The sequence below is a fragment of the Ambystoma mexicanum genome, chromosome 2q (genome assembly GCF_040938575.1).
Source record: "Ambystoma mexicanum isolate Mex_15411 chromosome 2q, UKY_AmexF1_1, whole genome shotgun sequence".
Classification (NCBI taxonomy): Eukaryota; Metazoa; Chordata; class Amphibia; order Caudata; family Ambystomatidae; genus Ambystoma; species Ambystoma mexicanum.
In genome coordinates this window covers 603,419,995-603,492,083 of record NC_090924.1, presented here as the reverse complement: position 1 = coordinate 603,492,083, position 72,089 = coordinate 603,419,995, and positions in this window count along the sequence as shown.

Sequence of the window (72,089 nt, the reverse complement as noted above, 5' to 3'; positions counted from 1 at the left end):
ACCCATGTCTCCCACCACCCCCACCCCTCCAGTCACCAGGGGCAGCCTCCACCAGGCCCCCAACCATGTCCCCCTGCGCCCCCACCCCCCAGCACTGTGGGGCACCTGCCAGCAGGCCCCCAACCATGTCCCCTTGCACCCCCACCACCCAGCAGGCCCCCACTCATGTCCCCCTGCCCCCAGGTCCTGACGAAACACAATCATGGCAGTAATGGGCAGCATACCCAGCACAAACACCCAGGCAAGGATTGCATCCACCCACATAGTAGATGCAATTACATGATACAACCCCAATGGCAAGTATGTAAATGAACACATGTCCCTCACACACACATACACAATGGGTGCAAGTGAATGTCAAAACCCATATCATGACATGCATGAAACCAATGAGAAAATACCACAAATGTAAGTAATAAATATATGTATTAAAGATGAAAATGAAGTAAAGAAATAAAACACACAACAATGGGGATGACAAAACAAATGGTCCATGTCCGAGAACAAATAGAAAAAATCAAAAAACAAAGGAATCCAAAAAATAATGTAGTCCAAAGCAAAATAATGGGGGGAAAAATAAGGAAAAACCATTGCCTCATGGTGAACACAAATATAAATCCAACAAATGTTTTCCAAACATCAAACTATGTACAAGAATATCCCAGGGTCCATGAGCCCAACACCATAAATTAAACCTACTACTACTAACTAATAATAAAAATATATACAGAAAAGTGGCCATTGTCCGAGCGGTCCAAAAAAAACTTAAAAAATAAAGGAAACCTAACACTAACTGACTAATGAACTATATACAATGGCAGCGGGCAAGTCCTGCGGCTCACTCTGTGATGTTGCCGGCCAGGGCATCCTCGAACTCCATGTCGATGTCCCGGAGGCGGGACTCTGTCCTGGCCCCGAGGTCTCGCAGGGACAACCCCGTGTCCACCTCAAACTCCCTGCGAGCTTCCTCGAGGCACTCAGCCCGCCTCAACGCCCGACGCATGGAGAACTCCGCCCTGACCATGGTGAGCCGCTCCTCTTCCGCCCGCTGCCGCTCCGCACCTATCCGCTGGACCAACTGTTCCCACACGGAAGACACTGCCATCCCAGGGTTCCCCTGCCCTCCGGCCGATGCCTGCCCCTCTGATCTTGATGGCCCCGAGCCATGATGCCTCCCACGTCGAGCCTGCTGCTGCCTCCGACGCCACTGCCTCTGCCAGCACGACGGCATCCAGGCTGATGGAATCCACCGATGCCGTCGTGCACGTGCCCTGCCAGATGATGCCGGCACATCCTCCATCTGCAGGGGGACAGTTGCTGGTGTGTCCACCCCTGCTGGACCTTCGACTCCCGACTGTGGCAGGGATGGGGTCCCCACCGAGCTGGCTGCGTTGGTCGGGGAAGGTCCACAGGGGGCCCTGGTGGCATCTGGGCCGGAAGACGGCATGGAGCACGACTGGCGCATAGCCTCCACAGAGGAGGAGAGGGTCGCCAGAAGGCCACACACATGTAGGAAACCCCCGACCATGGCGGCTCCCAAATGGTTCACGTACGCACGGTGCTCTTCGTGATGATGTGCATGCTCCTCCCGGGACGCATGCACCTCATCACGAATGCCAGCCGTGCGCAACGCGACACCAATCAGGACCCTCTCCACACGGCCAGGGGTCCCCTCGTCCGCAGGTAGAGGAGTGTCAGATGACATGGACATCTCCCCTACCTGCGGACGGGCATGGGATGGGGCATCCCTGCTGGTGCATGGTGGTGCAGTCATAGTGTCAGGGACAGTGACATGCACAGGCACCTCCACGGCGACCTGTGCTGCCTCCTGCCCCTGGCCCTGGACTGCACCACTTGCACCAGCGGGGATGCCCCCACCAGGCCCCATGTGTGGCTCAGTAGCGGCCTCCTCCCCCTCTGTGGAAACCACCAACCTGGATGTCTCCACGCCGTCTTCCGCCGGTGCAAGCCCCTGTGGGGGCTCACCCACCCCTTCCACTGCAGCCGTGGTGGCATCCCCGCCGCTCTGCTCCACAGCGCCTTCTCCGCCCTCTTCTTCACTTGCCACTGTGTAGAGGGAGACATAGAACACAAGCATCAGGGTACTGTACAATGGTCCCCTAGACAGGAAGCAACAGCAGATGAGTGGCACTGTCATACATCACTTCCATCATGTCCCGCCACAACACATGGGTCAGTGCAGGCAAAACACATACAGTAACAGGCATGGCGCATGCCATGGACATTGGCATACATGACCAAGGGACTCATGATTCATACAATGTTGGTTTTAGACTCACATGCATCATGGGTCTTGCCATCACATGCACCGTAGTTCCATCCATCTGGCCTCGTACACCACAGACGCAGTGGATACAAGGATGACTAGGCTGCATCAGTGAATCTGAACATTGTCACAGACATGTGTCATGCATCCATGGCAGTTACAAGTCACAGACATGCAGTTCAGACACACACACATGGGCACCATACGTGTACATGGGACCAGCACCCATCCCTCACCCCCACCCATGTCCAGGAACAGAGACTGCCATGCTTCCATGTGTCCATTCCGCACAGAGCCCCCCATGTTGCAATAGAACACATGCACCAACCATGTGGTTCACACATCACTGTACTCACATGCCTGACCATGATGTCCCTGCACACACACATACGTACATGGCCTATGTCACACATACAGGCAGGTATCAGACAACCAGCACACTGCAACATGCCCTGTCTCACACAGTAATGCTTGGCCACTTACCGGCCAACTCCAGATGGGTCTGCCTCCGAAGGATCTGGGCGTGGAGCGCTGGGTCTACGCGTTCCAGGACCCTCATCTGGATGTCACTCAGGCGTGCCCGGCCCCCCTCCGCGAGGCGCCGGGCCTTATTGAGGGTCCTGGACCTCAAGTCCTCCCAGCGCTTCTTGATGTGCTTGATGTCGCGGGTTGCCACCCCCTCCGCGTTGATGGCAACCACTACATCGTCCCAGATCCTCTCCCGTCCTTCCTTGTTGGCGCGTGGTCTTCCGAAGAGGGCATCATAATGCCCCAGGACATGCTCCACCAGGACACCAACTTCCTTCTCACTGAAGCTGGTGGCCCTCTGCCTCTCTGGCTGGGGGTCGCCACTGGTCTCAGATGGTGCATGCCCCGACATGGCGACCCCCGAGGCAGGCGTGGGTGGGCAACTGGGTCCTGGGGCTGGGCTGTGGAGCGATGGTATCCCAGTCGGGAGTCTACTGTTCCAGCAGGGGTCGACACAGCAACTGGACCCCTGCAGATGGCTGATGTGCAGGCACCAAATGGCAGGGCACGGTGGCAGCAGGCAGGCAGGCAGGCAGGCAGCAGCAGATGGCACGTGGGAGGCTGCTCGGGGCACTGGGGGGCAGTGATTCGGCCTACTGGGCAGGAGCGTGGTCTTCCGTGTGTATTCGTGGCCAGCTTGATACGGAGTGATTTGGCACGTGAAAAATCTGCACGTCAGCGTGTAATTCGAGGAGAGGCCCGTAGCGCGTAAGCGCGTCTGCACGCATACGCATTTTCATTGGACCAAAGGCCCTCAGCGCGTGAGCGCGTCTGTGACGTGTCGTGCGAGGGTGTATCCCTCATTGCACGTGATGACAGAACACACGTGGATTACAATCAATCGCGTGTGAAAGTTCACGCCACCCCGGAACACACGTACCCAGGCTAATCGCGTGTGGAAAACTGCACGTCCGCGTGTAATGCGCGTAATCGCGCATGAAAAACTGCACGTCCGCGTGTAAAGCGCGTAATCGCGCATGAAAAACTGCACGTCCGCAAGTGACGTGACGCGCGCGTGCGTTTCCCTCAGCACGGGTTAAAGGTGAGCGGGCCCAGCAGTTTGCTGTACGTGCCTTCCGTGGAGACCGACGTGTGTTGCTGCTTCCGGTTGTTTCGCGCGCCATCTACTTCACAGCTCTCAAGGACGTATCTCTTCTTTTGGCGGGGGTATTGGCTACGCGTGTTTTTCTGCATCGCGCTAGTCAGACGGTGAGTCGCAAACGCTCCTTTTCCCACTGCGGGTGCCCCTGTGTATTGCACCCATTTTCGATGTCATCGTAGCCTGCGTGTCCCACGCGTACGCGTTATTCGTGTTACTGGGTGCCACCGCGTACTGCGGGAGGTCAAATCCACGCACGTAGGCTGCAGGGTTGCGTGCACGCTTTTACTGCAGTTTTGGGGTGCCTGAGCGTTGCGTGACCCGTCACCACATCACCGGGGTCACATACAGCCTTGCAGGTGCAGGGGGGCTGTTAACATCTTGCTTCCCACCCCCTTCACCCCAATTGCCCAGGACAATTGTGGTGTACACCTCCCATTGGCACCACTCCATCTGTGCCAGCACTATTACATCTGTGCCATGGTTGGGAGGCCACCAAAGGTGAGGGGCGCCTCAGCTGGGCGTACTCCTCGTGGCGGGCGTGGTCGGGGACGTGGCCGTGGTGACCAGGGAGTAGGGGGACTCCAGGGTGTCCAGGGCAGCCACAGAGGGGGGAAGAGGCAGGGGTGCGCCACTTGAGCACAATGTTGTGCCATGTGTCGGTGCAGCCATGCCACCACCCCCTGTGGTTCCGGGGGATGCAGCTCCTACATCTGGCACTGGCACCCGTATGACCCAGCAGTCCGTTCCATCGACTGCCACGGGCCCAAGGGTAGCGGGTAGCTGCAGGTGCAGCTGTGGACACCGCCACCCAGGCTCAGGGTCTGCCAGCGCAGGCTGCGTTGGCACTTGAAGAGCCCTTGGTAGATCTCCAACAGGCCAGGGGGGAAACCATAGGGGCACGCCGGGCTGCTCAGACCAAGACACGTGTCCCTGGGGCAGTCATGTCATCTGCTGCCCCGAACAGCCGGGTGTTGGCAAGTGCAGGGGCAGATGCACCCAACAGCACCCCGGTTGTGAGTCTGCCAACCAGGACCGTTGCGGTCAATGACCCTGCCACAGCTGATGTTGCTGCGCAGGGTCCATTAGTGGGCACCCAGCTGCCACTGACACAAGTCAGGCCTTTGGTCATCCCTCCACCTGCCACTCCCTCGGCTCAATCCACCGAACCCACTGGCCATACTGGTCAGGGCGGCATTAGCCAGCCAGGGTCTGCGCCACAGTCCAAGAGGAGGAAGGTTGCACCTGCAGCACAGGCTGGGACCCCACACACAGCCACGACCTCCTGCACGTCGAGGAAGAAGCCTTTCTGTAAGCAGGAACTGGACTTCCTCGTGGACTACGTGCGGGGACACAGCCGTGACATGCTAGTGGGTGCCAATAGTCAGACTACGGCTGCCCAACGTGACACCCACTGGAAGCATGTTGCGGAACATGTCAGTTCATTCGGCCATGAGGTGCGCACAGCGCAGGAGTGCAAAAAGCGCTGGAATGTCATCAAGCGCAGCACTAAGGCTAAGCGTGCCTCAAATTACAACTTGACTCTGGTGACTGGCGGTGGGCCTGCACCAGAGGAGGAAGAACTCACTCCGCATGAGGCTCTCGTTGCGGAGTTCATACCACCAGAATTGGTCGAAGGTGTGGGAGAGATGCTGGACTTTGATGCCCTGTCCAGTGAGTGTTAAAGCGTAGTTGTTGAGGACGTGTGTGTTTCACTTGTGGGATGTGTTGTGCATGATTGCTGCTACATGTGAAGTGTACATGGTTCTGAGGTGTAAGTAATGCAATGCTACCGTCATGCATGTCTCCTCTGCCTGCATGCGGGACTCCATGTGGGCATGCTCCCTTGCCCCTCCTCCGCCACTCTGCACCCCAGTTCCACCTTTGCACTGGTCTGCTACATTCTTGCCAATGTGTAGTTTCTTGTTCATGTGTCCTGTGTAGATGCTAACTTCCAGCTTAGAAACTGCCAGACATATGCCGTGTGGTACAGCCTTAGTACTCGATGCAGGGTATCCCACTTGTACTGTGCATGGGTCAGATGTCCCGCAGGGACATGAGTGCCCATTCATGCTCCATGTGCATTGCACGCATGCCCCTATGTGTCCTTGACTGGATGAGCACTGTAATATGAGTCCTTGGTTACATACATTGCCTGCCATATCATCGGCCTCCCCATGTCAACTGTGGCTCAGTCCTGCGTTGCACACATGTTTAGGCAATGACAATCTGTGTGGCTCACAGGCCTCAGCCTGTTCAATGGCCAATGACTCTGTCCAACTCTTGTCGTGTCTTCTTCACACGTGGCTGGCCTCCGGATCTTCCATCATGTGTCCTGCCCACTGTCCCAGCATCATTAGCAGTGTTGTAATTTGATTCACATTAAGCTGTTGATGCCAGTCAACACTGCTTGTCAATACACAGGTGTATGGGCAGCCTTTTGATACCATGCTAGGCATCCCTGCTTTGGTACTGGGGTGGAGGGGTGCTTGGCTGCTAGACATGGTACACATTGAATACACAATGCACGTGATGTCTGAATTTGACATTGCACTGCCTTCACATTTCCTGGCACACACCATGGAGTGCTTGTACATGTAGGTAGTGAGTGGCGTACACATTTTCAGCACTGCATAGACCCACTTCCATGCAAACTGCCACCTTTCAACAGGTCTGATCACAGTGGCTATTCTAAGTAGACCCAGCATGCATGCCAGGTCATATGTTGTGTGTCACATGTCTGCCGGATGCCTTTGCTGTCGGTGTGTGTGTGTGTTGTGTGCTTCTGACATGTGTAGTTACCTTTTCCTCTCTATTTTTCAGGTGATGACGCAATGGATGCAGAGGATGGTGTTGTCACGCCAGACACAGGGTTGGTAAGACCACATCAACCCGGCACTAGTGGGGGTCGTGGGGTGGTAGGCCACGAAAAACCCCAAGTGCTGCAGTCCATCCTGTCTCTGGCTGCCTATGAGTCCAGCCTTGATGACGACTCTGACGTCCATGTTGAGTTGGATGACCATCAAGTCCATGTGTCAGGGGTGAGTGATTCTGATGTGGACACTCCTCTGTCTGCGACACCTGCACTGAGGGATCAGACAGTCTTGGTTCCTCCGCCCGTGGTGGATCGGGACGCAGGGTCACCCTCCACACCAGTCACTGATGTGCCTGGGACATCACGTCGACGGGGGCATGTAGTCGTGCAGCCGCAGGCGGTGCCAACACAGCGAGGACCTCCGGTCCTTGGGTCCCGCAGGGGTCAAGCCCGGCAACGCGGTCGCCGCGCGCAACCGCTGTATACTGAGTGGGAGCAAGACATGACTGCCAATTCCGAACGGCAGGGGGCAGCAATGGAGAACATCGCTGACAGCATGGAGCGTGTGGCCCGATCTGTGCTCCCCCCTGCTAGGCAGGTGCTTCTCCAGCAGCAGGCGGCACGGTCCACGGCCCGCTCGCTCAGGCTGGGCATGGCGGCCTCAGACAGGGCACGCCAGGCTGAAATGTTGTCTCTGCGTCAAGCAATTGCTGCTCACGCAGAGGCGCACATGGATGCCCTGAGGGAGGAGTATGCCTCCCTCAGATCCACTCTGGGTGTCCTTATGATGTCCCAGAGGCAGCAGGCAGAGGAGAGGTTTGCACAGCTTGAGCGCACCATCTCGGCTGAGCTACAGGCTTGCCGGGAGGTGCAGCGGTTGTCCAGCCAGGCCTTGCAGGAGGAACTCCGTGTTACACGTGCTACCTTGCAAGAGGAAGCATGTGTATCACGTGAGGTTCTGCATGCAGACCTATGTAACATCGCCACACAGAACCAGGCTCACCTGTCCGGCAGACTTGCTGCCGACGAGGGGCAAGCTGCGGCTAGGCGTGGCCAGGCTACTGTGCCACGTCCTCCTTACCAGGATGAGCCAGACTCGGACGACCATCTATCTCCCACATAGGTCGTGCTGTGCAGGCGTTGAGCCCATGGAGGTATTTTTTTTTGGCTCGGCATCATCGCATGTGGATGTTGAGCAGCACCCTGTACCTCCCCCCTCCTGGGTGCCTCCCCTCCCCCCCGGGTCGTATGTGGCCATTTTTGATTTTTCGTTTAGTTTAGTTAGTTAAGTTTCTGTTTGATAGTTAGTTTAAATAGGTAATGTAGGTTTTCCATAGTTAGTGTAATTAGTTAATAGTTGAGTTAGTTTAAAATTTGTAGTCTATTGTGCTTTCACGTGACAGTGCGGTGCCTTGTGGTTTTTGAAGGCATCCACTGTCTGTTCCAGCTGGGCCCTTCATGGTTGTCTTGTGTATGTGTTTGCTGCTTGGGTTCCTTGACTCACATATGCCACTCCTGCCTCCCTTATCCATGGGCTCGCAAGGATGGTTCGGTGTTACAGAATTTTACACAAGGGCTTTGGACTGTCATATCTGTGGCATGTCTGGTGCTTTGTGACTTGTGTTGACACCCCTAGTGGGGATGATTTAGGTGTAAATGTCCACTGTTCAGCTTTTGCTAGATGGGGTGTGTCATGATTAATGTGGACATTGATTGCTATGCATTGTGTATTATGTCTCATTTCTTTCCTGTACACGTGCCTGTTGCAATTCGTGCTGTAGATAGTGTTCCACACTTTGGAAGTCAAAGACGGACTGATGGTGTGATTTGTGATGTGACTCTCTGACATGGTCAAGTAATGAGATGCCTGATGAGACACACACAGATCACTTCGATGCATTAATCATTTGTTCCATGCACTTTCTGCAGGGGGATGAGGCACCAGAGCACCTTTGGCAGCAGACATGGCCCATTGGACGACGGAATGCCTGACCCGTTTGTTGGTGCCCACATGCACATGTGTGCACGAGCAGAGCCACAGTGATTGCAGACCCACATCCTAGAACTGCTGACATGTTCCAAGGAACTCCAGGCAAGGTGAGCATCACAGGGGGGCCACGACACAGCAAAGCTTGCACCAGGCGAGTTGCACATGCAGGCTTAGTCACAGCACTGAGGGTGAGCTTAGACGAATATTGGTGTTGAAGCACACAATGCAGCTCAGATGTGTTTGTGGACTGATGGCTGTTGATAGTAGGGTTGTCTGGGACACATGCAGGGGCAGTGGCACATACCCTGCGGTACACCAAGGTTCATTGAGGCACTTGTATCAACCATGTAGCCTTCAGAGACATGGAAAGGGGCAGCTCACAGGGACATACAGCAAGGGACATACTTGGGTGCAGTGCATGTCTATTCCACGTACTTCATGATAAATGCACTGCCAACTTTGTTTTGGTCATGGTGGTACGCAACTTGCTCTGTAGTCATGGCTTGCCATATGGGTCTGTCTGCTTACCCAGGGAACATTGCATGTTGTGTGAATTGTGACACATTGGTGTTCCATTTGCCACGCACCCACCAGCGCCTGACTCACTGCATTGACTGTGTATGACCCGTCACAGGGGTGATGTTATATATGGGTACGAAGCATCGAGCACTGATTGTCTGTTTGTAGAGTAGTTTGTTGCTATGGGGCATGTTTTGTGTTGTGTTTTTGTGTAATTGGCACATACAGGTTGTTGACTGTGTCTCTCTTTGCAGCATTGGAGTGCTCCTGTAACCGGCCCTGAGAGTGCGCAGGCAGGAGGCCAGCACTCAAAACCAGAGCTAAGTGTCTTGTTGTTTTCCTTACAAACTGCCCTGCATAGGCTTGCTGGGGAGTGTACTGATGCATGGATGTATGTGTGGTCCTATTTGGTATGTTTTTTTCCCTAATCACCCGTGATCCTATGCAATTATGAAACCTGTACCCTCTACCCGGTGTTCCTGCTTCCCGTGCCTATCCAAGCAACGTTCCCTGACCCTCTTTCCCCACCGGGGTTGCGGATGCCTGTGTAAGCCCCGAACTTGCAGGCGCCAAAACCCTAGAGGGGGTGGTTGGTTCGTACCACTCCTGAGCCTGGACTACAGAATGTATGACAATGATGTCCAAGTTTGTTTGGATTGTGTATGTGTTCATGCAGGTTGTACTTTTTTGTGCATTCCCTAGTTTCATGTGTCATTCCTCCTCCCCTCACCTGCCACTCATTCCAGTCATCCAGTGTGTCTACACCTGTCCCGACTGCATATCCCTGAACCTCATTCCCCACCATGATCTCAGGGGCCTGTGTGAGTTTGACCTTGCAGGCACCCGGGACATGGTGTGGGTGGTTGTTTCATGAGACTCCCGCGCCTGTACAGGGGACCTGTGACAGTACACATCCATTCATTGTGCATCATCCTATGTCATGTACCACACATGTCTCACATCCTGTCGTGACATTGTTCTGCTGTGCTACCTTGGTTGTTGCATCATTGTGGTAGTACTTGGCGTTTGTGAGGTACTGCTACGTCAAGTCATCTACTGGAGGGTGTTTGGGTTCGTTTTCATGCCTTGGATTTTGTGATTTTGTAAATGAGTGTGGATTCTGAGGGTTCAGGCATCTTTTTACACACAAGGTGGGAGATGGACACGAAGGGTAAAGGTGATCCTGTGGCCAGGTGGAAATGAGGGTTGGAAGCTCCATGACCCAGGTGCAGTTGTTCAGCGGGTCATGGTCATTTGCGCGGGAGGGGGGGGTTGTTGTTGATAGTTGCATTGCCCTGCAGTGTGATGGGAACTCTGACATTGTAATGTTGTTGTCCTATGTACATGTTGTGTTCTGCTGATCAATGCCTGTTCATGTGTTGTGTTTTCCTTTCAGGTGCGAGGGGATAGTTGTGGTTTGACATGCTGGGGTGTACACATGGTGGATGTTCACATGTGATGTGTAGGGAACACTGATGGTCACTTGAGTGCACATGCATATGTGGAGTGCATGTCCCTGCAGAACCACACACTTGCACTCGGATGCACTCCATGTACTCCCACCCTTGCATATCCACGTGTACACTGTTTGCCTTCTGGTGCCCACTGTGTCCCGGCAGCACATGTTCTGTGACCGATTATGGTTCCAGTACATGCCAAAAATTTGATGTTTGATGTAGTCTGTCACTTAGATGTGATGCTCAGGGTGTGCATCACACGCAATGGCTGTTCACTGTGCTGTGCGCTGAGCAGTGTGATGCAGGAGTGGGACACTGCACACATGAGCTGCAGTGTTGATTTTGCAATGCATAATGTGCATATAGACAGGCATTCATTGTGATGTTACGTCTACGACTGTTGCAATGCATTTGGAAACGACTTATTTTGGGTGGGACATTTTGTTGGTCTGTCATTTCATCTGATTCCGGGTCAGGCATCATTGTCCGATGCCACTGTACATTTAGGACATGGCAATGTGTACCTTATTGTTACTGCGTCAGTGTATGGGTATTGCTTGCCATGTCATGTTGATGTTTGGGAGGGTTTGAGTGACATGACAGTGATGGCCATGGCCTGTTTTGCAGGTGTGTGTGATGCACACCTTGCATGTCCAGGTCATCCGCTTCTCAGAGCAACTAGCTGGGGGTATGTTTCTCTCTGCACCAGGGCCCTCCCCCTGGAACAGACTTCCTGGCTGACTTGAACTTGAGGGGAACCATCTCCAGTTCTGGAAGCACCCCAAGACCTTCCTCTTTGCTTCTGCTTACTCTCTGCCTCTCCCTTGCAGAATTCTTCACTGGAACTGCACAGGAGCTGCTACTGGGACACTCTCACCAACCTCGGTCCCTGGCCCAGCCACTGTCCACTTGCACTGCCACCCTGGCAACCCCTGCACTGCAGTACTGTCTCTCTATCCCTACAGCCCTCCCTTCCCAGCACTTGTCTGCACTTATCTTTGCAGTTGCCACCAGGCGACCTATGTATTATTCTTTTGGCCTACTTCCCCTGTACTGGACTCCCCCCCACCCTTCCCCTTGCACTTTTCCCTTCCCCCTACCCCTGCACTTGCACAATCTCAATGACACCTGGCCTAGTAGTACCGTTCTCTGTGTTCCCTTGTTCCCCCCCCCTGCCTCATTGGGCCTTGGAATACTTGTGTATGGCCCATGTCATGTCACATGTCATTTGTGTGCATTTTGGTTGCACAGGATAGCTTGTGTTTAAGTAGCTAGGGATGCAGACGATGTGGCACTTCCATGGCAACTATCTCAGGGTGGTAGGGTTGTGACAGTTGACTGTCACTTTGTCATCATCGATTGTCACCTGGTATGTGCCAGGCCTGTGTGCACTCCGCAGGGGTGGGAGTTTAGGTGAAAAATGTGGCCACAAGCTGGGTCCGGGCTTCCTCACCACGTGCCCTGTCCCCTCCCATGGGCAGCGCCTGTGCCTGTGGTTGGGGATGTGGGGGCACCACCATGTCCACCGGGACGCCCTGCCATGTTGCAACATTGTGCAGGACACATGCTGCCACAATGATCCTGCACACTACTGGTGGTGCATAGAGTAGTTGCCCACCAGAGCGGTCAAGGGAGCGGAAACGTGACTTGAGCACTCCGAATGTGCGCTCCACTATGCCCCTGGTTGCAATATGGGCGGCGTTGTATCTTACCTGGGGTGGTGTGGTGGGGTTCCGGATTGGCGTCATCATGTGGTTGCTCAGAGGGTAGGCACTGTCCCCTGGGGAGGTGATAATAATTGAGATTATTAGGGTTGGGATATTTGTCTGTGTGTGACTTGCATGCATGTGCAAGGGCATTTGTACTGACCTAGGAGCCATGTGTCGCCATGCTGCCCAGCTTCCAGGGCCCGGCTCAGGGCGGACATTCTGTATATGAAACTGTCATGGGTGGAGCCAGGGTAGTTTGCATAGACAGAGGTGATGATTCCCTTTGCATCGCATACCACCTGTACATTGATGGAATGCCAGTGCTTGCGGTTTCGGTAGATGTGCTCAGTGGCCCTAGGTGGACGTAGGGCCACATGGGTGCAATCTATGGCACCGAGCACTTTGGGGAAGTGTGCCACCCTGAAAAAATCCAGGACAACGGCCTGCCTTTCTGCGGGTGTTCTGGGCATGTATATGTGCCTGCGGACTGAGGGGCGCGCTGTCATGATTGCCAGTACCTGGTGTAGGCAGCGTGACTGCGTGGCCTGTGAGACCCCCCCCACTATGGCAGTGGTCCGCTGAAACGACCCAGTGGCCAAAAAATGCAAGACATTGAGCAGCTTCTCCAAGGGGCTCAATGCTTGGGAGCAAAGGGTGGGGGATGTGAGGTCATCTTCCCACTCCCTGACCAGGTCTAGGATGATATGGGGTGGAAACCTATACCTGCCGTAGACCTGGTCGTCAGGCATCCCAAAAAGGCTTGTCCGTGGTGCAAAAATGCGTGCCCTGGCTATTCTCCTCCTCCTGCGGTGTCCCACAATCAGTGCAGCAACAAATGGGGCATTCATCGTCGCTGTATATACGCGTTTGTTGTTTGCGCGCACTTTTATGCTGTGCGCGGGCGCGGGACGCCTCCGTGTGGGCGGACTCGTTGGTTTCCCGTATTCGGGTGTCATCGCGTGTGATCGGAGGGGAGCGAGCATACACGCGATTGGCCTGGGTACGTGTGTTTCGGGGTGCGCGGGTAGTTCCACACGCCATTGGCCTGGGTACGTGTGTTCCGGGGTGCCGTGAACTTTCACACGCGATTGGCTGAAATCCACGTGTGTTCTGTCATCACGTGCAATGAGGGATACTCCCTCGCACGTCACATCACAGACGCGCTCACGCGCTGAGGGCCTTTGGTCCAATGAAAATGCGTATGCGTGCAGACGCGCTTACGCGCTAAGGGCCTTTCCTCGAATTACACGCTGACGTGCAGAATTTTCACGTGCCAAATCACTCCGTATCAAGCTGGCCACGCGTAAGCACACGGAAGACCACGCTCCTGCCCAGAAGGCCGGACTACTGCCCCCCAGAGCCCCGAGCACGCTCCCACCTGCCATCTGCTGCTGCCTGACTGCCTGCTGCCCACGTGCCCTGCCATTTGCTGCCTGCACATCAGCCAGGGGTGCTGTTGGTGTGACCACCCCTGCTGGAACCAAAGACTCCCGACTGGGATTCCATCGCTCCACAGCCCAGCCCCAGGACCCAGTTGCCCACCCACTCCTGCCTCTGGGGTTGTCATGTCGGGGCAAACTCCATCTGTGACCACTGACAACCCCCGGCCAGAGAGGCAGAGGGGCACCACCTTCAGTGCCACCGAAGTTGGTGTCCTGGTGGAGCAAGTCCTGGGGCAGTATGATGCCCTCTTCGGAAGTTCCCGCGCCGACAAGGAAGGACGGACTCGGATCTGGACTGACATCGTGACTGCCATCAACGCGGAGGGGGTGGCAGTCCGCGACTTCCAACATGTCAAGAAGCGCTGGGAGGACTTCAGGTCCAGGACCCTGAACAAGGCCCGGCGCCTCTTGAAGGCAGCGGATGCCAAGGGGCGCCGGGGCCACTTGTCGGAAGAACAGATGGGGGTCCTGGAACACATATCCCCAGCGCTCCACGTCCAGGTCCTTGAGAGGCAGACCCGTCTGGAGTCGAGCGGTGAGTGTACATGCATCCTGATTGTGAGCAGTGCGTGTGGTGATTGTTCAGTAGTGTGCAGGTTGCACATCTGTTTGTATGGGGTCGAGTATGGGTGCGGGTGTACAGGTCCGTGGGGCTGACACATGCGAGGGCTGTAATGTGTGAGACATGGATGGTGCCTGTGTGTGTGGGCTTGCATGCCAAATGCAGTTGTGTGGGCACACAAGTTTGTATGAATGTGTATGTGAATAGACATGTCCGTGATGTCACGCATGTATGTTGTTTTCAGCTGCATGTAGCAGAGGTGTACACATGCATGCAAGTGTAGTGGTGTGTGTACATGGGTGGTGCACTTCCTGTGTTGCATGTGATGTCTGGCTCACCTTTGGCTGCTCATGCTGTTGTATGTGTATGGATGGTGTTGGCAGTTGCGATATGGCTGTGGTATGGCTCGTGTGTGCGAGTTGTAATGACATGTGTGTTGGGGATCATGATGACATGTCTGAGGTTTGCCAATGCCACTCATGTACAACTGTCATGTGTGTATGTGTCCATTGTACATTGCCCTGATGCGTGTGTTTTGTTTCTCCCTGTCTGCAGCGTCAACTGATGAAGAGGGCGGAGAAGGTGCTGTGGAGCACAGCAGCAGGGATCCCACCGCCAGCCGGAGACGCAAGGCCCGGCTCCCCTCCCATGTTGTCATCTCGTCGGGGAGTGAGGAGTCCGGTGCCGCGTCCCAGGCCGCAGCTGCCGGGGGGAGGTCCAAGAGGCGGAGGTTGCAGTTGGACTCCTCGGCAGCAGAAGGGGCAGCTGGGACCCCACAGGGCCCAACGGGGGAAGATGGCACAGAGTCATCCAGGTTGGTGGGGGGTTTGGTGGAGGAGGAGGCCGTGCAAGCACCAGAGACGGGGTCTGGGGGTGGGGATCCCACTGGTGCTAGTGGTGCAGTGCAGGACCAGGGACAGGAGGCAGCACAGGCCGCCGCGGAGGTGCCTGTGTGCAATCCTGTCCCTGATCCTGTCCCTGCATCATCTTGCACCAGCAGGGATGCCTATGTCCAGACCAGTTTTCAGGCAGGGGATGAGCTGACGTCAACTGGCCTTCCTCTGCCTGCGGACGTGGCTATCCAGGCCCGGGTTGAGCCTGTCCTGGCTGGTGTGGCGTTGCGTCAACGGGCCATGCGAGGTGACCTGCAGTCTTTTCATGAAGAGACTGCACGTCATCTCGAATGGCTCGTTGACCACGTCAGCCTGCTGGGACAGGTCACCCAGGCCGGATTCCTCCGTCTGATGGGGCTTGCCACGACCCCCTCCTCAGCTGGACCCCCTACGCGCCAGTCGTCCTCTGTGCCATCTTCCCACCCATCAGTCACCTGGGTGCCCTGTGGAGCTGCCTCTGACGGTGCGGCCAGGCTGGTGGAGGAGGCATCCCTGCCACAGTCGGGAGTCGGACGTCCAGCAGGGGTGGCCACGTCAACGACTGCACCCCAGCCGGCGGAGGATGTGCAGGCAGCAGGAGGCAGTGCAGGGGCAGAGGCACAGCAGCAGCAGCACCATGGTGGGAGCCATGAAGGCTCGGGGCCTTCGACATCGGAGGGGCAGGCATCGGCCGGAGGGCAGGAGGACCCAGGACAAAAAGTGTCTTCCGTGTGGCAGCGGTTGGGCCACGCCATAGATGCGGAGCGGCAGCGGGCGGAAGTGGCACGGCTCTCAATGGTCAGGGCGGAGAACTCCATGCAGAGGGCCCTGAGGCGGGCCGAGTGCCTCGAGGCAATCCGCAGGGGTTTGGAGGTGGACACGTCGACGGCCCTGCGGACCCTCGGGGCCATGGAGGAGGACCGCCTCCGGGACATTGAGGAGGAGTTCGATGATGCCCTGGCCCGGCACATCCAGAAGTGAGCCGTGGAACTAGCCCGCTGCCCTTGTACATAGTTATGTAGGTAGTGTTAGGTTTCATTTTTGTTTTTGTTTCATTTGGACCTTTTGGACATTGGCCACATTTTTGTATATATTTTTTTTATTAGTTAGTGTAGTTAGATAGGTTTCCTTTATTTTGTTGGGATAATGGACCCTGGCTTCTTGCATTGTACATAGTTGTAGACTTGTACATACTTTCTTTTTTAACATTCTCCATGGATCAATGGCTTTTATTTTTATTTCCCATTGGATTTTGTTTTGTGGGCATTGACTTTGTACAACATTACTTTGGATTTCAATATATTTTTATTTTTTTTATTTTGAACGGACATGCTTCTTTTCATTTTTTTACATTCACATTTCTGTTTCTTCATTTTTGATTCTATTCATGTTTCCTTTAATACATTATTTTTTTGTTGAACTTCAATGTGTGGTATCTCATTGTTTTCATGCATTTCATGTTATGTGTTTTGAGATTCACTGACACCCATTGGGTGTATGTGAGGGACATGTGTTTGTTTCGGAACTACCAATTGGTGTTCTGTGATGTGATTGCAAATTATGAGTGGGTGGATGCAATACTCGGGTGGGTGTTTTGCATTTGGGGGCTGACCATAGAGACCAGGGTTCTGGATTGTGATGACATGTTGGGTGGGGAACATGAGTTGGACATGGGTGGGGGCCTGGTGGCAGGTGCCCCACAGTGCTGGGGGGTGGGGGTGCAGGGGGACATGAGTGGGGTCCTGCTGGGGGGTGGGGGTGCAAGGGGACATGAGTGGGACATGGTTGGGGGCCTGCTGGCAGGTGCCCCACAGTGCTGGGGGGTGGGGGTGCAGGGGGACATGAGTGGGGGCCTGCTGGGGGGTGGGGGTGCAAGGGGACATGGTTGGGGGCCTGCTGGCAGGTGCCCCACAGTGCTGAGGGGTGGGGGTGCAGGGGGACATGAGTGGGGGCCTGCTGGGGGGTGGGGGTGCAAGGGGACATGAGTGGGACATGGTTGGGGGCCTGGTGGCAGGTGCCCCACAGTGCTGGGGGGTGGGGGTGCAAGGGGACATGAGTGGGGGCCTGCTGGGGGGTGGGGGTGCAAGGGGACATGGTTGGGGGCCTGGTGGCAGGTGCCCCACAGTGCTGGGGGGTGGGGGTGCAAGGGGACATGAGTGGGGGCCTGCTGGGGGGTGGGGGTGCAAGGGGACATGAGTGGGACATGGTTGGGGGCCTGGTGGAGGCTGCCCCTGGTGACTGGAGGGGTGGGGGTGGTGGGAGACATGGGTGGGGGCCTTGTGGAGGCTGCCCATGGTGACTGGAGGGGTGGGGGTGGTGGGAGACATGGGTGGGGGCCTGGTGGAGGCTGCCCCTGGTGACTGGAGGGGTGGGGGTGGTGGGAGACATGGGTGGGGGCCTGGTGGAGGCTGCCCCTGGTGACTGGGGGGGTGGGGGTGGTGGGAGACATGGGTGGGGGCCTGGTGGAGGCTGCCCCTGGTGACTGGAGGGGTGGGGGTGGTGGGAGACATGGGTGGGGGCCTTGTGGAGGCTGCCCCTGGTGACTGGAGGGGTGGGGGTGCTGGGAGACATGGGTGGGGGCCTGCTGGGGGGTGGGGGTGCAAGGGGACATGAGTGGGACATGGTTGGGGGCCTGGTGGCAGGTGCCCCACAGTGCTGGGTGGTGGGGGTGCAAGGGGACATGAGTGGGGGCCTGCTGGGGGGTGGGGGTGCAAGGGGACATGGTTGGGGGCCTGGTGGCAGGTGCCCCACAGTGCTGGGGGGTGGGGGTGCAAGGGGACATGAGTGGGGGCCTGCTGGGGGGTGGGGGTGCAAGGGGACATGGTTGGGGGCCTGGTGGCAGGTGTCCCACAGTGCTGGGGGGTGGGGGTGCAAGGGGACATGAGTGGGACATGGTTGGGGGCCTGGTGGCAGGTGCCCCACAGTGCTGGGGGGTGGGGGTGCAAGGGGACATGAGTGGGGGCCTGCTGGCAGGTGCCCCACAGTGCTGGGGGGTGGGGGTGCAGGGGGACATGAGTGGGGGCCTGCTGGGGGGTGGGGGTGCAAGGGGACATGAGTGGGACATGGTTGGGGGCCTGGTGGCAGGTGCCCCACAGTGCTGGGGGGTGGGGGTGCAAGGGGACATGAGTGGGGGCCTGCTGGGGGGTGGGGGTGCAAGGGGACATGGTTGGGGGCCTGGTGGCAGGTGCCCCACAGTGCTGGGGGGTGGGGGTGCAAGGGGACATGAGTGGGGGCCTGCTGGGGGGTGGGGGTGCAAGGGGACATGAGTGGGACATGGTTGGGGGCCTGGTGGAGGCTGCCCCTGGTGACTGGAGGGGTGGGGGTGGTGGGAGACATGGGTGGGGGCCTTGTGGAGGCTGCCCATGGTGACTGGAGGGGTGGGGGTGGTGGGAGACATGGGTGGGGGCCTGGTGGAGGCTGCCCCTGGTGACTGGAGGGGTGGGGGTGGTGGGAGACATGGGTGGGGGCCTGGTGGAGGCTGCCCCTGGTGACTGGGGGGGTGGGGGTGGTGGGAGACATGGGTGGGGGCCTGGTGGAGGCTGCCCCTGGTGACTGGAGGGGTGGGGGTGGTGGGAGACATGGGTGGGGGCCTTGTGGAGGCTGCCCCTGGTGACTGGAGGGGTGGGGGTGCTGGGAGACATGGGTGGGGGCCTGCTGGGGGGTGGGGGTGCAAGGGGACATGAGTGGGACATGGTTGGGGGCCTGGTGGCAGGTGCCCCACAGTGCTGGGTGGTGGGGGTGCAAGGGGACATGAGTGGGGGCCTGCTGGGGGGTGGGGGTGCAAGGGGACATGGTTGGGGGCCTGGTGGCAGGTGCCCCACAGTGCTGGGGGGTGGGGGTGCAAGGGGACATGAGTGGGGGCCTGCTGGGGGGTGGGGGTGCAAGGGGACATGGTTGGGGGCCTGGTGGCAGGTGCCCCACAGTGCTGGGGGGTGGGGGTGCAAGGGGACATGAGTGGGACATGGTTGGGGGCCTGGTGGCAGGTGCCCCACAGTGCTGGGGGGTGGGGGTGCAAGGGGACATGAGTGGGGGCCTGCTGGGGGGTGGGGGTGCAAGGGGACATGGTTGGGGGCCTGGTGGCAGGTGCCCCACAGTGCTGGGGGGTGGGGGTGCAAGGGGACATGAGTGGGACATGGTTGGGGGCCTGGTGGCAGGTGCCCCACAGTGCTGGGTGGTGGGGGTGCAAGGGGACATGAGTGGGGGCCTGCTGGGGGGTGGGGGTGCAAGGGGACATGGTTGGGGGCCTGGTGGCAGGTGCCCCACAGTGCTGGGGGGTGGGGGTGCAAGGGGACATGAGTGGGGGCCTGCTGGGGGGTGGGGGTGCAAGGGGACATGAGTGGGACATGGTTGGGGGCCTGGTGGAGGCTGCCCCTGGTGACTGGAGGGGTGGGGGTGGTGGGAGACATGGGTGGGGGCCTTGTGGAGGCTGCCCCTGGTGACTGGAGGGGTGGGGGTGGTGGGAGACATGGTTGGGGGCCTGGTGGAGGCTGCCCCTGGTGACTGGAGGGGTGGGGGTGGTGGGAGACATGGGTGGGGGCCTTGTGGAGGCTGCCCCTGGTGACTGGAGGGGTGGGGGTGGTGGGAGACATGGGTGGGGGCCTTGTGGAGGCTGCCCCTGGTGACTGGAGGGGTGGGGGTGGTGGGAGACATGGGTGGGGGCCTGGCGGAGGCTGCCCCTGGTGACTGGGGGGGTGGGGGTGGTGGGAGACATGGGTGGGGGCCTGGTGGAGGCTGCCCCTGGTGACTGGAGGGGTGGGGGTGGTGGGAGACATGGGTGGGGGCCTTGTGGAGGCTGCCCCTGGTGACTGGAGGGGTGGGGGTGCTGGGAGACATGGGTGGGGGCCTGCTGGGGGGTGGGGGTGCAAGGGGACATGTGGCTTGGCTGGGGGGCATGCCCATGGTGGATGGGCTGCCTGCGGGACATGACCAGGGGTGCAGGGTAGTCCCCTGTGGTGTGGGCTGCCTGCAGAGGTCGTGGAGGGGGTAGAGGGGAGACCTGGGAGGACCCACACTGGCAATTCACCTCTTCAACTTCCCGCACACCTCCGTAATACACTGCCCCACTCGCACAGGCCCAATCGCGTGTAGAATTTCTCGCGCACCCCTGAAATCCACGTACAGAGGCCAATCGCGTGTAGTATTTCTCGCGTACCCCTGAAATCCACGTACCCAGGCCAATCGCGTGTAAAATTTCTCGCGCACCCCTGAAATCCACGTACCCAGCCCAATCGCGTGTAGAATTTCTCGCGCACCCCTGAAATCCACGTACCCAGCCCAATCGCGTGTAGATTTTCTCGCGCACCCCTGAAATCCACGTACCCAGGCCAATCGCGTGTAGAATTTCTCACGCACCCCTGAAATCCACGTACCCAGCCCAATCGCGTGTAGAATTTCTCGCGCACCCCTGAAATCCACGTACCCAGCCCAATCGCGTGTAGAATTTCTCGCGCACCCCTGTAATACACGTACCCAGGCCAATCGCGTGTAGAATTTCTCGCGCACCCCTGAAATCCACGTACCCAGCCCAATCGCGTGTAGATTTTCTCGCGCACCCCTGAAATCCACGTACCCAGGCCAATCGCGTGTAGAATTTCTCGCGCACCCCTGAAATCCACGTACACAGGCCAATCGCGTGTAGTATTTCTCGCGCACCCCTGAAATCCACGTACCCAGGCCAATCGCGTGTAGAATTTCTCGCGCACCCCTGTAATCCACATACCCAGGCCAATCGCGTGTAGAATTTCTCGCGCACCCCTGAAATCCACGTACCCAGGCCAATCGCGTGTAGAATTTCTCGCGCACCCCTGAAATCCACGTACCCAGCCCAATCGCGTGTAGAATTTCTCGCGCACCCCTGAAATCCACGTACACAGGCCAATCGCGTGTAGTATTTCTCACGCACCCCTGAAATCCACGTACCCAGGCCAATCGCGTGTAGATTTTCTCGCGCACCCCTGTAATACACGTACCCAGGCCAATCGCGTGTAGAATTTCTCGCACACCCCTGAAATACACGCTCCCCGCTCTGCGTTTGCTGCTGCCCTTTACGCTGGATTGGGGATTTTGATGGCTTTTCCCTGCGCAAGGGGCGTTCTTGGGGGCGTAACTGACGCTGCTGCAGGGTCGCTGCGCCACTCTGCGCCACTGCTGGTTGTGGATGTTGGAATCCATGAATACGCTGTGCGCCTGAATGTGTTTCGGCGCACGCGGCTGGCGCAGACTACCGCACGCGCACACTGTGCGCCAGCCGCGTGCGCCACTTGTGCGCCGAATTCTATGAATTGGCCCCAAAATGTCATCATGTAAAAGAGGAATTCCATAAGAGTTCTTCTAGTTGGATGTGAGCACTTTAAAATTATAGGCAATACTCAAATCAGCTAAAAGGCTATAAAAGCACACAGAAGACATGCAGTTCTTAAATATTGCAAAGGAAATGAGAGCTTTGCTGCAAATTGGAAAATACATTTCATGCAAAACCAAAAATACACCCAGAACGAAAATGCCTCAGGGATAATCCCAGAGCATATATTTCAAGGTGGAGTTCTCAGCCGTGCATGGCCATCAATTATTCTTGAAGCTAGGTACAAATCTTGATATTCTTTGTGGCGTACAGAAGGTTCTACAAAAAGTAAACAGTGATTGAGAAATATCCGCTGAAACTGATGTTCTGAAGACCCTTTGACAGATCTTTTGACAATCTTCTAAGGTCAAAGAAAAATCAAAATCCTTTTCATAAACTAGCTCTACTTTACTTTTCACAAACAAAGGTTTGAATGGTTAGGGAACAGTTTATAAACCTTTGATGCTTTGGGTAAACAATTTAAATTGATGAGAACATACTAAAAATAGGCAATTTTAATTTGAGAGAAGCAACAAAAATCTGTTCTGTCTGTGCCTGTAATCAATTGATACTTGGGTAAGTCTTCAAGTTTGAGACCGATTCTTTGCATCAAAATATGAAAAGGTATTCAGAGTTATTATGACTAATATGTTTAATCTGTTAGGAATCGCTGCCGCCGGACCCGTAACTGGAAGTTCCAGGCGTACACATCTCTATGGCAGTGCTGGAAAGGCATTTTGCCTCACCCAAGATGGCGTCCACAAGTACGGCATCATAACACTGTGACATCAGACGTCTCTGCAACCCTGAAAAAGTCACTGCTTCCATAAAACCTGCAGAGACTCGGTAAGCACTGCGTCGCAATATCGGTTCCTTCTGTATTGCACTGACGCTGTTTTCTTCTTGGCTCTGGTGCCCTAATTCCTCCCTTGCTCTCAGCTCTCATGCTGCTTACCTCACCCACTATACCTTACGTGTCCTCCCTCTTGCCTCTTTATGTTTCGCTCTCTGCTTCCATGTTTGGAACTACCTCCTGTGCATTCGAACCGCATTTCAACCCTGGCTCCTCCTCTGCTTAGCCTGGGTGTAGTCTCCTTACGCTTCCTGGGGACTGTGTTCCTAGTGCTTACCTGCTTGACTCCAGCCAGTGGTTATTCTGATACCATCTGTCCGTGGATTTCCTCATCTGGACCTTGAGTGCCACCACAAGGGTTTTTCCCATCCATTTGGGTTTTTTCCTTTGTTTGCAGACTCGCCACCTCAGGTGAGTCTCTGCTCCCTCCTGTGTACCCAATCAGTCGCCGGAGTGGCTACCTGGGGGACCAGGCCTTACCTCTTCGAACCCAAGCCATCTAAAGCCACCAAGGTAAGGTATGTCACTGACATAATCCTATCAAACCAAACATGATAAAACAGTGAAGTGCTGTTGCTTCGAATACATTTATTGTGCCAAATAAATGTGTAATTGGAAGCAAAATCATATTTAAACTTACTAACAATTTCACTCAATATTGAAAGAATGTGTTTAATATGAGGGGGTACCTGAGGTTTGGGAAATGCAGATATGTCTGTGAGATTAGAGGGATGGATAAGGGCAATTTTGAACTAAGAACCATACAGGAATGTTAGGATCATTATTGTCTTGAAGTAGATGGCATGTTTCGATCATAATAAAGGCTTTATCATACAATCGAAAATTAGGAAAGTTACTATTCCCCCCAGCCCTATCTGGATTTGGAAAAGCGAAGTTTGCTAAAGGAAATTTGAGGGGACATGTTTTGCCAAAGAGATCTGGATAACACTGAGTCTAATCTTTGCAGAAACATCCATGATATTAAAAGGTAATCAGACATAATGGGTATACTACACTACACACAATCTTTCTTGTAATTGTATCTAGACAGCCCCCCCCCCAAAAAAACCTATTCAAAAGGTAGTCAACTTTATGAATCATAAGATAGACATTTTAGCAGGCAAAATTCCCATGTATTTAATGGAACTATGCCACACATTCATACCTAAAAATTTAAGATCAGATTGGCTAAAACTCATTGTTAGCAGCACAATCTCACATTTTGTAACATTGAATCTGTTGCCTGAAAGAGTACTACAATTATTGATGTATACAAGAGCTGCCTTAATCAAATGTTCATGATTAGATACATAGAGAATAATATTATCAACGTAAGCCAAACGTTTTAAGTTTATTGTATTTATATTGAGACCAGAAGTCCCATCTGAGTAACTAAGATGTATCAAAAGAGGCACCAAAGGCAAAATGAATAAAAGAGTGGCTAAAGGACAACCTTGATGTGAGCCTCTCGAAAGTTGAAAAAAATGCGAAAGACATGGTTCATAGACAAAAAGTCGAAAACTTAATGTCGAAAAGCAAAAATGTCGAAAAAAAATGTCGAATGCAAAAAAGTCGAAAACACATACATATAATAGGAAAAGTCATAATTTCGAAAAAAAAATGTCGAAAAAAAAATCGAAAACCCAAAACACTTTTTTTTTTTTTTTTACACAAATACTAACATTTTTTATGGGGGGGGGTCCCCCCCCCAACCCCCCCATCCCAAACCCCTACCCCAACCCCCCCCCTCCTCCCCATCCCCCCCACCCCCCATAGATATACCTTTAATTATTTTTAAAAAATCTTTAATATAATATTAAATAATTAATTAATTATTTAAGAAACCCATCCCAAACCCCTACCTCCAACCCCCCCTCCTCCCCATCCCCCCCACCCACCATGGATATACCTTTAACCATTTAAAAAAAATATGTTTTATAAACTATAATTAATTAATTATTTATTTAAACATTAATTCGAAAAAAAATCGAAAAAAATTCGACATTTTTGTAATTCGACATTTTTATTTTCGATTAAATATTTTCGACATTTTGTCTTTCGACATTATTGTATTCGACATTATGACTGGATACCGAAAGACATCCATTGACACAAAATATCCGAGAAGGAGATGAAGAAAGCATTTCTCTATATGAGCGAAAATGAGGTCCAATGCAATACTACACCAGAACTTCTCTAAGGAAATCCCATGGTACATTCTGAATTCCTTTTTCAGCATCAAGAGCAACAAGGGCCAATTAATCTTCTAATACATAAGCATAGTTTATAATATTGAAAAGAGGTCTGGTGTTCCAAGAAGCTATTCTACATTCAGCAAATCTTGTTTGCTCTTTAACAATCATGGAATGGATACACTTGTACAATCTATTGAGTTTTATCTTAGCATACATTTTACACTCAATATTAATTAGGGAGATGCTGGGGGGGGGGCTGTGGAGCAGCCGGCAAGATGGCTGCCTAACTTTCCAGCTCCGTGACCCGACGGCTGACTATCCTTTAGAATCGGCGGTTCCCTGCTACATCCAGCGCTGGGAACGAGCGCATTGTGCTGTACATTGATTGCCCCGTGCATAGACCCGTGTCTGGGCGAAATTGGTGCTCCGGGGCTGCGGGAGACCCTTCTCCTTTTGGCCGCGCACCCGACAACTGAGGCCTGCTGGGCTGGGTGCGATTGCTGCGGCCTTGTCCCCTGAGTCCTGCCGGCCCGACGATCCGCTGTCTTTCCCTGCACTGCAGCAGGCCTCTCCCGCCCGGCGGTGGGGTGTGCTGATATCCAGGCGCCAAACCCGAGCTCCGCTCTGCCTGGCCTGCTGCGCGTCCGCTTCTCGGCGTGTCTCTGGGCCGGCACCCCCTCCTCGCCCCCCGCTCCCCTTGCGGCCTGGTGCGCCGCTCGCTGCTGCTGGCCCGTGCGGCCAGTCCTCTCCGGCTGCCCCTGGAGGGGTCCCGGTGTGGGGACAGAGCTGCCTCCTGCCACCGCCAGATCCCCGGACGCCACACTGCGGGGGCTGCTGGAGCGCCCCCCCCGCACTGCTGTCTCTCTCACAGATCCGTCAGGAGATCTCCCCACCGGATCGTTCGCTCACGCGTGGGCTCCTTGGTGGTCCTTTTTCCCCGGGGGCGCCGTGGCTCTGCATCTGCGACCTTCCCCCCGCCTGACCCCTCAGGCTGATGCCGCGACATAAGCCCCTACTCCGCCTGTACTGAGACCTGCCTGATTACTCCACGTTCTGGTGCCTGGAGGCTGAATCGACTGGGACCCCTGCGGCGACAGAGATCTGGACACTTTACATGCAGGTGAGGGGCCGGGGGCCTTGGACTGCCTTGTAATGTGCCCCTAAGGGGACCACCCGCCCATACTCTCCACATTTGTCAAGTCTACGTGCACAGTGCACTTTCCACGTGTTGCGTGGCCACGGGCCATCAGGCCCCTCAACATCTACGTGGTCCAGGGTGGCACTGCTCCTCTCCTGTGGGCAGCCATTCATTTTTTCTTAGATTGGTCCACTGCCTGGGCTCCTCTGCAATACCCCTGGACGGCACACCTAACCACCGTAGCCCTTCAACTGTGATCCTGGATTGCGTCGCCCATCACTGCTGCACTAGTGCCTTGAGGCCCTCCTGGCCCTCTGGCGCCACTCGCCGGCTTAACTCTGACCACTTGGCCTGCACTGGTGCGACTCTGGGCGCTTCACCACCCTCCTCTCCCCATACTATGCAAATACTTGCCCATGCCCTGAGCTCGCTGGGCGCCCCGGTCTGTGCTGCCCTTCACTGCTGACTCTGGCTGCCTAGACCTATCTGACTCTGAGGCGAGTGCCGCCTGTCACTTGCCCTCCCAGGACACGGCCCCTTGTGACACTTGAGTTCTCTTCGCCGCATGCCCCATGCAATTATCGCCCCAATGCTGATCAAGACCCGGATCCTCTCCCTATACCCCCGGGGCCCCACTGCAAATCTACTGCAATGCATGCCCTGCTGTTCTAGGTGCGCCTCCAAATATGTCCGGCAAGGCTCGTGGGGCTAACAAAGCTGGAGCGATGGACAAGTTTGCTAAATCACTGGCTAAACAGGATCGGGAGGGGCGGCCCTCCCGCAGGACGACCCAGATGTTTCCTCATGTTCTCCTCAGCCGGACCTCACCACACTCATGGAATCTATGGCCAAAAACTTTGCGTCATTTCATGAAAAATTGGATGACATAAATGCAAATGTTGCCTCACTACGTACTAAGCTGGACCAACATGGCGCTAGGCTGGTCGAGGCTGAGACCAGGATAGGAACCACCGAGGATGAGGTACATGTGCTTCAGGGCACGGTCTCCGACCTTGTGCGGGATATGAAGCAGGTCAAAGCGAAGTGTGATGACCTAGAGTCCAGATCCCTCAGGAACAATATCCGCATTGTGGGGGTTCCGGAGTCGGCTCTTAAGGGCAAGCTGGAACTCGCAGTCGAGACCCTTCTGAGAGACCTCCTGGGGGATCCACAACTCTCCCCGTTCTTCACCATTGAACGCACCCACCGTTCGCTGGCCCCGCGCCCCAAGACGGATGACTTCCCCAGACCAATTATAGCCAAGGTTCTCAGCTTCAGGGATAGAGACCACATCCTACGTCTAGCCCGTGAAAAAGGGGAACTGAAATTTGAGTCTCAGACTATTCGTATCTTTCCCGATTTCTTTGTCAGTGGCCAAATGGAGCGCAGGCATTTTAATGGTGTGAAGAAATTGCTTAGAGAAAGGAAAGTGGAATACGCCATGTTGTTCCCTGCAAGGCTGAAGCTCACCCACCGGAATAAACTGTACTTTTTCACGGTCAAATTTATTGAGTCTCATATTCCTGTCCCTGGTCCGGCAGATGATCCTGTGGACAAGGGTTGACTCGGCCTGCCCTGCACCCATTGCCTGAATCAATTATGGTGTCAATGCCACGCTTATCACTTTTAATTTCCTTGTAATCTCATGTATCCTTTCTATTGTGCATTCATTGATTGTCGTAACTCGATGTGAAAGTCTCATGAAACGCAAAGTGGGTCACTAGTGTGTGTTCTACTGGATACGGCACCTTGTCTGAGATCTTCTATTTCAATACCCTCTGCTTACTGTACTTTACCATGGTGTTCCCTCTACAGATTAACATAGTTACCGCTGCACATTATTCCATGTAGTCCTCCGTTCAACTGCCCAATCGGGCTCACGGCAGCAGCTACCCCCGCTGCAGTTGCAACGCAGAGTTTGGCTTGTTATGTTCACTGGTTGCACCCCTGTTGGGTGCGTGGGCCGGCCTTGCCCCGTTGGGTTTGGCACAAGTGCCTTGGAACTCTGGGAGGGCTTTTGGGCACTGCTCTGTGCAACAGGCCGCTGTATTGGTGGCCGGTACTTGTTTAACATACTTTCTCACACATTACTTGGATCCCCCCTAAAGGGCTACTGAATGGCTATTAGGCTAATGTCTTGGAATATCAGAGGGCTCAGCAACTTCACTAAGGCACGTAGGATCACCGCTTACGTCCAGAGGCACGGGGTCAAAATACTTCTCTTGCAAGAAACTCACGCTCTCGCTCATCTCTCGTCCTCTTTTGCCCCTGCATGGGGCTCCAACAAATACTATACAGTGTTCTCCTTGCAGTCCAGAGGTGTCCTCACCTTGATTCATAAGTCCTTGGAATTTTCCCTACGCACCAGCCACATAGATGACCAGGGTAGATACGTTATCCTCCACTGTTTCCTTGCTAATACTGAATGCCTCCTGGTAAACACATACGCCCCATGTATCCAGTTCAGTTCTTATCTGCGCGATGTGGATGGATTATAATAACATTATTTTTCTAAAAGTAATTTTTTTTAACAAACCCTTAGCACACCTCTCATTGGGACTCATTGAGGGATTGCCGGTACACGGTATAAGTGGGGGCAATTCTGGTTACCAGCATTTTAACTGTTCCGTCAAAGTACGAGTTTGCAGCAATACCGTTGCTGGTAATTCTGGCACTGGTATTTCCAGCTATGGAAATACTGGTGTTACCGGCAAAGGAATATCCGTCGGTGGCACATCCAGCTCCAGTATTACTGGCACAGAAATACTGGAAGAAGCAAGGCAGAGATACTCACATCTGAAAGCAGCCGGTTAATGCATACAGATGATGGAAATGAGGCCACATGTGCACCGAATTCACCCAGATGCACCCAATACACACAGGAGGAGAACAAAAGGGCCACACCATCCCCAAACACACTTCCCTACACCACCATGCTTCCACTGGTCTCTGTCAGCATTCACATGCAGCTGCTCAGGCCAACATAGAGCAGCACGGGCTGGAGGACCACCACAGGGAACATTTGGCAGAGGAGAGGAGGAGAAGGAGAATGATGCCACACAAGCATGAACCCATACCCTGGATAAGGGCCTCACCATGGACACTCACTGACAGCCAGATCCTCACCATCTACCACCTTCCCAGGGGACTAGTGCAGATCTGCTGAACCAGATCCAGGACGACATAGGGAGCAGGATCGCCATCAGGATAGCCCTATCACCGCTGGTGAAACTGGTGTCATCCTGCACTTCCTTGCCACAGTCACATTCCAGCACACTGTGAGCCAACTGCATGGCATCTCACAGCCTGCTTTCACTAAAGAGAGGTGTCAGGTGCTGGATGCACTCCAGCACCATGTGAGATGGCACATTTCACTTCCCACCACCCTGGCACAGGTGAATGCCACAAAGATCAGATTTTACACCACATCACCACAGCCAAACAGCCCTTGACTATGCCCATATAGAGTTGGTGGCACCCCAGGCATTGGTGGAGCTCTACAGGAACCAGAAACAGTTCCATCCGCTAAATGACCAGGTCATCTGTGATGCAGACCTTTCCATCATCCACTGCTGTGCCCGCTTCCCAGGATCAACCCATGATGCCATGGTCCTCTGGAACAGCACACTGCCAGCATACATGGCTGGGCACAGAGGCCAATGGACCAGGATATTGGGTGAGTACATTTTCCATCACACAAAACGTGCTGCACAAGTGACAGGCATTGGGGGGGGCACACAAAGAGATTGTATGCCCTGACAAGGCCCTGTACATGCGGGAACCACTCACACATCCCACGCATGACAGGTTGCCACCCACAGGAGTAGGACATGACTCACAATGCAGCAGTAGATGGACAGATATGCTTCCCTAACAGACCAGCCAAACACACCATAATACAAGTACCAGAATGCAACATCACACATCTAACAACATGCATGGGCTGGGCTGCAAATGGGGCGGCTGGCCACCTAGGGGTGTCCAAAGTATGTCCGCAGGGCACTCCAAAAGCCAGGGGAAAAGGGTGAAGATGACAGTTGGCAACACAACCAATGACCAAAGTTACCATCCATTCAAAGTAAAACCACACAGTACAACAATACACAAGGAGATTAGTTGCTCCAACGCCACTCTGAAATAATAAATAGGCTTCCCAGACACCCTTGGTGCGAACTGAAGTGGTTGGGGAATGGCTAGGTGTGGGGATCACAAACACCAATGAAGCTCCCGGCGTCTCCGTTATGTAAAGATATGAAGAAAACTGCCATACATGGAATGACATGTGCCATACATGGAATGACATGCTGCTAAACTGCAATTGAGGGACATGACACTGGCTTTTCTCATGGCATGTACTCAAGTCACCATGTATATGAATCCATCAGGGAATCCACACAGTTGACCTGCACATGTAACCCAGTCTCCCATCAGGAACCGTGCATTGGGAGCAATGCACAAGCCCAAACCACCCACCAAGGCATGCTGCCCTGTCAATCATCGACCATGAAAGCAACAAATGTTGGCTGTGAGCTGTGTGCATGATGTACCATGACAGACTGCACACTCCCCCGGAGTAATTCACTCCACATGCAAGGACTGGAATGTGAAATAGTGTTCTGCGATGACACATGGGACATGCATGCACAGACTGTCTTTTAAGATAATGCTGTTACAAGCAACACATCCACAGATCATCATGATTTAAACCTATGTCTCTCCATTGCAGGTCACTCTGTATACCTGCAGCTTCCTTGGATAATTACTCCTCTGAGGATTCCTCAGACGCATCAGGAGGTGGTATACAACCAGGCACATGCCCGGACTACGTTGTGTGCTGAGCGAAACTTTGGCCTGTGAAAGGCTTGCTTCCGATGTTTACACCAGTCTTGGGGTGTGCTCACGTATAGGCCCGACAAGGTGGGATAGATTGTGCTCGCATGTACAATGTTGCACAACATCTGCATTCGGTGGAACATTCCTCTGCCCCCGGATTTGGACATGCCACCCCCTGAGGAGGATGACACAGTGCCTGTGGGTACCATGCATTTGCACACTGAGTGGGTAGAGATCAAGGACGGGTGCCTGGCTCGCCAGGAACTGATTGACATTTTTTGGGGAAGAAGCCATCACATTGCACTTCCCTTGCACCTTTGTTCTCTCACTTTAAACACTTGTACATATTAAGGAATTTCCTGCCATTGCTTCAAGTGAAAATTATTTTTATGTAGCAACCATAGCCGTATTTACAACAAGGCAGACTAGACTCAGGCCTAGGGCAGAAGATTGCCAGAGGAATGGCATTTTATTGCAGTTTATTTTTAATTTACTGTTGTCATTTTTAAATGTAAAGCCAACTGAGTCTAGCTGATCCACAACTCTGCAAGTAATTAAGAGCGGTTAACAGTCATTCCACTCTGATACCTAAAGTTCTTGATGACCAAACTTGTAAATATGCTTGATATTTACAAAACCTTTATTGTGAGGGTGACTTTTGTTTTAAAAATTAAAAAAATGGAAATGCATACCAAACCCAGCGTGCTTTTGGTATTTAGTGAACTAATCATACAACTCTCACAGACATATATGAAGGATATAAAGCTCTTTGGTCATTCTTATCTCTTGCTCTTTAATATGTGAAACCGCCAAAACCTCTTTGGTTTTATTGGTGCCACGTCACATTATCTTTGGAGTTCTTTCTAATCAATGCACACACAATGTGTTAAGCAATCACTTTTATATTCAAACACATGACATGCATTTTTTAAACCATTGCAAAAATGAGAGTTTTCCCTTCGGAAAAGTAAAGGTTAAAAATGATGCATCATTTTACAATATTAAGCAAATGCCTATGCTTAAGTCAAGCACGGAGTTCCCATGGGTGGCACTAAAACTATGTTCAGAAGCAAGCACTTATTTCCCTCCCCGGCCCTACATTTCAGTGGTCTGTGACCGCCCAAAAGGTGCAAGTGTGAAATAGGTCATAGAGAAGCTAAAATTGCAAAGAGTAAATCTGAATGCGCAAGTGCATCAAGAAACTTGTGAAAGGATACCCAAAGTCATAGAAGGGTTAGAACAAAAGAACAAACACTGTGTGCTGTAAGAATATTCAATTCAACACTACAGCTAAGTCAATGCCTAGTCTGGGATACTGAATGGAAACCCTTATTGATATATCTTTATGTCCAGTTCATGAGTTCTGGATGACAACCCCTATATAACACCCCTCTCTTGGAATCCCCCTGACCCCACTGAGCCAAGAAGTAGTTCTGTTTTGCAAGTTTAAAAGGTTTATTTGGGAATTTAAACAATATATATATATATCACACTTATAATAAATTAATATCTAATAGTACACTTAATCTGAGCAGTAATCAATAATGGATAGTCTGGCACTAGCACACTTCTTTATAATCAATGATGAGTGGGTATAGGATGGATAAGATAGCAACAATACTTTTATGGTTTCAAATGGATGCAATGTGGAATGAAAATGCAGTACAGAAAATAACCTGATAGGATTTCAGCAAAAGACAATGTAATCACTTTCTTGGACAATTCACCCCCCCCCCCTTTATGCAATGTAAGGAGATGAAGAGGAGAGCACACAGTTCTTAGGAATGCAATCAAATAGAATTCAGTTCAATTCCCCCCCAGCAGCTTATACAACAGATATAAGTTTTGAAACACAGGCAAAATGCTTTGAATATGGTGACAATGCAGTGAGAAATTTGCTGAAAATGCTTTTAATTCCCTTCAGGAGGTTCAGGGTGAGTGGTATCTAGTTAATATTAGTTCAGGCTCACTCTAGTAATGATTCAGGGATGGTTCTTAAGAGGCAAACGAAATTTAGCAGTTCAGGCAAAAGCAGCTATCTTTTTACAAGTAAAGAAATCGGGCCAAATCACAAATCGCAGCAAAATTCGCGAATGCGTGAATCGTGATTGCGGAGAAAGTATAAGGAGTAGGAAGTTGGTTCTAGACTTGTTGGAAAGGTAAGATTCTAAGCTTTCAGAGGAAAGTTAAACAAAAATGACAGGTGACAGCTTTGCAAATGACAGGTGACAGTTAGGAGGCAGTTCTGGTTAGATTAAAATAGTTTGGATTAGATTATTTTAACTGTGGTTCTGCACAGTTCTGCTAGGTACTCACAATATATTTTTTAAATAGGCCTCGCCACGGATCTGGTCAGGTTTTGGACTGGACTCCGGTTCTGGTCTCGGCACTTCACAGTGGTCAGGGTCAGCTCTCTGGTTCTGCTCACAGCGGTCTGGGTCACTCTGGATCTCTGGTATCTGGTTCTGGATACTGCTCTGCTTTCTCTGGGTACAGCACTGCTTCTGGATCTTTATGGCGCAGGGTTTCAGGCCAGAATCAACCGCTGAGCCCGGCTGTGAAAAGTCTGCAAATGGTTTTTGGGCCTGCTGACAAATACTTTTGCTTGCAGTGGGCCTTCTTGGTTCAAAGTTCTGTAGTCTCTGTTTAGCTTGGAAGTCTAAGTGTAGGATCTCTGGATGTGAAGTCGTCGGTCAGCATGCTCCGCAGCAAATGGAATTGAATCTCTCTACCTGTCCCAGCAGTCTCTTTTTATGTGTTTTGAAAGTGGGTGTGTGCCTGGGCCTAGCTAAGCCTGCCCCTTTCTACTTGTCATTGGCCCAATTCTCCCCTCTCCCATGATTGGGGGAAGGTAATGTGAGTCAGAGTGATGCTGTAGGTTTTATGGGTCAGAGGATCCTCCCCTGGTCAGTTTGCCCACAAATCTATATTTGATTCAAATACATATTGCACAGATACACAGTTGTTTAAAATTACATGCACCCATCACATATCACATGAGGTATACTCTGTTCAAACTCTGCTCTTCCTGAGGGCTTGCATTCAAAAATGGCAACTTATTTTCGATTTTGGTGGGTTATGCAACCTTGGTTCTTCATTAAAAGTTATACACATATACACAGGCTGTCCATACCTACTCCAGTAAATTCCCATATCTCTAGCTTAAACACAGAGTATGTGGTGTCAATAAATAGCGGGGTTTTGCCCCAGAACATCACACAAATTGGAGTTTGGGCTTGAATCGAAGGTACATTTTTTAAATTAAGGCTCTCAAAGTTATACATTCCTGTCATTTGATTACAAAGAGTTATCAGTGTTTCTGTAAAATATATATTTTGCTTTCAATTCAGTTCTCAGAGTGTTGGAGTCCGCCTCCAAGACTTGGGTGGGTCAGTGACCATGCCTCTGCTGGCAGGCAGGCCTGTGTTGACAGGAAACAGTCAAAATCAACATATTCTATTCAAGTGCAAGAGCCTATTGCGTGGTCGCTGGGAGGCTTAGGTCAGCAGACCAGGGGGTCACTTTGCATTTGGTTATTATGACCATGTGATATCCTGGGCTGTGGTGTGAATCTCTTGAGGTGAGAGGGTTTCCCAGGCTTCTGTCCTCTGGGAACAGCAGGTGGCTAATTTTTGATTAAAATGCAGCCTTTGAAGTCAGCTGAGTCAAATTCCTTTGTCAGCAACTGTACTCAGATCTCCTGTCAGAGTTTAGACCGCTAGCGCCGCCTTGAGGATTTTGTTGGTACTGCATCCATTTTTGGGATCTTTCTTGGATTAATGCATTCCAAACAGGAATGGTTCTTACATGGTAGTAAATAATCCTTGCTTAACATTGTTTTGATGGGGCTCCTTACAGTAAAATGGTTATGTGGAACCCCACAAAAGGGTTGAATCTTTAAAGTGGTCCGATGAGCCACGATTTCAGCAACTTTTGACATCAGTAGCAGTGGATTTTGTTAACAAAGATCTTTCTTTACACTGGTGGGTGGCAAGTTAGGTAACCATTTTGGTGTGCGCACAAACTGCGTGGTTCTCCTGGATTCTGGCGCACATGTGGGCTTTTTGGCCATCTTGGATTTTCTAAGCCCACAGCACCAAATGTTGCAGCATGATAGCTCAAACGTGGGTCAGGACACCCAACAGTGCCAAAGGTACAAACTGTTTCACAACTGTAAAGGTGGCCCGTAAAGATATCCCTGCAGCCATCTTTACAGACGCTGCTCAGTGCTAAGCAGGCAAATGGCATCTATGCTTTGTTTATAATGTATCTTTGAAGACATTCTGCTGCACGTGCAGTACTACCAGGAGATCCAACTGTAAAGTGTGTCACATAATGCCTACCTGTGATGTTTATAAGCAATCTTTACATTAATTCTATTTTAAATACAGGGTAGGCCTTTTACTGTGAAACAGTACTTCAAATGACAGCAGGACTTCTATATCCATACCCACACATCTCAAAATGTTCCTATGTATTGTACAGTGCAACTCTACAGAGTTAACAAGCATTTTCAATTCCCTTAAACGCAAACTGACAAGACCCATAACCTAAACCATACCTGCAAAGGTAATATTGTGCAGGAATGCCCGATGCATTGCTCACTTTTACTCTTGCAGTATTTGGTATTTTGAACAGTTGCACAAACAGCAATGATGTAAACCGTATGTACCACTTCATTTGTTATAAAAGGTTCCTGCATTATGCAGCTGCAAGGACTGCTGTTGCTCCCCAGCATGAATGTTCAGAATCACCTTTATCCATAACTCCACCGTGAGAATGCACAGCAAAAGATTCCAAGAACCATCTCAAATTGTCTTTACTGTACTGAGGTGTGTATGCCTAGGCAGAGTTTACAAACTTCACTTGTGATTTTGCCATATTTGAATGGCGTTCCAGAAGTATTGGAGGTACATCGGCTGCAGCAGTTAATTTGCCTTATTTCCATTTTGCCCCCTGCTAATACCAGAGCTGCAACCACGAGAAGGGGGTTGAGTTATTTTTATTCCAACATTTTCTATAAAATGTTCCTGTACCACTTGCATATGTTTCATATGTAAATTTTACCATTTGACAAAACAGGATGTAGAAATGTAGTTATGTTGCATTCATATTACAGACCATTATAGGTGCTCCTCGTAGAGTGACATCAGGCAATTTGTGAGAGAAATTAGCATTGAAACCAAAATTCCTCGTTCCAACCTTCTCTCACTTGTGTCCAGTTGGCAAACAGCGTATGTTCTTATCGCTTCCTCTAAAAGATTGTTTTCGGACCTAAACAAAATTATATAAATAGCCATAACAATTACTGCTAGTGCACTCAACAGTAGAACACACTCCCTTCTCCAAATCTTGGGCAGCAGAGATCTGAAAACACTCTTTCAACTAACATAACGTAGGAGATGACAGGCTTGAATTTATAGAGAGGAAACAACACGTTTTAAGGTTGCAATACCTGCAACCTTAAAAACATCCTTTTAATGTTATGGCTCCAATATACCAAAATGGAGAACAAAATGGTGTTTGAAGGGCTGTAGTTTGGACAACATGGACAGAGTTTGTTGAAGGGGTGGAAGCTGGTGTAGGTGCAGAGTCTGGCAGAGGTGAAGTAAGATTGGGGGGTGCATGCACTTATTTGGTCAAAGAGCAGCAGAAAGCCTAAATACGCCACTGGTAACAACCTTCACCAGAACAACATCCCCTCTTCAAAAACACACCCTCCAAAACACCCTCTCCAAAAGCACACCCTCAAAACACCCTCCCCAAAAGCCCACCTTCAAAACACCCTACCCAAAAAAACCACCCTCAAAGCACCCTTCCCAAAAACCCATCCTCAAAATACCCTTCCCGAACACACACCCTCAAAACACTGCAGCAACGTCAAGCTGTCATTTTTTGTGCCTTTTAAGCATGGGGCTCTTCACCAGGTCCTTGCCAGTGAGGAGGCGCCGTGAGCAGCACCTTGGGGTACCAGGTAGGGAGCCCGCTGTGGGTGGAGGCCACTAACCTCTGGGCCCGCATGAACTGTAGGGTAAGCTGCATGCATTTGCTGCAGGGTCTCGGTGGAGGCGGAGGTAGCCTATGTGTGCTCCTGCACCCTCTGTCCCATTGCAGTCATGGTGGTGGTTGCATGGCCGAGTGACCATATCCATTTGTTCATTTTTCAGATTATGGTGGAATTGTGCACGGGCATCAGGTTCCAAGCATACTTTAAGTGACCCCCCAGAGAGTCACTTACATCTTGGCCAGGTCTGTCAGGCTATACCTATAATCCAGTTATTTAGAAAAGGTTTCATCTCCGGAAATGTTTTATGCTTAGTGATAGTTTCTTTGGAGAAATCTGCTGAGATGTAGATTTTTTTACCTTCAAATGTAATTGGAGAATTCTTCTTTACTTCCAGAAGAACCTGCTTGAACTGTTTCTGTCTTAGAAAACATACTGTAAAGGGGCAAGGAGTGCATGCATAGATAGGGGTTCTCTTGAATGGAGACAGTGAGCCATTCGATGTCAAGCCTTCGGAATTAAGTCTTCCCTGAACTGAATCAGATCCTAATCCTTTAATTTTTCTGGAATACCAGAGAACATTATATTGTATCTCCTGTTTCAGTCAGTAAATTATGTAAATATGTTTTTCAATGTAGAATACAGCCCACTTTCTGAGAATAATTGGCTAAATCCAATACATGCAAGTCACCAACAGTGCAGAGGAACATAAATGCTTTAATTAATATGATGCTTTTCTATTAAAAATGCCATGCCAAAATGAAAACATGTCCAACTGGCTGCACAATGTAGACCAGGCTAGACACGTAATAACATATTACAGTAAAGGATGCCAGTTGACATTTAGAGATACCCAGACTGGTTGCACCAAAATGCCAGTCGAAGCAATAACACTTACCATGGTTATTTTATAAAAAATGCCCAGAAAAATATACAATTCTACAGTAAGAAACGGCTAGACTGGCAGCACGCAAATACCAGTCTAGCCAAGTAATTGCACTTAGCAGGACTGCTGTATCAGAGATGTCTAGTTCATAGAAAGTCAAGCCAAACTAAGAAATTACTAGACTGGCTGCACCAAAATGCCTCTCTAGCCACTAATACAACATAGCAAGCCTGCTTAGCCTGGAAATGGATGACCATTACTATTTATTGCACAATCTCCATCCCACCGACCAAATCCCAACCCCACACATCCCCTCTCTGTCTCACCCCCTGCCCGAACCCCCAAAATCAGCTTCTTTGCCAGAATTACCTCCATGTACCTTTTCCTTGTCCCAGTGCTTACGTATGAGGCTCCTTGCGTCATAGGTAAGTACTGGGATGAGGAAGAGTGGGAATAAAAGTAATGAAGATTACAGGTAACTAAGCGAGGTATTACTCCATGACCCTCTACTTCATCCGAGTACTTGTGTATGAGTCAAAGTGTCTCAAACACAAGTAATGGGATGAGGAAGAATAGGACTATGAGTAATGAAGATTACCAATAAGTAACCAAGGGATTAAACACAAGTAGTGGCACAACACCATTGAGCTGACTGGCCTTCAGCCCTCGTCCCCACCATCATAGAGCTCCCCCAACCCATGACATGGAGGCCTCCAGCCTAGAGGCTTTCATGTCATGGGATGGGGGGAGCCCTCGGACTTCAAAAAGAAATAGTTTCTTTTTGTAGTCACTCTGCCTTCATAAAGAAATTATTTCTGTTATGCTGTGAGCTCATTCTGCTCGAGCCCGTAATTTGGGGAGGGGAGCCATTACGTTAACACTTCAATGTAAATTGCTCCCGCCACCATTTTTTCAGCATTAGAATAGCAGAGTGCAAAACCGGAGGGCAAAAGGCACCATACACGCTTGCATGATGTCTTTTGCCCCTACCTTTTTTCACTCTGCTGTGCAAATAAAGTAAACGCCACCAGCCATGTACATGGCAAGCATCGTTTACAATGGATACCTATCAAGTCCGCCGGCTTCATGCTGTGCTAAAAGCTGGCAGGCTCCATAGGGATCCCCAGCATTTGCACTGGCATAAAAATGCATGCTGGCGCAAAAGCTTGAAGATTTGTATGGTGGAGAGGAAGGGAGCAGCGGAAACACAAGTTGAGTTCCGCCCTTTCTCTCTGCCATTCAAATTAATGAAAATGGGCTTTAACACCTTCCATTAACGTTACGGCTCATCCAAAATTCTCCCCATAATGTCTACCTGAGCACCCAAATTAGAAATTGATATTTTAAGTCAGAAAGTTTCTTTAATAAAACTGGCAAATCACACTGGGATAATACAGGAGACATCTCTTGTGATTTAGATGCCATTTTCTGTAATCCCTCCTAAGTAATAATACGGGTAAGTGACAAATAATACCAGGCAAAGGGACATAAAGCTCCATTTAAGAGAGTACTCAGAAGGGTAACCAAAGTTTAAATCAACCTCAAATAGTATATTAGTACCCGGTGGGGGCGCAGTCAGAATGAAAGAGCCATTCTGATTGGCCCTCGCCGAGTCGTTAACAGGCCGGGAATCCCTCCGTCAGGGTTCCACGGCCTTTGTCCCCGGCGGGGGGCGTGGCAGCACCTCAGCCAATGAGGATGATTGAAGCGGGGCCATCCCCGCTCCGAGCCTCCCCAAGGCTGAGAGGCTACCTTCGCCCCCCGCCGGGGACAGAGGTAAGGCTTTTTTTTTTTTTTTACTTCCCTCCCTCCTCCCACCTCCCTGCCCTCTCCACCCCACTTACCTTCTATGCCTTGGTCCGTCCCCGGAGGGGGACAATGAAAGCCTCCAGCCGTGTGAAGACTCGGAGCGGGACCATCTGCGCTCCGAGCCTCCACACGGCAGGAGACTTCCATCGTCCCCTGCCGGGGACCCAGGTACGTTTTTTTTCCCCTTTCCCCTCCCTTCCACCCTCCCAACCCCACTTACCTTTTTTTTTTTCTGGAGCGGACGCGCTGGAAACACTTCTGTTTCCAGCGCGTCCGCTCCCAATGGCCACCATGGAAAGTGAAAACGGACTCTGTTTTCTTTGACGTCTTGTTTCGGGAAAATAATTAAGCTTTTAGTGCCCTGGTCACGCAGTTTTTGCAGGAGGGTACTAATAGCTATATGCCCCTCACGGCGGGGGCATTATCGACTCTGGTAATGCCCCGGGGCCTAACGTAAAAGGATTCATCGCTCTCCAGGTAAATGAATACAAGAGGGGAACACAGCTTCCTTCACAGCCTGCCGTATTATACATCTCATTAATTGAGGCGATGGCGCACCAACACAATGACGCAGGAAAAAGCTAATTGTACCGGTAATCACTTGGGCACTTATTTATCAAAGAGGAGAGATGATGCCACCTAGTTTCTTCTGACGCTCGTCCAAAAGCGCAGCGGCCATCACACGCTCAGTGCGCCCTCGGTGCCATTTTGACAGTTGGATCGTTGAAAAGGCAGAAGCCCACACACTCCACAATGAAGCAGCACTGGCAAGCCACTTCACACAGAAAATGAACTCCAGGACATGCTTGCCCAATACAGAAACATTGAACGTTCCCATAATACTACCATTGAGTGAGCACTGGAGTGTAAGATTGGAATCAAGTGGCCATCTTGGATGGTGCCCATGCTCCCTCCCCACCAATGGACCTTTAATGTAATGATTGGTTTATAATTAGCGTGCTGTGTGTTCCTCTGTTACATTCTTATCTGGGACTAATGTGCAGTTAAGCCATGAGAGCTAATGAGGCAGTGTTGTTTTTGCAAAGCACTGGAGGTGTCGCTTGCAGTATTCGGCTGAAGGTTTGAGCAGGTTAGAATGGAAAATTACAACCACGTGTAAGAAGGAAAATTCCATTGACAGCCAAAGCATCTAATGCCATACCATCTAAAAAAAGCATCTAAAAAAAAAAGCATCTAATGCATTTTCTTTTTCATTTTTTTCTTAATGGGTCCGCCCCATCCCCCTTTTTTTAACCTTTAAAACCCATTTTTATTCAACTAAACCCTTTACCATCTAAACAAAATGCATTAGACGCTTTTTTTTCGATGCATTTTTTTAGATGGTATGGCTGTCGATGCTTTGGTTGTCGATGCAATGACCAGATACCCTTCCAACCTTCTCCCCACGAGGCTGCAGCTCACTTCATTAGTCCAAGATCTGTAAGGTGTAGAAGATGGCCTAACCACACCTCAGCTGTGCACCAGACGTGGCACTGGGTAGGAAAGATGTTTCAGTCTTCGAAGGGTTAACCAAGGCTTTCCCCCTTCGTTTATACTGAATAATAAAATCTATATTAAAGCGCCTAGAAGTGGGTGGCATCTAACATGTAACGCTACATCTAAAAGCTTGATATTTGTTTTTGTTTTTATCTGCTTCTGCAGGTGAAATGGCAGTGCAGTACCTCTGGTGCTGAGCTCTCAATCCATGTGAGACTGTGGGAAAGCCAGGTGGGGCATGCCAAGAGGCCTGACAGAGGCTTCATTTTTACTAACTGAAGGGAAGGTCAACCCACATGATCTATTCATTAAGTGGGAAGGGCAATGACTGTACTGAACTGTCCTCGCTCCTCACTGTCTATGAATGCCATCGCGATCTAGGTGCCTTTCCTCCTTCTGGTGTTTTGCCTTGTGGGCTCACAGTGCCAAGGTGAAGCACGTTTTGAAGAGATGCAAAAGCCAGGCTTTTTCTATCTTCTATTCTTAGCCAGTGGTTCTCTGGGTCAGAAATAGAGTGTTCACTTGTTATGGTTTACCTTCTAGAAGCTTGACTCGTAAATTAAGAGAAGGCATTCAGGCATTGGGCGGTGAAGCCATCACCAGATCCACCAAACACGTAGACTGAGCGTCAGAGGGAGAAAAGGACAGTGGTCATCTAAGGTCGTTTAGGGAAAGTATATTCCACTTCTAAGAGCTAGACTTCCAGGTGAAGATTGTAAACCAAAAAATTGGCAAAATATTGAGTAACAGATGTTATCAATTGAGCAACTGCATGTAAATGGTGTCGAGGGACAATGTAGACGTAATTTGGATGCTGTCCCTTGTACCTGATCACGTACTGAAGTTGCTGAATTCCTGCACCCAGTAATATGAGCGAAAGACTTGCACTCCAATCACCATCATCTTCCAGGCATGTTGAGATCAGGACCAGTAAAACATCACCAGTGGGCCACATAGAAGCTTCTCTAAACCTCAAGGTGGGCTTCCAATTTACCAATTCATTGAAAAAGCAAGAAAGTTCACCACTTCCACACAACACAAATGCAAAAACTAAATATGCCTCTTATTTTACCCCACGAAATGTTGGGAGTGAATGAAGTCATTTTCCACATACCTTGCACTGCACGGTCCTTATGTATTTATTTATTTATTTATTGCATTTATTGGTAGCGCCCAAAGACCCGGAGGTATCAACCTTGCATCACAAAACGCTTCTGATGACCTGCTTGTGTAAAGTATACTGTGAAGTGAACCTGCAAATGTTGGGCACGCTAACCCCAACCGCCAGTCGATTGCTTGGAAGGGTGGGCTATTCGGTGGCAGCATGCAGAGCCTCCCAGATATTCTTGAGCTTAGTGGAGGGAATGAGTGCCCTCGCACCTGGCCTGTAGTAAAGGTTTGAGGAGAGCAGAGTGGAAGGAGGGACTTTATCGGCGGCAGAGGTGTTCACCCGGGGTCTTCTCGCCACGAAGTGATGCAGCTGCATTTAGGGGCATCGCTTGAGCCATTGGGCATGAGAAGGAGATTTCATTTTTGAGAATGCTGTGGGGCTTCATTTACATTAATAGGGGAATGTCTCAGGAGGATAGCTCAGGGGCAAAGTGCTCACCTTGGAAGCAAGACGGCACGGAGCAGCAGAGGTTCGATCCCCGGGTCTGCGCTTAGAAACCTCTTGGTATTAAGCGTGTTATAAATAACCAATCATATCAGATCATAAGGAATTTGGAGGCTCAACAGTATGGAACAGGCAACTAGCCAAAATAACTTAAAATCTGTAAAAGGAAGACCGAAAAGTTGGTGCAAGTGGAGGGTGTCCAAGAGGCCAGTGGACAGGGCAGGGAATTTGCAGGTGAACGAGTTAGGGATAAATCAGAGGGTCCGCTGGGACGTGGGATCATTTCCAATTGAATGAGGGGTGGAGTTATTTAAAGCTTGGTGGCTGCATGGAAATGCTAGTCTGAATTAGGTCAATGATAAGCAAACTGTAGGTGGTAGAGCTATGAGCAGAGGTTGCCAGAACAGAAGTGATTTGAATGAAGTGGAATTTTGTCAATGTAATGCAGTATCCGTGGGTTGTCACTCAACCGGTCCCTAGCAGCCGTCCATCGGCAAGGAACACATTTCCCAATGCTATGGGCAACTGCGGCTCCTTCTCCAGATCCAGAGGCGCAAGTAGGTCCACAATAGTAAGACTGCAGAGCGGGGAAAGGATTTATCGCCTCTCGGCTGGTCCCCGGCATCATCTTGGAAGGCTTACTGCCCACCCCGCACTATATACCTAGTCTATCGCTAAATTGAAGAACTAAAAAGCTCTAAAATGGTAGCTAACTGGCCACCTGATAATCCCTGCTAGGCAGCAGAGAAGGTACAGCGAAACACAATGTTCTGGGTCTGAAGGAATCACTAAAGTAACAAGAGCGGGTGCGATTGTGTTGCTTGTGGTGATTCTAGGACATGCACCGTCATCATAGCACCAAACAATGGAACTCCCTCCCACTCGCGTTGAGAGCCCAGGATTCCTATTGGGTCTTCCGCAGAGCCCTCTAAACCTGGCTATTTGCATAACTCGTGAGAACATGTCCGATCCCCCTCCTCCTGGATTATTATAGTGTGCCTGCAACCTGCCACTGCCAATCACCTCCATCTGTAACTGCTTATTCCTTCTTGCATGCAGCTGTCAATGACATGTGGCCGCGTGTAACTGGTACCTGTAACAGCGTCTCAATGCCTTTGTGCGCTCTATAAATGAAAAATAAAATAAATATATAAATAATCTAAATAAATATTCTATAAATGAAAAAAATAAAAAAAATAAAAATATTCAAGACGATGATATGGGCATTGTGCATTTCCCGGGGGCTGTGAGGAACTGGAAGTGGCTTGCTGGCCAGCAGCAGGGCATCCATTAGTGTGGAGAGCACATGACAGACCCTCAGAAGAGCCAGCCCCCACTTGGATCCTGGTAGCACATGTCACTCTTAAATCGCCTGTCACTGTGAAAAGCTGGATCTGAATCTTTTTATTGACAGAAAGATAGTCACACATTGAATATCATGATGCAACCAAGCATGAAAGAAAATAAGAAGGAAACAGAAACCCACTCGGGAGGGTCCATAGTCCAAGTGAAACACGTGTGTATAGGCGCATTATAAATGCCATATCATATCATATGATATCATATCATATCATACAAAATACAGCGCAGGCGGGGCCGTGAATCTTAGAAAAACAGATAAATAAGCAGGGCTGTACTCACAGTGATTCCTCCACGCCATCCACCCACCATATTGCTACAGGATCCGCTACCCAAGCCACCCCCCCCTAAAAACACGACAACCCGAAGAAACAATCGAGTATAATTAATGCACAGACATAAAGTACATTGCACACAGTTCTTTTTGAGGATTAAAAACCTTTAAGAACATAGAAGGGAGGGTCGGAAACCGCTTTCATGCATCGTGCCTTCCCCTGCAGCTGCCACAAACATGAACAGAAGCATGGCTCATTTCCTGTTCCATTGTAAAGCAGTTCACTTTTGTGAATTCAAGATGCACTTTCAAATGCAGGAACATACTTTCTTCTACTCCCGGATTTGCACAATTGTGCATGGGACGGGGAAGGAAATCTGTACGTCTGCGTGATGTGTGATTCGGGGGCACATTTTTCCGGCATAAATAATGAAAATCCACTAGTGCATCCCAACATTTGTGCCAGAAAATGCTTGTGGTTAGTGACCACTGTGTCATTTTATTTTAATTCGAGGTATGTGTGCTGAAAGCATGTGTTAATTGCCACATTTACCAGTGGTTAACCTAAGATCTGTGCTCTGTTTCCCTAAAGTGCCCCAGACACTGGGGATTCATTCTTGGCAGGAAAGTGCTATTGTAACCTTTTCTTGAGGCATTACTGACGTGACTGGTTTTGTACAGTGTGTCCTAGGAAGGTTTTTTGAATGTATTTTATTTCAGATAACCTTTTTATAGGGGGAGTGGAGGCAGTGGTCCATGTGTGCAGAAGACTTAAAGCCTACTTAGGAGTTCAAAGAGAGCTGTTGAGTTTCCACATGGAACGATAGATGAATGAATAAGATTGATTTTCTGATGTTTCCTTACTACGGAGATATGGACCACTGCGAGCAGGATGATATGGTATTTTGGAAGACCCATGTAAATTGAGACGGTCACGTGTCCAGTGCCAGGTAGAAAGAGAGGCGCTGGTATTTCAGAAAGCTGGCCATTGAGGAGAGACTCTGGTCCTTTGGGTGAAGGCCCAGTCAGTTCAGCCATGCATGGCACAGTCCAGGACGCTGTTGTTAATGGTGGTCTGTGTTAAGATAGATTTCTAAACTCGGACCTGGTGGGCAGAGGTTTAGGAGGCGACCCAAGTTTAGTGGATCAGAGGAACCTTCTAGACAAACCAGACCAATATACGGTAGCCTGGCAGGTGGTCAAGACTAAGTATCAGGAGGGGTGGGAGTGATTGGAAGCCCACAATGAGCGCACACAGAAACTCCACTGATTACTCTTAGACAGATGTATATCAAAATACATTTATTATAGGCCTCATAATCAAAACACAATTAAACCACACTTATGAAGAAACACCACACACGATCATTCCCTATCTAACATATATACAATAATGCGATTAGCCTAAGGCTGATAATGGTGGGAGAAAATAACCACGACCTGTAACAGAAAAGGGTTCAATCTACACAGATATCATTTTAGGCAGTCCTTCATCAACAATCCCTAACTTATGTAGTCCAGCCCTACGACGAGAGGAGCCTAGCGCTCAAAATACAGTTGTGCGTTAACAATGTGAGGTTGTGCGTAAGCCAAAAAGCAGGTTGTCTTCAGCGGGCTGTAGCTGCTCAGGAAGGGGCTTGAGGCGATGAAAAATGACTTACTATTCCTAGAAGAGGGTCTACCTTTGCAGATAGAGCAACTTTCGGAGTTCGGGAATAGCTGGGGAGCGCAAGCTAACCCAGCCAAGGTGAGTATCTTTTAAGGGACACAGGTGCGTAAAAATGATTGGATTTGCCAGGGGGTCAAGGGTAAGTTAGGAAAGTACTCACCGACCCTCGACACAGTCCAGACCAAACTTTGGAAGTCTAGCCCACTTCACCTGTAGGTGTTAACCCTGCAGTTTCAGAACACTCTGGCTCTCAGCGGCTACAGTATGGGACGATCATCTGTGATGAGGCATTTGCTTTTTCTCAGTGTTTGAAGTAAGAATAAACATAGTTCCAGTGCAGCATGTGTCAGCATTGTCAGCAATGGTCAACACAGTGGGGCAATGCAGGTACCGCAATTGCTCACGGTGTGGCGCACTGTCATAGATTGCGACCCTGAGGAGCTAGGATGTGTTTTGGCGGGGGAGGGCCCAGGATAACAAGCTAGTGATTCCCAGAGTCTCAAGTCTTCACTCGGGACAGCAGCGCTCAAGTGCGATACCCCGGGTTCGAGCTGGTCAGTTCACTGGATGACCCAGGAGCACTTCCGAAGAGGCTCTTTTCGAGGGTAAGTAGGAGAGGCCGAGAGTAGCTGTTCCCACTACTCCAAAAGAGCAAGGCACTCTTGCGGGTCTTCTTGGTACGATGAAGAAACAGGGGTCCGAAGGGTCAACAGCAGGGTCAGGGGGCCAAACATTTCAAGCACATCACCGGTGCTTCATCGAGTCTGCTTTCTTGTTAAGGATACTTGGCTCCTTATGAGGTTCAGTATGAACCTCAGTATATCAACCTGGAATGGATGCAGAGCCCCTTCTCTTATCCAAGATTCAGTTTGCACTCAAATGTCAGAGAGCCAATGGAAGATCTGTTCTCTTGCATGCCAGACGTGGGCCAATCGTGGCCCACGTTGGTTCCAGTCATTCATGGCTACCAGACATGCTGGCACCAGTACTGTGGGTTGGGACTAGACAGTCCTGAACCCTCTTCATGGGCACTAGCACACGTGACATGCAGCAACCCGCAAAAGTTGGAGTTTTCGTGGGAGGCTGCACGCTGCACGACCAAATAAGGACAGAAGAAAATACTTTGTGGCACGGTCATTTTCGGCACTGGCCACAGTCTAGTCCAAAAACGGTATGGCCAAAAAAACAAAGTAAAAATACTTTAAAAGTAACCGGCTGCCACCAGTTCGTCCTAGGCACACTTGTACAAACACCCAAAAATCCATAGAGGGTGGCCATAAAACCAAAGGACCCCTATACGCGGTTCTGTAAGGTACAAATGGCAACAAAGTCAAAGACCAGGGGAAACATAGTTTCCCAGTACTGACAGTCTGAATGACGTGTCAAGTCAGGTACTCCAAACAAAAGCAAAACGTTTGGGAAGTTCACAAATGGAGGGAAATTTGCACCTAAGGGAAATATTTCCTAACACTCTGACCTCCCAAAAGGTTTCCACATTTATTTATTTATTTATTTATTACATTTATATAGCGCGCAGGCAGCCCAGGGGCATTGTGGTGCTGTTGCTTGTAAGGGAACTTAGTTACAGGTACAGGTACATGTTGTACCTTGGGTTACAGTGAGGCCGGTCCCTGAGTTAAGCAATAGGGAGAATCATCCAGCAAGATACATCAAACACCATAGTACATCATACGTGTTAGTCATTAAAGTTTGAGCATGTGAGGCTGGTTAGGTGAACAGGGTAGTTTTCATGGCTTTGCGGAAAGCAGTCAGTGAGGGTTCAGCTCGCAGTGAGGTGGGAAGTGTGCTCCAGTGTAGAGCAGCAAGGTAAGGGAAGCTGGCGTCACCTGCTCTAACTCTTTTTACCCTGGGTACTGAGAGCATGTTGGCATAGGGTGTCCTGGTGGGTCTTGTGGAAGCGACCAGGTGGATTCTCTGGGATAGGTACGCTGGAGCTGAGAGAGGGACACATTTGTGGGTGATGCTTACTGCTTTGAATATAATCCTTTCCTTTATGGGGATCCAATGGGATGCTTTCCTGGCAGCAGAGATGTGCTCTCTCTTGGCAATGCCTTGTGCAGCACGCAGGGCGCTATTCTGAATTACTTGCAGCTTCTCGAGGTTTTTGTTGGAGGTCCCTAGGAAGAGAACATTACAGTAGTCTAGCCGGGAGCCAGTTATGGCTCTGGCTATGTTGGTGCAAGTGTCTTTGGACAGAAAAGGCCTGATTGCGTTGAGGAGTTTTGCATGGTAGGCCGCAGAGGAGGCGATAGCGTTTACTTGTCTGGTCATAGATAGGTTAGAGTCTAGGTAGACGCCTAGTGTTTTTCCCGTGTCAAGTACTGGGATTCTGATTGAGTCAATGGTAAAGTGGCTGAACTGGGAGTCAAGTTTCTTGAGGGTTCATATAGAACTCTCAGTTGGGAAGAATGAATAGAGAAGTGAGCAGCACTAGGGTGGGCAGAAAGGGCAGAGGATAGCGTGCCAGATCTCCATAGCACAGCTGTGAGCATCTGTTTCAGGCAACGTCATCATTGTCTCCTTGAAGAGTAAAGGCGACAGGGCCATATTCTTTCCTTTTCACCTTTGCTGCAACAAAACTCAATTGGTTCTATTCCATGCAGCATATCCTTTCACTTGCGTTGACATGGATCTTCAAATAATGCAACCTACATTGTGTCATCCCAGACAAGAGTTTCCCTAAGAGCGCCTGCAGACTGGTGTAGGCAAAGCACTCCAATAAACAAGTGGGAGCACTACTATCCACAACAGACACACTAATGTGGCAAAGAACACAATTATTTGAAGGTTTTCAGCAATAACTTGCATCATATAATGGCAATTGGCTGTGCCAGACATCACAATATGAAAATGGCTACTGCAGATTCAGAAACACTCTCTGTGGATGCACCATTGATTATTGATAAAAACTTCTCAAGAACGTGCACCCAGGACACAAAGGTGAATAATTGTATGGCCCAAGCATATAGTAGGTTGCAGTAAATTATGCTATGTTCAGCCGCACACGCAAATATGCAGACTCTCTCACACACACATACAGAAATCCCCCTACACACAAACACTCACCCACACATCTATTTTTGCAAACTTCACTCGGGGCTTTGGTGAATTACATAACACAGTTGGCGCCTGGCCCAAAAATCTGCCTTGCAAGATTTTGCCATGATGGAACATGTAATGACACAGACGACCAACATGCAGATTCGGACGCCTGCAAAGGATACATAAAAGCCCTTTTGGTCTCAGTCATTTCAGCACCCAGTTTGGCCACACTAAGAAGAGAAATCCTCTTGACTGTTCCTCTGGCTAGATTGTACCGCATTGCTTCCCTGATGGATGGACTGCTGGATGGTGCCCAGGTTTCAGGCTCTGGGATTCTGCCCCAGATTACTTTACCTAGACCGTGCCCCAGATCAATTGTCTCTTTGATGTCGCTCTGATTAACTTGCTTCTCCTGCACCTCATCGTAAGCTGCTTGAAGCGTGGGCCCCAGGTGATCTGCTCCCCAACTAGTCGGATCTGCTTCTCGGCTACTCCCGTGTTCATCTGATGAATTTACTCTATGCATAGATCCTGGATTACTTGCATTGGACCGTTACCAAGCTCAATCCAGCGTTAGTGTGTACTGTGAATAGCGCAGACCTGGTTTAGTTCATAAATAAATAATAAAACATGAGGCGAAAGGGGGGCGGAGGTGCCTTTGCTAAAGGAACGAATTAATGATTCTCAACCCAACCCCAGGTGCCAGATTATAGCGAATTTACAGCAATGATGGACATGGATGGAGGCATCCAGCTCTGTTTCAAAGGATGTTCGCTTTGTTTCTGTCGCTCGCCGTGGCAGTAGAGGGAGCAAACCTGTTTTGCCTCCATGCATGTTACATAAAACATTTGCAGCAAGGTATCCTGCATCCAACATCCTGCATGGTAGGAAATAGAGCAATCACACATGTGTTTGTATTTATAGATGTGCCCATACTGAATAATCGAAGGCAAGAAAGATGAGCAAACAGATTGATTTGTCATATTTCTGCTATTTAAATAACTGCCAACACAGCAAATAGATGAAATGGGAAAATGAGACTTAGCTTGAGTCTAAATGATACTGTTCGCTACATGTCCAATTCTGTAACTAGCAAAAATTGGAAAATCAGTTTGCTCCAGTTTTGCGTCAAAATCCTTTATGTAATATGGAACCCAAGCTCCAATTATCCTGAAATAATATTTTACATGCCCGCAGAAATCAATCTGTTGTACATCTTGGCAGCATCCATCAGAAGATTACAATTTGCTAAAAAACAACTATTGAATCCACACGTTCTGAGGAACAGAACTCACTTTTTTTGGGCCAGTGCAGAGTTCATGTAATCTGGCCCTAGAGGTGGTATTACAGGAACTTTGCACCAGTTCAAGGGCAACTAGAACAAAGGCAACAATGTCCTGGTGCAAAAAAAAGATCTGTTCAATAAATGTTTGCACAAGAGCAATGTTTTCCCTAATCCTATGCTCTGGTGCAAAAATCCATTGAAGAATATGTTCTTTGCACTTGGACACTTTTTGCCCTACTGCCAATTGCACTTGCACATGTGCACAGTTTCAGAGGCTGACCGGACCCCGCAGGGGGCGCTAGAGGGGCAGCCTACATAGCGAACTGTCCCCTCTGGCCACCCCCTTCCTGTGGTGGTCCAACTCTGCTCTTCATCCCCTTCGAGGCCAAAGAGGCGTCCTCAGGGGCCTAACTTCCGGTAGCAGGCACTTTGGGGACGCTTATAAGGCTGGGGCTGCAGCAGATCATTCTGTTTTCCAGCAGCTCCCACTCACCCCCACTGCCCCCGCCTGAGAATGTTGCTGTCTGGCAATCACAGCCAGAAGCGTGTATCCACTTTATGCCCCAGGGCCGACAGGGAATGACACAGGTCATCCTGTACATGTATAATACTTAGTATGTGGCTGGGACTGTCCCATTTTATTGTTGCTCCAAATAAACTGTGACCTTGTGTTTCCAAATACTGTACAAAGTTGTCTGTGGTTATTGTGTAATGTGAAATGTAACAAGCTGTCTCCACAATAGGGGGAGAGGGGGAATGGAGGATCGCCCCCGCTATGTTATGCCACCACCCTTCATTGCAAGCTGTGTAGCCTTCTCACATTAAAAATGGGCTAGTACTCCTTGCCCTGGCTTTTATTCGCAGGGAGGTTCCCGGCGCCACTTGGCACCTCTTCGTGGTGCCCTGGCTTCCGTTCACTTCCCTGCGAGGCCCTTTAATCATAATGGGTAAGCCCTGGCCTGGCTGGTGCCAAGAGAAACGCTGCAGTCTGCTCGGCAGATCTTATCACAGCCGGCTGCATGTTCCCTTTGTATGTGGAAGTCCCTCGCTGCTTGACTGACATCTTTAAGTGAGATAATGCAGGCGCTAAGTACCCAGGAAAGTAATAATAGGGCAGCCATTGTGAGGCAGTAGGCATGCGGCCTACTAAGGTTAATTATTGATCATAAAGCAGGGCTTCCTGGAGGCTAAACGCAGGCCCCGTGCCTCTTCCGTCTCATCTTCCCATGAACCTTCAAGCTGGAAGTTAGGGAGGCAACAGTGGAAAGGAGTCTGGTTCTTTCAACTTTCAAAGTGTCCAGTATTTCATGCAGCTGCTAAACGCGCCCACATGCACACCCTCCCCTCACCCCAATGTCATTCTGGAGATGCACAGACAGTCCTTTTCGGCAATGCGTTCAAAGGCCTTGCAATCCTGGGTTCATATTTGGAGAAGCAAAACTACACGCCCCAGAATGCAAAGAAACAAAAAGAACTGGAAAAGCATCACCCGAACGACCTTTCTTTTAAGAAGGATGGACAATTAATTTTTAGATACACAGAACTTGATTGCTGAATGATGCATTTTATTTGGATTGGCAGTAGGAATTCCCATTTTTTCTCACTAGACAGGAGTTTTAAGTCTGGGGTGAGTAATATTCTTCAACTTCCTTTTTTTTTCTTACAGCAGCATCAAACATTGAAATAAGGTAAACTGAATTTCCCCCAAACACTGGGACTTTCTAGTCGTTTCCCTGAAACGTTTTCATCACTCCATATCACCAGAGTTTTTAAAATAATCGGATCTTCACTGGTCCTCAATGACCTCACTTCCTCTCATGCGTTCTTCCTCTTTCTTGGATGCAAAAAAAACAAACAAAAAAAACACTTCCAATGGCCAGGCCCAACACGGACCTTCGTAATAATGCAGCAGCATAGGGAGTAACAGCGTCATTGAGGTCACCAGTGAAGACGTCACTTTTTTTTTGATTCGCTCAGCAGGTATGCGTGGCGTTGCGTGGATGAGTTTGCTGATTTCACTTCTGCACCTGGAAGAACCAAAAAGCCCTTACCAAACGGGTGGACATATGGTTTGATGGCAGCGGTTAGAGAACTCCACAGAAACCACGGGAGGAATAATACCCACTTCATGTTATTGAAAGAACTAGAAATACTTTATGCTGACAATGTTGAGAATTCCTCTTCTGGGGCAAGTGTTATCCTCGTTCAACAAATACTCACCATCTAAAAAGTAACCTCCTCAATAGGCTTTAAGTAACAATCTTTGAAGGTGGAGGCTCTTGACCAGTTGGCTGCCTTAGTGATATTCTAATCTCTCCACTAGCTCCCAAAACAAATGCCTTAGTGGAAAAAGTACTTCTGAGCCCATGCGCGACAAAGACAGACACATTGGTACTGAACTGTTCCATAACCCACCAAATCCACCTAGTTAGGGTCAGAGCTGAAGTGGGATTAAACGGGCGGCACAAGGCCAATGGCTGTTGCTTAGAGGATTGTGGCCTGCGAAGAAGCATAACTCCCTCGTTAAGGTCCATAAAAAATAAAAGACACTGAGCCGTGATTGGCCAAGTAAGGATGGATAGGCTATTGATTCAATGTCTATCTTCGTTAGGCCTGAAATGGCGAACGAGACTCTTTCGTGGGAGAAGCCACGTAGTGAGAAATCCAGTTCTGTGGCGTCCGTTATTCTCTTAGAAAAGATAAGGCACAGAAGCATGGTCAATTTAGCTGATAAGGCTTTAAAACTCAAGCGTCCAATGTCTCCCCAAAATCCATGAGTCGCGACACTGCTTTCACGTCCCAAAGAGAGGAATAACGGGAATGCGGCTGCCACACTAATCTAACTAAGGGGCTGATTCATGGAACAAATGTGCGCCAATAATCTCCGCGCAAGCTGGCACAAGCCTGAAAAAGCAAGCGCACGCGCATGCGTGCGATTCAAGGAAGGGCCTGCGCGTGTTTTCCCCTGGATGTGTGCCAAATCCATGTGTTTTTCCCTGGATGTGCGCCAAATCCATGCGTGGCGCACACGGGCGCACACGTCATTGCAACATCCCGAACACCGTGCGTGACGCGCACAGGGAAAGTGCACAACATTGGCGCACACACCAAAAAGGGTGCGGGACACGGGTGTGACACGCGGAATGGGGAACAACGCATGAAAAAGAAGGAGTAACTGGGGGAAGTACTGCAGGGAAATAGACGGAATGCCCACACGCACACGAACAACATGTATTCATGGAATCGAATACGGGAAACACGCGCACTCTAAAAAACGCGCATAGGTGTCAACACGTCAGCCACAGGAAGGCTGGTGTAAGCGTCCCTGCGCACAGTATAAAAGTGCGTGCAAACAACAAACATGTATATACAGCTACGATGAATGCACCATTTGTCGCAGCACTGATCGTGGGACACCGCAGGAGGAGGAGAATAGCCAGGGCCCACATTTTTCCCCCCAGACCAGCCTTTTTGGTATGCCTGACGACCAGGTCCATGGCATGTATTGGTTTCCACCTCGTATCATCCTAGACCTGGTCAGGGAGTGGGAAGACTCCCAAGCATTGAGCCCCTTGGAGAAGGTGCTCAATGTACTGCATTTTTTGGCCACTGGGTCATTTCAGCGGACTACTGCCATAGTGGGGGGGGGTCTCACAGGCCACGCAGTCATGCTGCCTACACCAGGTGTTGGCAATCATGACTGCGTGCCCCTTAGTCTGCAGGCACATATACATGCCAAGAACACCCGTAGAAAGGCAGGCCGTGGTCCAGGACTTTTATAGGGTGGCACACTTCCCCAAAGTGCTCGGTGCCATAGATTGCACCCATGTGGCCCTATGTCCACCTAGGGTCACAGAGCACATCTATCGAAACCGCAAGCACTGGCATTCCATCAATGTGCAGGTCATATGCGATGCAAAGGGAATCATCACCTCTGTCTATGCAAACTACCCTGGCTCCACCCATGACAGTTTCATATACAGAATATCCTCCCTGAGCCGGGCCCTGGAAGCTGGGCAGCATGGCGACACATGGCTCCTAGGTGAGTACAAATGCCTGTGCACATGCATGCATGTCACACACAGACAAATACACAAACCCTAATATTCACAACCATTATCACCACCCCAGGGGACAGTGCCTACCCTCTGAGCAACCACATGATGATGCCAATCTGGAACCCCACCACACCACCCCAGGTAAGATACAACGCTGCCCATATTGTAACCAGGGGCATAGTGGAGCGCACTCTCTGAGTGCTCAAGTCATACTTCCGCTCCCTTGACTGCTCTGACGGGCAGCTACTATATGCCCCCCCAGTAGTGTGCAGGATCATTGTGGCAGCATGTGTCCTGCACAATGTTGCAACACGGCAGGGTGTAGCGGTGGACATGGTGGTGCCCCCACATCCCCAACCACAGGCACAGGTGCTGCCCATGGGAGGGGATAGGACACGTGGTGAGGCAGCCCGAACCCAGCTTGTGGCCACATTTTTCACCTAAACTCCCACCCGTGCGCAGTGCACAAAGGCCTGACACATACCAGGTGACAATCGATGATGACAAAGAGACAGTCAACTGTCACAACCTTACCACCCTGAGTGAATGTTGCCATGGAAGTGCTACATTGTGTGCATCCCTAGCTACTTAAACCAAAACAATCCTGTGTGACCAAAAGGAACACATGCAAGGTGTGTATCACACACCCCCGCAAAACAGCCCATGACAATCCCTGGTATGTCACCCAAACCCTCCAAACCTCCATCACCCTTGCCTGCCACACCATGACATGGCAAGCAATACCAAAAGGCCAACACATGACCAATAAGATCCGAAGTGACATGTGATAGATGGAAAGTGGCTCCAGACAATGGCGCCTGACATGGACTCACATGAAAGGACTGACCAACAACCTCCCACACATACCAAGTCATACACAAGTGCATTTCACCAGTCGTAGCATGAACATAACACTGAATGCCTGTTCACATGCACATTGGGCAAGGCAAAATCCCTACTCCCAAACCCGTGTGCTGTGTGTGTCTCCTGCAACACACTGCTCAGCACACAGCACAGTGAGCACCCATTGTGTCTGAGATACACCTTGAGCATCATGTGAAAAGGACAAATTTAAAAAATAACCAATTGACGCATGTACAGGATCCCCAAATGGCCATAGACCATGTGTTGCAGGGACACAGCGGGCCCCAGAAGGCAATCTGCGTGCACCACTGGCCATGGAAGGGTGGTTGTACATGTGGTGGATCATCGTGCAACTGTGTGTGTCAGTAGGTTCATGCACTCAATACATGCATGTGAAATCAAGTGATCCTCAGTGTCCTGTACACATCACATGTGAACATTGCCCATGTGCACACCCCAGCATGTCAAACCACACCAATCCCCTCACACCTGAAAAGTAAAGACAACACAGGAACAGGCATTGACCAGCAGAACACATCATGTACATAGTACCCCATAATTACAATGTCAGAGAGCCCAAAACACTGTAGCGGAAACCAACTGTCCAACAACAAAAGGCCCTCCCTCCTTCACACATCACCATGACCTACTGAACAACTGTGTCTGGGGTATGTAGCCTTCTTCCTTCAAGTATACCTGGCCACAGCATCACCCTACCCCTTGGTCTCCATTTTCCACCTTGTGTGTAGATAGGATCCAGCCCCCTCAGAGGCCACCTTGACTAGCAAAAAAAAACAAATCACAGAGAACTCCAAGGAGCCAAACCCACAAACCATGGAAAAAGCCTGTAGGCAACCATAAACCCTGGAAGAGTCTCCAGTAGATGACTTGAAGTAGCAGAAAATGTCCAAGCACATGTCCAAGCACAATGATAAAACAACCAAGGTAGCACAGTTCAACAATGCCACAACAGGATGGGTACCATGTTTGGTACAAAACATACAATGATGATGCACCAACTGATGGGTACTGTCACAGCTCCGGTGTCCAGGCGCAGGAGTGGCACGAGCCAACCACCCCCTCCGTGGTCTGGGCGCCTGCAAGGTCAAACTTACACAGGCCTCTGAGACCCCGGTGGGGAAGGAGGGTCAGGGATATGTTGTTTGGACAGGCATTGGTATTCAGGATAACCGGAAAGAGGGGCAGGAGAGGAGAGTAGGATTGTCAAGGGAAAGTAGGGAAAATACAAAATACAACTATTCACAATAACACATACTCAATCAGACAAAACATGTTCATCATGCACATTGTACCAAATGAGTCAAATGCAAGCCAAAGAGAGACTTATCTATGGCCTCCTGCATGTGCACTCTCAGGTCCGGTAACAGGAGCAGGTCAATGCTGCAAAGAGAGTGTGAGTTAGTAATCTGTGTGTGTCTACTACACACACACGCAACACCATAAATGCCCCAAAGTAAGTGACTCCTCCACAAAAAAACACTCTTGTCTGCTGCTTTGTACCCATACGTTAGCTTGCCCCTGTGAAGGTCCATACACTGTCAATGCAGTAAAGCAAGCGCATGTGGGCACGTGGCAAATGGAAGACCAAAGCGTCAAGAATCACACATCATACAATGGTCCCTGGATGAGCAGCTATACGCGTATAGCGAGGTGCGACTCCAGCACAAGTTATGTACTGGCATCTGCAGATTAAAATAGGTAGCGCACGTGTCAATTAGCACATGTAAATGACATGCACTGCACACAAGTCTGTGCCTCACTGTGTGTCCCTGTGCGCTGCTTCATTTACTGGCTAGGAACTCTACTGTGCCAATGAATCTGCTTCTATGGATCAGGGTGGACCGGAGGATATGTGCGACAGCCCCTGCGTGTGCCCCTGACAACTTGGTAAGCAACTTGCCATTTGTCCCCCAACGCATCTTAGCTGTACTGTGCGCTTCAACAACAATATCTATCCTAGCTCCCCATCAGTGGCGCTACTTAGCATGCATGTGCAAGTGGCCTGGTGGAAGCTTGGCTGCGGTGTGGCCCCCTTGTGATGCTCACCTTGCCTGGAGCTCCTGGAAACACGTCTGCTTCTGTTGGCCGTCTGAGCACAAGCCCCGTGGCACTGCTTGCGCACACATGTGCATGTCTGCCCTACCGAACGTGGCCAACTGTATGTCGTACAATGGCCCATGTCTGCTGGCAAAGGTGGTCTGGAGGCTCATGCTCCTGCAGAAAGGGCACAAAACATATACTTAATGCAGGAAAGTTCCCTGTTTGTGTCTCTTCATGCTGGTTGTGACTGGGCCATGTCAGACACCTACATCAGAATTCCTCCCACCATCAGTGTGACTTTGACAGGAAAAGGGTGCCGGCCACTGTCTGCAGCATGAAGTGCATGAAGCACAAGTACAGGAAATAAAATAAACAAACAGCGCAATGTATATCAATCAATGGACACATCAATCATGAACCCACCGAAGTCTAATGCAGACATGCCCTGGATAAACCCCCACAATCCCCACTAGGGGTGTTAACACAAGTAGTACAGCAGCAGACAGGCCACAGATATGACAGTCCAAAGCCCTTGTGTAAATGACTGTAACACCGAACCATCCTTGCGAGCCCATGGATAAGGGAAGCAGGAGTGGCCTATGTGAGTCAGGACCCCAAGCTGCAAACACATACACGAGACAAGCTTGAAGGGCCCATCTGGAACAGACAGTGGATGCTTTCAAAAGCCACAAAGCACCACAGCGTCACATGAATGCACAATAGACAAGCAATTTTAAACCATATTAACTAATTAAACTAACTATAAAAACCTACATTACCTAATTAAACTAACTATCAAAAACAATGTTAACTAACTAAACTAAAATGAAAAATCAAAAATGGCCACATACGACCCGGGGATGGAGGGGAAGGCACCCAGGAGGGGGGAGGTACAGGGTGCAGCTCAACACCCACATGCGATGATGTTGAGTCAAATAAAAAACCTCCATGGGCTCAACGCCTGCACAGCCCGGACTGTGTGGGAGCTATCTTGTCATCGGAGTCAGCCTCTTCCTGAAAAGGTAGACTTGGTACAGGAGCCTGACCACACCCAGGCGCAGCTTGCCCCTAGTTGGCAGCAAGTCTGCCGGATGGGTGAGCCTGGTTCTGTGCGGCGATGACACGTAGGTCAGCATGCAGAACCTCTCGTGATACGCGTGCTTCCTCTTGCAAGGTAACACGTGTAACACAGAGTTCTTCCTGCATGGCCTAGCTGGACAACTGATGCACCTCCCGGTAAGCACTTAGCTCAGCTGAGATGGTACGCTCAAGCTGCACAAACCTCTCCTCTGACCACTCCCTCTGGGACTTCAAGAGGACACCCAGAGTGGATCTGAGGGATCCATACTCAGCCCTCAGGACCTCCATGTGTGCCTCTGCGTGAGCAGCAATTGCTTGATGCAAAGATAACATTTCAGCCTGGCGTGCCCTGTCTGAGGCCGCCATGCCCAGCCTGAGCGAGCCGGCCGTGGAGTGTGCCGCCCGCTGCCGGAGAAGCATCTGCCTAGCAGAGGGGAGCATGGATTGGGCCACACGCTACATGTTCACAGCGATGTTTTCTATAGCTGCCCCCTGGCGTTCTGAATTGACAGTCATGTCTTGCTCCCACTCAGTATACCTCGGTGGCGCGCGGCCACCACATTGCTGGGCTTGACACCTGCGGGTCCCAAGGACCAGCCGTCCTTGTCGGGTTGGCACCGCCCGCGGCTGCAGAACTACATTCCCCTTTCGACGTGATGTCCCAGGCACATCAGCGACTGGTGTGGAGGGTGACCCTGCGTCCCGATCCACCACAGGCAGAGGTCCCACCACCGTCTGGCCCCTCAGTGCAGGTGTCGCAGAAGAGGAGCGTCCACATCAGAATCACTCACCCCAGATAAATGGACCCGATGCACATCCAACTCGACATTGTCGTCAGAGTGATCGTCCGGGCTTGACTCATTGCCTGCCACAGACAAGATGATCTGTCACACATGTGGGTTTTCGTGGTCTACCACCCCACGACGTCCACTTGTGCTGGGTTGCTGGTGTGATAGCAAACACGTGTCTGACATGACAACACCATCCTCTGGCTCCATTGCGTCATCATCTGGAAAGAGGAGACCATTTACATTAGTACACATGTCAGAAGCACATAACACACAGACATCACACAGACTGACAACACATGAAGCACACATGTCACACACCAATGTGAACCTGGCATGCATGCAAGGTCACTTTGACATAACATCAGGGACTAGGCATGTAGAACTGTGTAACACAGCTCAGAAGTGGGTTGATGCAGTGCAGGACATGTGTGCGTTATCCACTATCTACATGAACAAGTACATCATGATGTGTATCAATTGACTTTAAGGCAGTGCAAGGGAAATTCCAGGCATCACATGCAATGTGCATGCAATGTGTTGCATGGCTACAAGCAAACCCCCCTAAGTGAAAATTTAGGGATGCATTGCATGGCAGCGAAAGGGCGACCAGGGACCTGTGCATTGGCAGACAGTGCTGTCTAGCATCAATTGCATCATCTGAGTCAACTGACAACACAGCAGATGATGATGGGACAGAAAGCAGGATATATGATGACCCCTCAGTAGTACAGACATGTGTGCAGAAGCCCCTACACCAGTTGAACAGAGTGAGTGGGCCTGAAACGGGGGGAGGCCTGTGCCCTGCACAGACTGTGACACCCTAAACATGTGTGTGGTGCAGGACTGAGCCAGAGTGGGCATGGAATGTATAATCAAAAGCAAAGAAATGTAGGTCATCCTGGACACGTACTACAATGATCATCCAGTCAAGGACACATAGGATCATCCATGGAATACACATGGAGCATGAATGGGAACTCATGTCCCTGCGGAGCATCTGCCATCTGCACAGTCCAAGTGAGACAACCTGCATGAAGTGCAGAGGATGTACACCACTGCATGTGTCTGGAAGGTTGGCTGGTGGAAGTTTGTATGTACATATGAGTCTTGAACACTCCATTGCAGTACGCCAACGTGATGCACACCTGTGCAATGTTGCAATTTGGGCACAGGGTTGGTGGAGGGGCAAGGGAGCATGCCTACGTGGAGTACCCGCATGCATGCAGAGGACACATGCACGTCAGTCATGCAATGACATAGTCCCAGTGCTGAGAGGAAACACACCCCAGGCTACATGCAGAAGGGCCATTGAGCTGGAACATGGACTGTATGGGCAGCTGGATGACTAGCATGTGATTAGGGTGCAAGTGTGGTTGTGAGGACAGCCCCCCCTCTGCTCTACATTTCCACTAACCTGCACAGCAGACACATATCATAGAAGCATTGCATTACTTGCACATGAGAACCATGTACACCTGACATGCTGTGGCAGTCAAGCACAACACATCACACAAGCAAAACACACATGTCGTCGACCAACAGGCAACAACACTCACTGGACGGGGCATCAAAGTCCTGCATCTCTCTCATTCCTTCGACCAATTCAGTTGGTATGAACTCCGCAACGAGTGCCTCGTGCGGAGTGAGCTCTTCCTCCTCAGGTGCTGGCCCAACGCCCGTCACCAGAGTCATGTTGTAATTTGAGGCACGCTTTGCCTTAGTGCTGCGTTTGAGGTCATTCCAACGCTTTATGCACTCTTGCGCTGTGCGCACCTCATGGCCGAATGCATTCACATCATCCGCAACTTGCTTCCAGTGGGTATTACAATGGGCAGCCGTAGTTTGACAATTCGGCCCCACTAGCATGTCACGGTTGTGCTCCCGCACATAGTCCATGAGGAAGTCCAGTTCCTGCTTGCAGAAAGGATTCTTCCTCGACGTGCTGGAGGCCGTAGCTGTGTCTGGGGTCCCAGCCTGTACTGCTGGTGCAACCTGCCTCCTCTTGAACGCTGGTCCAGACCCTGGCTGGCAAATGCCGCGCTGATCAGTATGGGCAGTGGCGCTGGTGGAATGAGCTGAGGGAGTGGCAGGTGGAACATGGAGTGAACCCCTGACTTGTGTCAGTGGCTGCTGGGTGCCCTGGAATGGACCCTGCGCAGCAACATCTGTTGTACCAGGGTCATTGACCGGGACTGTCCTGGTTGGTAGACTCACAACCGGGGTCGTGTCAGTTGCATCTGCCCCTGCACTTGCCAACACCCGGCTGGTCAGGGCAGCAGATGACATTGCTGCCCCAGGGACACGTGCCTCGGTCAGGGCAGCCCTGCGTGAACCTACAGTGTGCCTCCTGACCACCTGGGATTCTTCCATGGACTCTTCGAGTGCCAATGCAGCATGCGCTGGCAGACCCTGAGCCTGAGTGGTGGTGTCCACAGCTGAACCTGCAGCTACCACTACCCTTGGGCCTGTGTCAGTCGATGAAACGGACAGCCGGGTCACATGGGCGCCAGTGTCAGATGCAAGAACTGCATCTCCTGGAGCCGCAGGGGGTGGTGGCATGACTGCACCAACATGTGGCACAATATCGTGCTGAGTTGGAGAACCCCTGCTTCTTCCCACTCTGCAGCCACCCTGGACACCCTGGAGTCCCCCTACTCCCTGGTCACCCCAGCCACGTCCCTGACCATGCCCACCACGTGGAGTACGCCCAGCTGAGGCGCCCCTCACCTTAAGTGGCCTCCCAACCATGGCACACATGGAGTAGTGCCGGCACATATGGTGTAGTGCCAATGGGAGGTTACACGACAATTGTACTGGGCAATTGGGGTGAAGGGGGAGGGATACAAGATGTTAACAGCACCCCTGCACCTGCAAGGCTATATGTGACCCCGGTGATGAAGTGACAAGTCACACAACGCTCAGGCACCCCAAAACTGCTGTAAAACCGTTCACGCAACCCCCGGTAGCCCATGTGTGTGGAATTAACCTCCTGCAGTACGCGGTGGCACCCAGGGACACGGAAAACACGTACACATGGGACACGCAGGCTACTATGACCTCGAAAACGGGTACGCGATACACAGGGGCACCCACAGTGGGAAAAATAGCGTGCGTGACTCACCGTCAGACTAGCGTGATAATGAAAAACACACGTAGCCAATACCCCCGCCAAAATAATAGATACGTCCTTGATCCGCTGTGAAGTTGTGATGGTGCGCGAAACAACACGAAGTAGCAACACACACGTCGTTCTCCATGAAAGGCACGTACAGCGAACTGCCGGGACACACTCACCTTTAACCCGTGCTGAGGGACATGCATGCGCGTCACTTCTCTTACACGCTTTCCTCGGATCACACGCATTCTTTTTTCACGTGCTGATTCACTACGCACCCGTCATGAGGGGAACACCTGTGCGCGTAACGTCACAGACGTGCTTACACGCTAAGGGCCTTTCCTCGAATTACATGCTGACGTGCAGTTTTTTCACGTGCCAAATCACTCCGTATCAAGCTGGCCATGCAACAACACACATAAGACCACGCTCCTGCCCAGAAGGCCATTTTTCTGCCCCCCAGAGCCCTGAGCAGCCTCCCATGAGCCATCTGCTGCTGCCTGCTGCCACCGTGCCCTGCCATTTGGTGCATGCACATCTGCCATCTGCAGGGGTCCTGTTGCAGTGACCACCCCTGCTGGAACAGAAGACTCCCGACTGGTGTTCCATCACTCCACAGCCCAGCACCAGTACGCAGTTGCCCACCCACACCTGCCTCGGGGGTTGCCATGTCCGACTCAACACCTTCCAGCACCAGTGGCAACCCCCAGCCAGAGAGGCAGAGGGCTGCCAGCTTCACTTCCGAAGAAGTTGGCATCCTGGTGGAGCAAGTCCTGTGGCAGTATGATGCCCTCTTCACACCATCGCGCGCCGACAAGGAAGGACGGAGGAGGATCTGGATGGACATAGTGGGTGCCATCAACGTGGAGGAGGTGGCACCCCGAGACCTGAAACACGGCCAGAAGCGCCGGGAGGACTACAAGTCCAGGACCCTCAAGAAGGACCGGCACCTCTTAGAGGCAGAGGATGCAGTGGGGCGCCGGGGCCATCTTACCAACCAGCAGATGAGGGTCCTGGAGCGCATTTGCCCAGTGCTTCGCCACCAGATCCTCAGGATGCAGGCCCGTCTGGAGTCGAGCGGCAAGTGGCCATGCATTTCTATGTGAAACAGGGCATGTTGCAGTATGCTGATAGTCAGCTACTTGCCTGTATGTGTGACATTGGCCATGTATGGATGTGTGTGTGCAGGGACATCATGGAGCTGCATGTTAGACCAGTCATGCGTGAACCACATGTATGGTGCATGTGTTACATTGCTACATGCGGGGCAACATGCAGAATGCACACATGAATGCATGCCTGTCTCTGTTGTTGGACATGTATGGGGTGTGAGAGATGGGGTGAGAGATGGGTGCTGCTGTCAAGGACATGTATGGTCTACATGTCTATGTGTCTGAGTAGCATGTGTGTGACTTGTAAATGCCATGGATGCATGACACATGTCCATGACTATGTTGCGATTCACTGAGGCAGCCTAGTCATCCTTGTCTCCACTGTGCCTGGTGTGTACAAGGCCAGATGGATGAAACTACGGTGATGTGTGTGCATGTGATCAGTATGAGCCATGATGCATGTGAGTTTTGAACCACCATCGTATGTTTCAACAGTTCTTTGGACATGAATGCAAATGTTTTTTTGCATGCGCCATGCCTGTTACTCCATGTGTGTTGCTGCACTGACCCATGTGTTGTGGAGGCACATGATGGAAGTGACGTTTGACAGTGCCACTCATGTGCTATTGCTTCCTGTCTAGGGGACTATTGTACAGTACACTGATGCTTGTGTTCTATGTCTCCCTCTACACAGCGGCGAGTGAAGAAGAGGGCAGAGACGGCGCTGTGGAGCAAAGCGGCGGGATGCCTCCACCGGCCGATGACACAAGGCCCATTCACCCTCCCAGGAATTACCATCACCCGGGAGCGAGGGGACTGGTGCCGCATCTGTCACTACGGCTGCAGCGGAAGGGGTGGGTGAGCCCCCAGAGGGGCTTGCAACGGCGGAAGACGGTGTGGAACCATCCAGGTTGGTGGTTTCCACAGAGGAGGAGGAGGCCGCTACTGAGCCGCACATGGGGCATTGGGGGGGGTGGTAGAACTGGTGCAAGTGGTGCAGTCCAGGGGAAGGGGCAGGAGGAAGCACAGGTCGCTGTGGAGGGGCCTGTGCATTTCACTGTCCCTGACACTGTGACTGCACCACCATGCACCAGCAGGGATGCCCCATCCCAGGCCCGTCCGCAGATAGGGGGGAGGTCCACGTCATCTGACACTCCTCTACCTGTGGACGAGGGGACCCGTGACCGTATGGAGACTGTCCTGATTGGTGTCACGTTGCGCACACGTGACATTCGTGACGACGTGCGTGCTTCCTGGGGGGAGCACGCACGTCATCACGAAGAGCTGCGTGCCAACGTGGCCCAGTTGGGAGGGTCCTTGGTTGGGGGTTTCGTACATGTGTCGAGCACTCTGGCGGCCCTCTCCTCCTCTGTGGAGAATATGCACCAGTCGTTCTCCATGCCGTCTTCCGGCCCAGATGCCACCAGGGCCCCCTGTGGACCTGCCCTGACCAACGCAGCCAGCTCGGTGGAGATCCCATCCCTGCCACAGTCGGGAGTCGGAGGTCCAGCAGGGGTGGACACCCCAGCAACTGGACCCCAGCAGTTGGAGGATGTGCCGGCAGCATCATGCAGGGCACGTGCACAACGGCGCCGGTGGATTCCATCAGCCTGGATGCCGTCGTGCTGGCAGAGGCAGTTGCGTCGGAGGCACCGGCAGGCTCAACGTGGGAGGCATCATGGCTGGGGGCCATCAACATCAGAGGGGCAGGCATCGGCCGGAGGGCACGAGGACCCTGGAATGGGAGTGTCTTCCGTGTGGCAGTGGTTGGGCCAGCGGATAGATGCAGAGCGGTGGCGGGCGGAGGAGGCACGGCTCACTATAGTCAGGGCAGAGAACTCTATGCGCAGGGCGCTGAGGCGGGCTGAGTGCCTCGAGGGAATTCGCAGGGAGTTGGAGGTGGACATGGCGTTATCACTGCGAGACCTCAGGGTCAGGGAAAAGGCCCACCTCCAGGACGTTGAACAGGAGTTCGATGATGCCCTGGCCCGGGAAATCATCTAGTGAGCCGTAAGACTTGCCCACCGCCATTGTATATAGTTAGTTAGTGTTAGGTTTCATTTATGTTATTCTTTCATTTGGGGCGCTTGGACTATGCCCAGCCTTCTTGTAGATAGTTCTTTATTAGGTAGTCTTTTTGGTAGGTTTCATTTCAATAGTTGGTCTCATGGACCCTGGATTTGTTATTTGTATATAGTTGAACATTGGATTTATCATCTTTTTTTTAATTTCACTATGGATCAATGGATTTTTCTTATTTCTTTCCCTTTGGATTTGCTTTGTTGGACGAGACTGTGGACACATTTTCATTTGGATTTATTTGGATTCTGATTTCATATTTTGTTTTCATTTTGGGACATGCTGCATTTTATTTCTTATTTCCATTCTTGTATGTTTTCATTTAATTCACATTTTGCGTTCAATACATTTTTGTTTCATACTTCAATGTGTGGTATTCTCTCATTGGTTTCATACATGTCACAATGTGGGTTTTCACATTCACTGGCACCCATTGTGTGTGTGTGACGGACATGTATTGATGTACATACTTGCCATTTGGGTTGTATCATGTAATGGGCATTTCAATGTGGGGTGGATGTAATACTTGGTTGGTTCTTTGGGCAGGGGTGGCGTGCGGTGGGATTTGGGTGGCCATAAGGGCCATGATTGTGGATCATGATGACGTGTTGGGGTGGGACATGAGTCGGGGCCTGCTGGCAGGTGCCCCTCACTGCTGGGTGGGTGGGGGTGCAGGGGGACATGAGTCGGGACCTGCTGGCAGGTGCCCGTCACTGCTGGGTGGGTGGGGGTGCAGGGAGACATGAGTCGGGGCCTGCTGGCAGGTGCCCCTCACTTCTGGGTGGGTGGGGGTGCAGGGGGACATGAGTCGGGGCCTGCTGGCAGGTGCCCGTCACTGCTGGGTGGGTGGGGGTGCAGGGGAACATGAGTCGGGGCCTGTTGGCAGGTGTCCGTCACTGTTGGGTGGGTGGGGGTGCAGAGGGACATGAGTCAGGGCCTGCGGGCAGGTGTCCGTCACTGCTGGGTGGGTGAGGGTGCAGGGGGACATGAGTCGGGGCCTGCTGGCAGGTGCCCGTCACTGCTGGGTGGGTGGGGGTGCAGGGGTACATAAGTCGGGGCGTGCTGGCAGGTGCACGTCACTGCTGGGTGGGTGGGGGTGCAGGAGGACATGAGTCGGGGCCTGCTGGCAGGTGCCGGTCACTGCTGGGTGGGTGGGGGTGCAGGGGGACATGAGTCGGGGCTCACTGGTGCATGGTGACCTGTGGGCTGGCTGGGGGGCATGCCCAATGTGGATGGGCTACCTGTGGGGCATGGCCAGGGTGGATGGGCTGCCTGCGGGGCATGGCCAGGGGTGCAGGGTAGTCCCCTGTGGTGTGGGCTTCCTGCAGGGCCTGGGGAGGCGGGAGAGGGCACACCTGGGAGGACCCACACTGCCAATTCACATGTGAAACTCCCCACACACCCCCAGAAATACACGTACCCCACTTGCCCAGAGAAATCGCATGTGAAACTCCACACGTACCCCTCAGAATACACGTACCCCGCTCGCTCAGCGAAATCACGTGTGAAACTCCCTGCGCACCCCCAGAGATACACGTACCCCGCTCGCCCAGCGAAATCGCGTGTGAAACTCCCCGCGCACCCCCAGAAATACACGTACCCTGCTCGCCCAGCGAAATCGCGTGTGAAACTCCCTGCGCACCAACAGAAATACACGTAACCCGCTCGCCCAGCGAAATCGCATGTGAAACTCCCCGCGCACACCCAGAAATACACGTACCCCGTTCGCACAGCAAAATCATGTGTGAAACTCCCCGCGCACCCCTCAGAATACACGCACCCCGCTCACCCACCGAAATCACATGTGAAACTCCCCGCACAACCCAGAAATACACGTACCCTGTTCGCCCAGCAAAATCACGTGTGAAACTCCCCGCGCACCCCTCAGAATACACGTACCCTGCTCGCCCAGCGAAATCACATGTGAAACTCCCCACGCACCCCAGAAATACACATAGCCCGCTCGCCCAGCGAAATTGCGTGTGAAATTCCACGCGCACCCCTCAGAATACACGTATCCTGCTCGCCCAGCGAAATCGTGTGTGAAACTCCATGCGCACCCCTCAGAATACACGTACCCCGCTCACCCAGCGAAATTGCGTGTGAAACTCCCCGCGCACTCAAGGAATACATGCATGCAGCGCATCCACCTGCAACATTCCCCACAGGCAGCCCATCACCCCAGTGCATGCCCCCACTGGCTGCCCACACCACAGGGTGGAGTTTCACACGCGATTTCGCTAATGAGAGAGGGGTACGTGTACTCTGAGGAGTGCGCGGGGAGTTTTACACACGATTTCGCTAGCGCGAGAGGGGTATGTGGATTCTGAGGGGTGTGCGTGGAGTTTCACACGCGAGTTCGCTGGGCGAGCGGGGTACATGTATTTCTGGGGGTGGGCGGGGAGTTTCACACGCGATTTCGTGGTTGGGGGCTGTATGCTGGTCCACTGGCCTTTGCACCATGTACTGGATTGGTGCGCTGTTCATGGCGCACGGGGCGGGGTTCGGGGTGTAACTGGTGCAGCTGCAGGGTCACCATGGCTGCTTTTGGATGTTGAAATCCATGAATACGCTGTGCACTGAAATGGGTTTTGGTGCACGCGGCTGGCGCAGACTGCCGCACGTGCACACTGTGCACCAGCCGCGTGTGCCACTTGTGCGCCGAATTCTATGAATTACCCCCTAGATGTCTGATCTGTAAAAAAAAAACACGGTGTGTAATGTGTTACACCCAACCGCCAGGTCCATCACAAAGTTCAGGCCAGTCACCACAGGTGCTGAAACAGGATCAAAATCCCGTTCCACAGCCCAACCAATCTATACTGACCAGGCAACCTCATAGCTCTTATCATTAGAGTGAGACCCAGGAGTCCTGGATGAGGGAGAAAGAAACCAAAAATAATGATGTTAGGCATCCACTGTTGATAAAAACATATGGGCCTCATTACGAGTTTGGAGGGCATGGCTGCCTCCAAACTCGGGTCTGGTACTGGGTTCCTTGAATGAGGAATTACAGGGCCATTCCAACCTTGGAGGACCCGGTAGTTCCTCATTCAAAAAACCCATCCCCATTCCCATTTGAGCCCCCATAGGGCTCAATGGGAATGGGGAAGGAGCTAATAACGGGCCTGTTATTAACAGGCCCGTTATTAGCTCCCTGGTCCCCTTGCGGGACCTGCAAAGGACGTCTGGTCTGACCAGACGTTCAGAGCGGGTCCCGCAAGGGAACCTCGTAATAGGGTGGAATGGGTTTACCGGGACCGTCACAATTACTGATGCCGTTAAACCCATTCAACCCACCTCGTAATGAAGCCCTATTAGATGTTTGATGAAAAATTAACAGCTCGATTTGGGGGACACACTTGATTACTTAGGTGTGATGTTTTCCGCTAATGGCTAAGTCACATTCGGTACGCCCGCTAGAGAATGAGGCGCACCGCAGGGGCGCTTTTATCCCTCCATCGCAAAATGTTATGTTGCGGCTTTAAAGCCATATCAGGCTTAGGTTTTGGCACAAGCTTTATACCCAGCTAAACTTTGGGGCATGCACTTAAAGGGATCCTTGAATATAAATGAAAGCAACATTTTGAAAAAGCTCCTTGGCATTAGTAATGCTACATCAAATGTGTTGGCCCACAAGGAATTGGAAATCTCTTTTATTCGGGACAGGGTTTTTATAAAAGTTGGGTTTATCCGGGATGGTTCTGTGTTTTGACCCAATAGCTGAATTGTGGCCTATTACCTAAAAATAAAAACAAATATGGTTTAATTGCATGCATGATATGATGTTCGGAGCGACATTGCTGGAGAAGCTTGGTGTTGAGATTCAGCTAAGTTCCCGGCATCTGCACAGAGAGAGTAAAAACAGCTGTGATAGTAGATAATTTAGAGGCGGATTGGGAGAAAGTGATGGCAAAAGCAATAGTGGTATAGTAGGCCCAAATCCTCAGCTGGGGTGGTCTTCCAGCAAATCCTGATCCAATTCACTGTAGAGAGCAGAGAGTCTAATTACTGGTTGCACTGGGAAAAGCATACTGGTAACACTGGCACCACAGAGCAGGCGGTAACCAGGTCCAGGTGTGCAGGAACAGGTGGCAGGTGCACCCAATCCACCCAGCTGCACACAATGAGCACAGGGACCGCAGAAAAGGACCACACCTCACACACAAAGTAAAATAACCATGCTGCCACTTGTAGCAGCAACCATGCACATGAAGGTGCTTCATGCGGGAGTGCATCTCCATACACAGGATGTTGAAGACTGCCAACAAGCCGACAGGCAGCAGTCGAGGAGGAGAAGGAGAATGATGATGGTGAGGAACAACATGCAGGAAACCGTGCTACGTAGGCATGCACCCATACCCCTCACAAGGGCCACACCGTGGACCCTGACAGACAGCGAAATACACAGTCTACCGGCTGAACAGGTAAAGACCATCCTCTCAATAGTCAATCTCATCCAGGACGACATCCATAGCATCATTGAAATTCGCACTGCCGTACCCACACTGTTGAAGGAGGTGTCTGTGCTGCATTTACTTGCCACATGCACATTTCAGCACAGTTGGTGAGTTGCATGGAATCTCACAGCATGCGTTTTTTAAAGTGCTGGTACAGGTCCTGGATGCCCTCCTCCGCCATGTGCCCAGCACATATCCCTGCCAATGACGCAAGCACAGGTGAATGCCACCAAGATCCAGTTTCATGCCCTTGCTGGCATGCCCTATTTGCATGGGGCGCTTGACTGTACACTCATCGAGCTAGTGGCAGGGCATGCCACAGAGGTGGTTTACCATAACAGGAAGGGGACCATTCCCTGAATGTGCAGGTTGTATGTGATGCTGATTTTACCATCACACATTGCTGTGCACGATTCCCAGGATCCACACATGACTCAATGGTCCTGCGCAAACGCACATTGCACGGCTTCATTTCGCAGTACATTGGGCAGTGGACCTGGCAATTGGGTGAGCAGAATGATCAACAGAAACCACATTGCATGTGAAGTGAATGGGGGGGATGTACATTGTCAGTAGTGCATGCCTCACAGGCACCATGCAAAAGCAGTGACACAACCGCAGACAGTAGTGGCTGGCCATGACTGACATGTACCGCATAGCTGGGTGGAAGGACACACCAAACTGGGCACAGATGGACAGGCAAATAAAATGCAATGCATCACTCCCATGGGACAAAGCAAAGCAAGACCACACCATGCCTCACCCACAAGCACCAACACCACCCTGGTGTACCCATCTCACACAAAACCTGTCACCTGAACATACAAGGTGTCACACGGCCTGCAAGTGCACAAACCCAGATGCATGTGTCACACATCCACTTCCACCATGAACACACTGCGCTGTCACCGCACTGATGTGTCCCTCACTGTTTCCCTTTCCATGCAGGTGACTCCAGATACACATTACTACCCTGGCTGATGAGCCCAGTGAGGCATTCACAGGGCCACCATGACACAGCCTACAATCATGCGCACAGCCTTACAAGGACAACAATTGAGCAGACATTTAGCCTGTTGAAGGCACAATTTGTTGTCTGCACTGTTCAGGAGGTGTATTGATGTACATGCCTGTGAAAGTAGGCAAGATAGTCCTGGCCTGTCTCATGTTGCGCAACATGTGCATCAGGCGCAACATTCCCCTGCCCCGGGACATGGACATGCCTGCAGCAGCCGATGGAGATGACAACGAAGAAGGAGCAGCTGCAGACATGCAACAACACAGTGTCAGGGATGACATGGACAGGCGTGCAGCCCGCCAGGAACTGATACGAATTTACTTTTGAGCACAGCGCACCTCCACAAGGGCACACACTACCTATGAAACTGTGCACTAATAAAATACTTGAGCAAAAACTGAATGTCCAGTTGTAATTTGAAATGCAGCACCATGTGTATTAAACTTGAAATTCAAACATCAAATGTATGGCCCACCACCCCCTACCCGACCCCAACCCAAACCCCCATGCTCCACAACCAAACTCACACCAACTAACATCCCCCTCTAAACCCCCAACTACCCATATTAGCTCCCCCCTCAGCAACCACCCTCCCACCCATGACCCTCCCCGGTTGAACTTCAAAGGCACACATCACCATAACCGCCCCTAGACAGTCACAGTGTCATATTTCCTGTCACAATCCTACTCACTTCCGTGGCTTCCTCATGCCTGGCTTGCCCTTCTGAGGTGAGCCTGACAGGCGCAGGGATCTTCGCCTTGAGCTGCCTTGCTGTGAGCTTGCAGGCATAGTGGTGGAAGAGGTTGTGTACGTACTCAGAATGTCCCTGAGTTCCAGTGCCGTCTGCAGAGAAAGGGTTAGTGACTCTGCCAATACCGAAATGGCCTCATTCCCTTCACGTACCCTCTGTGCCAACAGCACCTTCGCACAAGTAGCACGTCCCAGGGCACGTTCACAGCACCACCCGGTGACCTTCACGCTTTCCCTGATCACTTGTGCCTCCCCACTCATCATACCTGCCTCCTCCCACATCAAACATGACTCCTCTAGGTGCTGTTGCACGAGTCCCGCCATATGTTGGTGGCGTTCCTCCATACGATGTAGGCGCGCGTCCATGTCCCTGATGCTGGGGAAGGGTGGGCGTGGCGAGCTGTGCATGTCAGACATGCTAAAGGAGGGACGTTGGTAGGGTGTGTGCTCAGACATGCCCTCCGTCAATTCACTGTCATTCTGTCCAGCATCCTCGTCAGTTGACACGGCCGTGTAGATTGGAGGCTGGTGTGTACGGGGCAATGGCTGTCCTGTTTGCGCATCCATAGTGGCTGCCTTAGCAGTGGCTGGGGCTGCAGG